This window comes from Arachis hypogaea, chromosome 4 (assembly GCF_003086295.3).
Source record: "Arachis hypogaea cultivar Tifrunner chromosome 4, arahy.Tifrunner.gnm2.J5K5, whole genome shotgun sequence".
In the NCBI taxonomy this organism is placed as follows: domain Eukaryota; kingdom Viridiplantae; phylum Streptophyta; class Magnoliopsida; order Fabales; family Fabaceae; genus Arachis; species Arachis hypogaea.
In genome coordinates this window covers 14,908,023-14,980,111 of record NC_092039.1, presented here as the reverse complement: position 1 = coordinate 14,980,111, position 72,089 = coordinate 14,908,023, and the positions used below count along the sequence as shown (strand labels likewise).

General features: G+C 36.2%; 1 protein-coding gene and 2 pseudogenes across 1 annotated transcript; all 3 read left to right on the top strand.

The window, feature by feature from the left end:
• The first annotated feature begins 26,377 nt into the window (after positions 1 to 26,377).
• On the top strand, positions 26,378 to 28,729 carry LOC112794683 (protein FAR1-RELATED SEQUENCE 5-like). Its single transcript, XM_025836666.1, has 5 exons — positions 26,378 to 26,495; positions 26,607 to 26,692; positions 27,564 to 27,623; positions 27,804 to 28,510; positions 28,564 to 28,729. Exons 1-5 carry the CDS (start codon positions 26,378 to 26,380, stop codon positions 28,727 to 28,729), a joined length of 1,137 nt encoding a protein of 378 aa, XP_025692451.1.
• A 563-nt stretch (positions 28,730 to 29,292) lies between these two features.
• On the top strand, positions 29,293 to 34,362 carry LOC112794682 (potassium transporter 5-like; annotated as a pseudogene).
• A 1,473-nt stretch (positions 34,363 to 35,835) lies between these two features.
• Positions 35,836 to 51,413, top strand: LOC112794681 (potassium transporter 5-like; annotated as a pseudogene).
• Positions 51,414 to 72,089: the final 20,676 nt, after the last annotated feature.

The following is a 72,089-nucleotide window of genomic DNA, read 5'->3' as shown; positions in this document are numbered from 1 at the left end:
AAACACAAAATATTTTTATTTTTATGATTTTCTAATTTTTTTGTATTTTTATTAAATTTTTTTTTTCGAAAATAAAGTTTATAAAAACGAAAAATAAAAGAAAAATTTTTTGAAAAAGATTTTTGAAAATAAAAGTACCTAATCTGAGCAACAAGATGAACCGTCAGTTGTCCATACTCGAACAATCCCCGGCAACGGCGCCAAAAACTTGGTGGACGAAATTGTGATCACTTGTTATGTATTTATAAAAGATGTATACTCTGAGGGCATTGTTTATTTTCTTCACAATCTCGTTCAACTAACCAGCAAGTGTACTGGGTCGTCCAAGTAATAACCTTACGTGAGTAAGGGTCGAATCCACAGAGATTGTTGGTATGAAGCAAGCTATGGTCACCTTGCAAATCTCAGTTAGGCAGATTAAAATGGTTTATGGGTTTTCGAATAATTAATAATAAAAAGAAGAAATAAAAGGGATAGAAGACTTATGCAGATTCATTGGTGGGAATTTCAGATAAGCGGATGGAGATGCTGTAGAGCTCTTGGACGCCTGCTCTCCTACTCCTTCTACTCAATCCTTCTTACTCCTTTCCATGGCAAGCTTTGTATAGGGGTTCACCATCAACTGTGGCTACTTTCATTCCTCACGGGGAAATAACCTGTGCGGCTGTCACTCGCACAGCTAACCAGTCTGGAGGCATCACCCATGGCTGATGGCTACATCCCATCCTCGCAGTGAAAACTATGCTAACGCACTCTGTCACAGTACGGCTAATCACCGGTTGGTTCCCGCTCCTACTGGAATAGAATCCCTCTTTTGCGTCTGTCACCAACGCCCAGCAGGTTAAAGTTTGAAGCACGTCACGGTCATTCATGATCGGAATCCTACTCGGAACACCACAGACAAGGTTGGACTTTCCGGACTCCCAGGATCCTACTCGGAACACCACAGACAAGGTTGGACTTTCCGGATCCAGATGAATGCCGCCAACTATCTAACTTATACCACGAAGATTCTGTTGGGGAATCTAAGAGATACACATTCAAGCTCTGTTGCATGTAGAACGGACATGGTTGTCAATCACGCGCATTCATAAGTGAGAATGATGATGAGGGTAATCTGACTCATCACATTCATCATGTTCTTGGGTACGAATGAATATCTTGGAATAAGAATAAAAGAGAATTGAATAAAAGAAGATAGAATTTCATTGATACTTGAGGTACAGCAGAGCTCCACACCCTTAATCTATGGTGTGCAGAAACTCCACCGTTGAAAATACATAAGCAAAGAGTTCAGGCATGGCCGAATGGCCAGCCCTCTCTAACGTGATCACAGGATTCAGAATACAATCCAGGATCTGGTCAAAAGACATCTAATACAGTAGATAAATGTTCTATTTATACTAAACTAGCTACTAGGGTTTACATGAGTAAGTAATTGATGCATAAATCCACTTCCGGGGCCCACTTGGTGTGTGCTTGGGCTGAGCTTGATCATTCCACGTGTAGAGGCATTTCTTGGCGTCAAACTTCAGGTTATGACGTGTTTTGGGCGTTTGACTCCGGATCATGACGTTTTTCTGGCGTTTAACTCCAGACAGCAGCGTGTACTTGGCGTTCAACGCCAAGTTACGTCGTCATTCTTCGAATAAAGTATGGACTATTATATATTGCTGGAAATCCCTGGATGTCTACTTTCCAACGCCGTTGAGAGCGCGCCAATTGGAGTTCTGTAGCTCCAGAAAATCCATTTCGAGTGCAGGGAGGTCAGAATCCAACAGCATCAGCAGTCCTTTTGTCAGCCTTCTTCAGAGTTTGGCTCAAATCCCTCAATTTCAGTCAGAATTTACCTGAAATCACAGAAAAACACACAAACTCATAGTAAAGTCCAGAAATGTGAATTTAACATAAAAACTAATGAAAACATCCCTAAAAGTAGCTTAAACTTACTAAAAACTATATGAAAACAATGCCAAAAAGCGTATAAATTATCCGCTCATCAGTCACGGATCATCACATTCATCAAGTTGAAGAACAAGTGATATCTTAGAACAAGAACAAGCGGAATTGAATGGAAGAACAATAGTAATTGCATTAAAACTCGAGGTACAGCAGAGCTCCACACCTTAATCTATGGTGTGTAGAAGCTCCACCGTTGAAAATACATAAGAACAAGGTCTAGGCATGGCCGAATGGCCAGCCTCCCAATGATCTAAGATAGCATAAAATGAAGATAGCTACCAAAAGTCTGCAAATACAATAGTAAAAGGTCCTACTTATAGAGAACTAGTAGCCTAAGGTTTACAGAGATGAGTAAATGACATAAAAATCCACTTCCGGGCCCACTTGGTGTGTGCTTGGGCTGAGCAATGAAGCATTTTCGTGTAGAGACTCTTCTTGGAGTTAAACGCCAGCTTTAGTGCCAGTTTGGGCGTTTAACTCCCATTTGGGTGCCAGTTCCAGCGTTTAACGCTGGGATTTCTGAGGGTGACTTTGAACGCCGGTTTGGGCCATCAAATCTTGGGCAAAGTATGGACTATCATATATTGCTGGAAAGCCCAGGATGTCTACGTTCCAACGCCGTTGAGAGCGCGCCAATTGGGCTTCTGTAGCTCCAGAAAATCCACTTCGAGTGCAGGGAGGTCAGAATCCAACAGCATCTGCAGTCCTTTTTAGTCTCTGAATCAGATTTTTGCTCAGGTCCCTCAATTTCAGCCAGAAAATACCTGAAATCACAGAAAAATACACAAACTCATAGTAAAGTCCAGAAAAGTGAATTTTAACTAAAAACTAATAAAAATATACTAAAAACTAACTATATCATACCAAAAACATACTAAAAACAATGCCAAAAAGCGTACAAATTATCCGCTCATCACAACACCAAACTTAAATTGTTGCTTGTCCTCAAGCAACTGAAAACAAAATAAGATAAAAAGAAGAGAATATGCAATGAATTCCAAAAACATCTATGAAGATCAGTATTAATTAGATGAGCGGGGCTTTTAGCTTTTTGCCTCTGAATAGTTTTGGCATCTCACTCTATCCTTTGAAATTCAGAATGATTGGCTTCTTTAGGAACTTAGAATCCAGATAGTGTTAATGATTCTCCTAGTAAGGTATGATGATTCTTGAACATAGCTACTTATTGAGTCTTGGCCGTGGCCCAAAGCACTCTGTCTTCCAGTATTACCACCGGATACATACATGCCACAGACACATAATTGGGTGAACCTTTTCAGATTGTGACTCAGCTTTGCTAAAGTCCCCAACTAGAGGTGTCCAGGGTTCTTAAGCACACTCTTATTGCCTTGGATCACAACTTTATTTCTTTCTTTTCTCTTTCTCCTTTTTTTTTTTCGTTTTCTCTTTTTTTTTTCATTGCTTTTTCTTGCTTCAAGAATCATTTTTATGATTTTTCAGATCCTCAGTAACATGTCTCCTTTTTCATCATTCTTTCAAGAGCCAATATTCATGAACCACAAATTCAAGATACATATGCACTGTTTAAGCATACATTCAGAAAACAAAAATATTGCCACCACATCAAAATAATTAAACTGTTATAAAATTCAAAATTCATGCAATTCTTTCCTTTTCAATTAAAGCACGTTTTTATTCAAGAAAGGTGATGGATTCATAGGACATTCATAACTTTAAGGCATAGACACTAAGACACTAATGATCACAAGACACAGACATAGATAAACATAAGCACTAAAATTCAAAAAACAGAAGAATAAAGAACAAGGAAATCAAGGAACGGGTCCACCTTAGTGATGGCGGCTCTTCCTTCCTCTTGAAGATCCTATGGAGTGCTTGAGCTCCTCAATGTCTCTTCCTTGTCTTTGTTGCTCCTCCCTCATGATTCTTTGGTCTTCTCCAATTTCATGAAGGATGATGGAGTGTTCTTGGTGCTCCACCCTTAGTTGTCCCATGTTGGAACTTAATTCTCCTAGGGAGGTGTTTAGTTGCTCCCAATAGTTCTGTGGAGGAAAGTGCATCCCTTGAGGAATCTTAGGGATTTCATGATGAGTGGGGTCTCTTGTGTGCTCCATCCTCTTCTTAGTGATGGGCTTGTCCTCATCAATGGGGATGTCTCCCTCTATGTCAACTCCCACTGAATAACAGAGGTGACAAATGAGATGAGGAAAGGCTAACCTTGCCAAGGTAGAGGAATTGTCCGCCACCTTATAGAGTTCTTGGGCTATAACCTCATGAACTTCTATTTCTTCTCCAATCATGATGCTATGGATCATGATAGCCCGGTCTATGGTAACTTCGGACCGGTTGCTAGTGGGAATGATTGAGCGTTGTATAAACTCTAACCATCCTCTAGCCACGGGTTTGAGGTCATGCCTTCTCAATTGAACCGGCTTTCCTCTTGAATCTCTCTTCCATTGGGCGCCCTCTTCACATATGATCGTGAGGACTTGGTCCAACCTTTGATCAAAGTTGACCCTTCTAGTGTAAGGATGTTCATCTCCTTGCATCATGGGCAAGTTGAACGCCACCCTTACACTTTCCAGACTAAAATCCAAGTATTTCCCCCGAACCATAGTAAGATAATTCTTTGGATTTGGGTTCACACTTTGGTCATGGTTCTTGGTGATCCATGCATTGGCATAGAACGCTTGAACCATCAAGATTCCGATTTGTTGAATGGGGTTGGTAAGAACTTCCCAACCTCTTCTTCGGATCTCATGTCGGATCTCCGGATATTCACCCTTTTTGAGTGAAAAAGGGACCTCGGGGATCACCTTCTTCAAGGCCACAACTTCATAGAAGTGGTCTTGATGCACCATTGAGATGAATCTTTCCATCTCCTATGACTCGGAGGTGGAAGCTTTTGCCTTCCCTTTCCTCTTTCTAGAGGTTTCTCCGGCCTTGGATGCCAAAAATGGTTATGGAAAAACAAAAAGCAATGCTTTTACCACACCAAACTTAAAATGTTTGCTCGTCCTCGAGCAAAAGAAGAAAGAAGAGAGTAGAAGAAGAAGAAATGAGGAGAAAGGGAATGGCTTTGTAGTCGGCCAAAGGGGAGAGAAATGATGTGTATGTTGTGTGAAAATGAAGGAGTGAAGGAGGGTTTATATAGGAGAGGGGGATGGGAGGGTTCGGCCATTTGAGGGTGGGTTTGGGTGGGAAAGTGGTTTGAATTTGAATGGTGAGGTAGGTGGGGTTTTATGAAGGATGGATGTGAGTGGTGAAGAGAAAGATGGGATTTGATAGGTGAAGGGTTTTTGGGGAAGAGGTGTTGAGGTGGTTGGTGAATGGGTGAAGAAGAAGAGAGAGAGTGGTAGGGTAGGTGGGGATCCTGTGGGGTCCACAGATCCTGAGGTGTCAAGAAAAAGTCATCCCTGCACCATATGGCATTCAAAATCACGTTTTGAGCCATTTCTGGCGTTAAACGCCGGGCTGGTGCCCATTTCTGGCGTTTAACGCCAGCTTCTTGCCCTTTTCTGGCATTTAACGCCAGTCTGGTGCCCCTTTCTGGCGTTAAACGCCCAGAATGGTGCCAGACTGGGCGTTAAACGCCCAACAGCTAACCTCACTGGCGTTTAAACGCCAGTGGGTGCGTCCTCCAGGGTGTGCTATTTTTCTTCCTGTTTTTCATTCTGTTTTTGCTTTTTTCATTAATTTTGTGACTTCTCATGATCATCAACCTACAAAAAAGATAAAATAACAAAAGAAAATAGTTAATTATAAAACATTGGGTTGCCTCCCAACAAGCGCTTCTTTAATGTCAGTAGCTTGACAGAGGACTCTCATGGAGCCTCACAGATATTCAGAGCCATGTTGGAACCTCCCAACACCAAACTTAAAGTTTGAATGTGGGGGTTCAACACCAAACTTAGAGTTTGGTTGTGGCCACCAAACTTAGAGTTTGACTGTGGGGGCTCTGTTTGTCTCTGATTTGAGAGAAGCTCTTCATGCTTCCTCTTCATGATGATAGAGGGATATCCTTGAGCCTTAAACATAAGGGATTCTTCATTCACTTGAATGATCAACTCTCCTCTATCAACATCAATCACAGCCTTTGCAGTGGCTAGGAAGGGTCTGCCAAGGATGATGGATTCATCCATGCACTTCCCAGTCTCTAGGACTATGAAATCAGTGGGGATGTAATGGTCTTCAACTTTAACCAGAACATCCTCTACAAGTCCATGGGCTTGTTTTCTTGAGTTGTCTGCCATCTCTAGTGAGATTCTTGCAGCTTGTACCTCAGAGATCCCTAACTTCTCCATTACAGAGAGAGGCATGAGGTTTACACTTGACCCTAAGTCACACAAGGCCTTCTTGAAGGTCATGGTGCCTATGGTACAAGGTATTGAAAACTTCCCAGGATCCTGTCTCTTTTGAGGCAGTTTCTGCCTATACAAGTCATCCAATTCTTTGGTGAGCAAAGGGGATTCATCCTCCCAAGTCTCATTTCCAAATAACTTGTCATTTAGCTTCATGATTGCTCCAAGGTATTTAGCAACTTGCTCTTCAGTGATATACTCATCCTCTTCAGAGGAAGAATACTCATCAGAGCTCATGAATGGCAGAAGTAAGTCCAATGGAATCTCTATGGTCTCAGTTTGAGCCTCAGATTCCCATGGTTCCTCATTGGGGAACTCATTGGAGGCCAGTGGACGTCCAGTGAGGCCTTCCTCAGTGGCGTTCACTGCCTCTCCTTCCTCCCAAAATTCGGCCATGTTGATGGCCTTGCACTCTCCTTTTGGATTTTCTTTTGTATTGCTTGGGAGAGTACTAAGAGGGAGCTCAGTAATTTTCTTGCTCAGCTGACCCACTTGTCCTTCCAAATTTCTAATGGAGGACCTTGTTTCAGTCATGAAACTTTGAGTGGTTTTGATCAGATCAGAGACCATGGTTGCTAAGTCAGAGGTATTCTGCTTAGAACTCTCTGTCTGTTGCTGAGAAGATGATGGAAAAGGTTTGCTATTGCTAAACCTGTTTCTTCCACCATTATTGTTATTGAAACCTTGTTGAGGTCTCTGTTGATCCTTCCATGAAAGATTTGGATGATTCCTCCATGAAGGATTGTAGGTGTTTCCATAGGGTTCTCCCATGTAATTCACCTCCTCTATTGAAGGGTTCTCAGGATCATAAGCTTCTTCCTCAAATGAAGCCTCCTTAGTACTGCTTGGTGCATTTTGCGTTCCAGATAGACTTTGAGAAATCATATTGACTTGTTGAGTCAATATTTTGTTCTGAGCCAATATGGCATTCAGAGTGTCAATCTCAAGAACTCCTTTCTTCTGACTAGTCCCATTGTTCACAGGATTTCTTTCAGAAGTGTACATGAATTGGTTATTTGCAACCATTTCAATCAGCTCTTGAGCTTCAGTAGGCGTCTTCTTCAGATGAAGAGATCCTCCTGCAGAGCTATCCAAAGACATCTTGGATAGTTCAGAGAGACCATCATAAAAAATACCTATGATGCTCTATTCAGAAAGCATGTCAGAGGGACACTTTCTGATTAATTGTTTGTATCTTTCCCAAGCTTCATAGAGGGATTCTCCTTCCTTCTGTCTGAAGGTTTGGACTTCCACTCTAAGCTTACTCAATTTTTGAGGTGGAAAGAACTTTGCCAAGAAGGCATTGACTAGCTTTTCCCAAGAGTCCAGGCTTTCTTTAGGTTGGGAGTCCAACCATGTCCTAGCTCTGTCTCTTACAGCAAAAGGGAATAGCATAAGTCTGTAGACCTCGGGGTCAACCCCATTAGTCTTGACAGTGTCACAGATTTGCAAGAACTCAGCTAAAAACTGATGAGGATCTTCCAATGGAAGTCCATGGAACTTGCAATTCTGTTGCATTAGAGAAACTAATTGAGGCTTAAGCTCAAAGTTGTTTGCTCTAATGGCAGGGATAGAGATGCTTCTCCCATAGAAGTTGGGAGTAGGTGCAGTAAAGTCACCCAGCACCTTCCTTGCATTGTTGGCATTGTTGTTGTTTTCGGCTGCCATGAGTTCTTCTTCCTTGAAGAATTCGGTTAGGTCCTCTAAAGAGAGTTGTGCTTTGGCTTCTCTTAGCTTTCTCTTCAAGGTCCTTTCAGGTTCAGGATCAGCCTCAACAAGAATGCCTTTGTCTTTGCTCCTGCTCATATGAGAGAGAAGAGAACAAGAAATGTGGAATCCTCTATGTCACAGTATAGAGATTTCTTGAAGTGTCAGAGGAAAAGAAGAGTAGAAGACAGAAGTAGAAAATTCGAACTTATCAAAGGAGATGGAGTTCGAATTTTGCATTAAGAAATAGTGTTAGTCCATAAATAGAAGGATGTGAGAAGAAGGGAAGTGATTTTCGAAAATTAAGTGAAAATTTTGAAAACATTTTTGAAAAATATTACTTAATTTTCGAAAATGAAAGTGGGAAAGAAGTGAAGTGTTTTTTTGAAAAAGATTTTGAAATTAGAAATCAAAAAGATTTGATTGAAAATTATTTTGAAAAAGATGTGGTTAAGAAAATATGATTGGTTTTAAAAAGATGTGATTGAGAAGATATGATTTGAAAAACATTTTAAAAAGATTTGATTTTGAAAATTAAAAACTTGGCTAACAAGAAAAGATTTGATTCAAACATTAAACCTTTCTCAACAGAAAAGGCAACATACTTGAAATGTTGAATCAAATCATTAATTGGTAGCAAGTATCTTTGAAAAAAGAAAGAGATTAAATTTGAAAAGATATAATTTGAAAAAGATTTGATTTTGAAAAACTTTGAAAACTGAAAAAAATTGCATTGAAAAACAGAATCTTCCCCCTTGTGCCATCCTGGCGTTAAACGCCCAGAATGGTGCACATTCTGGCGTTTAACGCCCAAAACTATACCTTTTTGGGCGTTAAACGCCCAACCAGGTACCTTGGCTGGCGTTTAAACGCCAGTCTGTCCTTCTTCATTGGGCGTTTTGAACGCCCAGCTTTTTCTGTATAATTCCTCTGCTGTATGTTCTGAATCTTCAATTCTCTGTATAATTGACTTGAGAAGACACAAATTAAAATATTTTTGGATTTTTAATAATAAGGAAAAGTCAAAATGCAACAAGAATCAAATAACAATGCATGCAAGACACCAAACTTAGCAAGTTGTATACTACTGACACTAATGAGAATGCATATGAGACACACAAATACTCAAGTCAGGAGAGTTCAAAGATTAGAGTAAGAAATCATCAAGAACTACTTGAAAATCCTTAAGACACATGAATGAATGCATGCAATTGACACCAAACTTAAGATGAGACACTAGACTCAAACAAGAAATTTTTGGATTTTATGATTTTATGATTTTTTTTTGTGTTTTTCGAAAATTAAGTGGAAAAAGATATCAAAATTCTTAATGAGAATCCCAGGAATCATGCAATGTTAGTCTAAAGCTTCAGTCTAAAGGAATTAGACATGGTCAGCCAAGCTTCAGTAGAACATTGCATTCAAGAGCTAAATTGATGAAGATCAATCAGCTTTGGTGATGGTAAGAACATCACCTTGAAACACTAGAATTCATTCTTAAGAACTCTAAAGAAAAAATACCTAATCTAAGCAACAAGATGAACCGTCAGTTGTCCAAACTCAACAATCCCCGGCAACGGCGCCAAAAACTTGGTGCTGTTGCCGGATCTTGGCACTGATGTTACCGGACCAAAAGCTTGCTCAAAACTTGAACAATCCCCGGCAACGGCGCCAAAAACTTGGTGCTGTTGCCGGATTTTGGCACTGATGTTACCGGACCAAAAGCTTGCTCAAACCTGAACAATCCCCGGCAACGGCGCCAAAAACTTGGTGCGCGAAATTGTGAACAATACTTTTCACAACTCTCATAATCCCCGGTCATGAACCCCAAAAACTTGGTGTTCAATACCATGGCATTACACAACTTCGCACAACTAACCAGCAAGTGCACTGGGTCGTCCAAGTAATAAACCTTACGCGAGTAAGGGTCGATCCCACGGAGATTGTTAGTATGAAGCAAGCTATGGTCATCTTGTAAATCTTAGTCAGGCAAACTCAAATGGATATGGTGATGAACGAAAATAAACAATAGGATAAAGATAGAGGTACTTATGTAATTCATTGGTAGGAACTTCAGATAAGCGCATGAAGATGCCTTCCCTTCCGTCTCTCTGCTTTCCTACTGTCTTCATCCAATCCTTCTTACTCCTTTCCATGGCAAGCTTATGTAGGGTTTCACCGTTGTCAATGGCTACCTCCCATCCTCTCAGTGATTACGTCGCCTATGCTCTGTCACAGCATGGATAATCATCTGTCGGTTCTCGGTCAGGCCGGAATAGAATCCAGCGATTCTTTTGCGTCTGTCACTAACGCCCCGCCTGCTAGGAGTTTGAAGCACATCACAGTCATTCAATCATTGAATCCTACTCAGAATACCACAGACAAGGTTAGACCTTCCGGATTCTCTTGAATGCCGCCATCAGTTCCAGCCTATACCACGAAGATTCCGATTAAAGAATCCAAGAGATATTCACCCAATCGAAGGTAGAACAGAGGTGGTTGTCAGTCACATGTTCATAGGTGAGAATGATGATGAGTGTCACGGATCATCACATTCATCAAGTTGAAGAACAAGTGATATCTTAGAACAAGAACAAGCGGAATTGAATGGAAGAACAATAGTAATTGCATTAAAACTCGAGGTACAGCAGAGCTCCACACCTTAATCTATGGTGTGTAGAAGCTCCACCGTTGAAAATACATAAGAACAAGGTCTAGGCATGGGCGAATGGCCAGCCTCCCAATGATCTAAGATAGCATAAAATGAAGATAGCTACCAAAAGTCTGCAAATACAATAGTAAAAGGTCCTACTTATAGAGAACTAGTAGCCTAAGGTTTACAGAGATGAGTAAATGACATAAAAATCCACTTCCGGGCCCACTTGGTGTGTGCTTGGGCTGAGCAATGAAGCATTTTCGTGTAGAGACTCTTCTTGGAGTTAAACGCCAGCTTTAGTGCCAGTTTGGGCGTTTAACTCCCATTTGGGTGCCAGTTCCAGCGTTTAACGCTGGGATTTCTGAGGGTGACTTTGAACGCCGGTTTGGGCCATCAAATCTTGGGCAAAGTATGGACTATCATATATTGCTGGAAAGCCCAGGATGTCTACTTTCCAACGCCGTTGAGAGCGCGCCAATTGGGCTTCTGTAGCTCCAGAAAATCCACTTCGAGTGCAGGGAGGTCAGAATCCAACAGCATCTGCAGTCCTTTTTAGTCTCTGAATCAGATTTTTGCTCAGGTCCCTCAATTTCAGCCAGAAAATACCTGAAATCACAGAAAAACACACAAACTCATTGTAAAGTCCAGAAAAGTGAATTTTAACTAAAAACTAATAAAAATATACTAAAAACTAACTATATCATACCAAAAACATACTAAAAACAATGCCAAAAAGCGTACAAATTATCCGCTCATCACAACACCAAACTTAAATTGTTGCTTGTCCTCAAGCAACTGAAAACAAAATAAGATAAAAAGAAGAGAATATGCAATGAATTCCAAAAACATCTATGAAGATCAGTATTAATTAGATGAGCGGGGCTTTTAGCTTTTTGCCTCTGAATAGTTTTGGCATCTCACTCTATCCTTTGAAATTCAGAATGATTGACTTCTTTAGGAACTTAGAATCCAGATAGTGTTAATGATTCTCCTAGTAAGGTATGATGATTCTTGAACATAGCTACTTATTGAGTCTTGGCCGTGGCCCAAAGCACTCTGTCTTCCAGTATTACCACCGGATACATACATGCCACAGACACATAATTGGGTGAACCTTTTCAGATTGTGACTCAGCTTTGCTAAAGTCCCCAACTAGAGGTGTCCAGGGTTCTTAAGCACACTCTTATTGCCTTGGATCACAACTTTATTTCTTTCTTTTCTCTTTCTCCTTTTTTTTTCGTTTTCTCTTTTTTTTTTCATTGCTTTTTCTTGCTTCAAGAATCATTTTTATGATTTTTCAGATCCTCAGTAACATGTCTCCTTTTTCATCATTCTTTCAAGAGCCAATATTCATGAACCACAAATTCAAGATACATATGCACTGTTTAAGCATACATTCAGAAAACAAAAATATTGCCACCACATCAAAATAATTAAACTGTTATAAAATTCAAAATTCATGCAATTCTTTCCTTTTCAATTAAAGCACGTTTTTATTCAAGAAAGGTGATGGATTCATAGGACATTCATAACTTTAAGGCATAGACACTAAGACACTAATGATCACAAGACACAGACATAGATAAACATAAGCATTAAAATTCGAAAAACAGAAGAATACCTCCAAACCACGTTTTCCACCACTTCCAAACCATAAGCACGTTTTTCACCACTTCCAAACCACTTATCCACAAGCTCTCAAGGCCTCAATACCTCCAAGAACAGATTTTTCACCACCAAACCCTTTTCAAGCTTTTCAAAATCACCAATCAAGCTCCAAAATCCACACATACACAACCTAAGCCACAACCATCATACCCATACACAACATCTCAAAACCCAAACATCATAAAACAACAAAATTACACTAGGGTTGAGAATCTTACCACACCCAAGGTCCAAGGAGATAAGATTAACCTTCTCCTTCTAGAGAGTTGGGTCCTATAACATCAAAGAGCCCAAAATCTCAACATTTTTGCTCATAAAACTCGAAAACAAGGCTGGAATTTCGAAGAGCAAAACGTGACTTACCTCAAGATTAATTGTATGGGTTTTGTAGAGCTCTCTGCGGTGAATGCGTGGCTGCAAACGGAGCGGCAATCGGAGCTCTAGATCAAAAGTTATGGTGGTTTGAAGATCAAGAGAGAGAAAGAACTTGGGAGAGAGTTCTCCCCTCCATGGCCTCCATTTTCAGCATGTGAGTGTGTTTAGTAAGGAGAGAGAATGCTGAAAACTAGGGTTTTGGTATAGTTATGTTGGGCTAAGGGCTCACTTTGGGTTCGGTTGGCCCGGTTTGGCCCGTTCGGTCCAATCTTGGTCCGAATTCTATAAAATTGGTACCGAAATTCTCGTCTCAATCTCCTCTATCACATTTAGCCATTTAAAACACATTTTGGGCTTTCTAGAATAAATTCTCATTTATGGGTTAATTAGCCATTAATTAACCAGGTTTTACAGCATTGACTTAAATAATATTACCCAACAGTGTAAAACAAGTCACTGAGCACCAAAATAATACTAGAAAAGACGCAACAGTTGAATATGAACAAGTAACACCAATGGAAAAATAATAAATTTAGAAAAGAAAAGAAAAATATGCACAAAATTAAAATGCAATGAATGAAATATGCAAATAAATTAAGTAAAATAGAATTGAAGTGAAGAGGGATGAGAAGTTAAAGAGATAAAGTAAGAAAGAAAGAAGAAAGAAGAAAAGATAGAAGAAATTAGGATTAAAAAAGAAAAGAAAAGATAATTGGCACTGATCTGGATAAGTTGTGCGGCGCAGGTGACGCAGACACGTGAGTGACACGGTCGCGTGGTGTGCGATAAGGTCAGGTGACGCGGACTCGTGGGTTACGCGATCGCGTGGCTTGATTTGTGCGATTGTCGCGAGTGCAGCCTCGCGTTCATGCAACTCTCTATTTCAAACTCATTTTGCCAAAAAACTGGGTGACGCGATCGCGTGAATGACCTTTTTTGAAAAACGATGCGGACGCGTGAGACACGCGTTCGCGTGGTAGGGCTTGTGCTTCTAGCATGATTCCAGCCCCGCTCCATCACAACTTACTGGCATACACCCATTTACGTCGATTTTACAGAGCCACGCGTTCGCGTTAGTGACGCGGTCGCATGGGCGAGTTTGTGCCTGAGACGCACCTCCAGCCACGCTTTCATGTGACTCTCTGTTCACTCTTCTTTTCTTCCTAATGCACTTGTGACGCGGACGCGTCAGCGACGCTTATGCGTCGCGTGCGTTTTTTTATTTATTTTATATGCAAAATGCAGAGGCTGACATAATGAATGAACACTAAAAAATAGGATAAAATAAAACTGAGAAGAAAACAAAGTAAAATAAAAGTAAGACTGAGAACGAACGATTATACCATGGTGGGTTGTCTCCCACCTATCACTTTTAGTTAAAGTCCTTACGTTAGACATTTGGTGAACTCCTTGTCATGGTGGCTTGTGCTTGTACTGATCCTTGAATCCCCACCAATGTTTGTAATTCCAGTGGCCTCTGGGATCCCAAACTAGGCACAGAAAGCCTTCAAGCAAGTTGAAGCAAGTGACAAGGCCCCAAGAGTGTTGATTGCTAGACTGAATTCTGGGGTCCCAAATCTTGCTTTTGCACCCGTCTTCTTGTTGATCATCATGATTCTATCCGGGTGGCACGCAATTGAAATTCTCACTGAAGTAGCCAAACAACTTTCTAGACTTATTCAATCGAGCTCTACACCAACCTTTGCATTTTAACTTGGAGCATACAACCATGTTGAACCTTGCTTGACAACTCAACCACTAACCATCTTCCTCTTGCTCTTAATACCACAAAGAGCTCTAAGTTGACCATCCGTCTCTAGAAGCCCATATTCAAGTGGAAAAGTAAAGGTTAAGGATAAGAATTTTACCCAGTTGAACGTTGTGTTGGACGGTAATGGCCTTGCGAGAGGTGTTTCTAATGAATTTGCAAGCTCCACTCCCTTGTGCTCTTCTCTGACAACTTCCACCTCTTTGCAAGCTTCTTCAATATCAACCTCTTCCTCTTGGTAGCTTTCTTCCAATTCAATCTCTTCTTCATTGCGTACCAAGGGCATGGGAGGTTATGCTTCTTCTTCTTGAATTTCCATCTCTTGATCAATCTTTTCTAAGTCTTCAACTATGATATGCCTTGGAGGTTGTACACCTTCCTCAATATCAACATCAAACACCTTAGAAGGAGGCTCTATGACTTGACCTTCCCATGGAGGTTCAACATCTCCTAAGTCTGCAATCACGTTTTCCTTTTCAATAATTGCTGCTTTGTCCAGTTGTTTAAGTATAAAATCGTACTCCTCCTTGATGATTTCTTTTCTATGACAACTCCATTCAACTACTCCTTCATCTGCAAAGGTCTCTTCTACCTTCAGCTTTAATGCCTCATCTAGTTCCTTATGAAGTATAGATTCATGAAGATGATCCATTCTCTCTTGTTCCATGTCAATAGCATCATTGGGATTATGCTGCTCTTGGATTGATGAATGTGGGTACTCTTCCCTGGATGGTGGTGATGGGATGGAGTGATCATTATGTGGTTGAAAAGGAAGTTCACTAGAGCTTGAGGGTTGATTGTTGAAGGTATTCGGTGGTCCAATTTGGGCGACAAGAGCTTGTATAGCAGAGTTTAGATCGGTAAGTGCTTTCTCCATGGAGGTTTGGGGGTGGGTAGGAAGGTGGTTCATCTTGATAATGATAAGGAGATTGTGTATATTGAGGTGGTGGTTCATGAGAGTAATTGTGTTGGAATGGGGGTGGTTCTATGTATGGTTCATTTGGCTCATAAGGTGGTTGGTATGGTAGATACGGGTTAGGGTCATATGGAGGTGAATGGTGGAAAGGGACTTGTGAGTATGGTGGTCTAAAGTCATATTGAGGAGGGGGTTCATAGGCATATGGTGGTGGTTGTTGATAATCAAAAGATTGCTCACCATAGCCATTACCTTGATATGCATCACAGAATGGTTGTTGATAGTCCATTGGAGGTGGTCATTGCCATGAGGGTAGATCAAATTCTTGTGGCTCCTCCCATCTTTGATTATTCCAACCATGGTGCATGTTGTCATTATAATCTCATCTTCCTGCAACATAATTATAACCAGACTCATAGCCAAAGGGGCGAGACTTCATAGTAGTGAGAGAAAATAGAAACAAAAATTAATAAAAAGGAAATATTTACAATAACCAATAATAAGGCACACGCTTACAATTCCCCAGCAACGGCGCCATTTTGACGAACTAAATTCCTGCGCGGTCTAGAATTTTCACAAAATAAATCATCATTACAAGTATAGCTTCTAAACCGGCAAGGGATCCCTTTCGTAGAAAAGCTTTGGTTGTCACAAGTAACAAACCCCTAATAAAATTGATAACCGAAGTATTCAAACCTCGGGTCGTCTTCTCAAGGAATTGCAGGGAGGTGTTCTTATTATTGGTTATGGAAAAGGTACCTTTTTTTGGGGTTTTTAAATAGGTTGAACAAGAAAAGTAAATTGCAAGAAATTAAATTAATAACTAATAAAGCTCTTGGCAAGGTATGAGAATTAGAAGTCCTATCCTAGTTATCCTTATCAATTGTGATGAGAATTGTCTTTTGCTCCCACTTGGTCAACCTCTAACTATGAAGATATGTTAAGTGGATAAATCAATTTGATTCCTCAAGTCCTAGTCAATTCCTAAGAAAAGACTAGAGTTAGGGAAATTCAAATCAATCAGCAAAGAATTCCAATTTTCAATCATCAGCTGAGTTTGATAACTCAAGTGTCACCAATTACTCAACCAAAGCTAAGAGTGTAAAAAGCTAAATTAAAATCATAAATCTAAAATACCTCAATTTGCATTAATAAAAGAAATCAAATCTAACATGGAAAAGTTCATAAATTAAATTGGGAAAATAAATAAAAGGAACATTAAACCTGGAAATTGAGAAGAAGAAGTCCTAAATCCTTTAAGAGGAATCCTAATCCTAAATCCTAAGAGAGAGGAGAGAGCCTCTCTCTCTCTCTAAAACTACATCTAAAAACAAAAATTTTGAATTATGAATGAATGTTGTGTGAATTGTTCATTAAGTCTCTGCATGTTCCCTGGCTTTATTCTGTGTTTCTGGGCCAAAATCTGGGTCAGAACATGGCCCAAAATCGCCTCCAGCGTTTTCTGAATTTCTGCAGATTGCGCATGTCATGCGTACGCGTCAATTGACGATTTTTCTCTCCACGCGTGCGCGTCAGGCACGCGCTCGCGTCGTTTGCGCGAACTCCAATCCACGCATCAGCCATGCGTGCGCGTCACTGTTCATTGGTTGTCTCCTTTATTTCTTGTGCTCCTTCCCTTTTTGCAAGCCTCCTCTCCATTCTCTAAGCCATTCCTGCCCTATGAAGCCTGAAACACTTAACACACGGATAACGGCATCGAATGGTATAAAGGAGAATTAAAATACACAATAAAAAGATCTCTAGGAAGCAAGTTTTTAACCATAGAATAACTTTGGAAAGGAATTGTAATATCATGCTAATCATATGAATAAGTGGGTGAAAAGCTGATAAAAACCACTCAAGTTAGCACAATATAAACCATAAAATAGTGAGGAGGCGAACGGTGTGAGAATACTCAGAAAATGCCTAGCTCAATTGTCTAAATAGAAATATGACCCCTATACAACGAGACTGAGGAGGCGGACGGTGTGAGAATACTCCACCACGTATTTTGGAGTTTCAATCCATGCATTAGGGAATTCAAGCATTGCAAGTCTCTAGTTCATGTTGACGGCACACACCTATATGGAAAATACAAAGGTACACTTCTGGTTGCTGTTGCACAAGATGGGAACCAAAACATTGTGCCTATCGCCTTTGCCTTGGTGGAGGGCGAGACAGCCGATGCGTGACACTTTTTTCTTAGGAATATACGAAGGCATGTTGTTAGAAAGATAGTGTAGATGATCTCAAATCGACATGAGTCAATCCGGGCAGTAGTAAATCATTTCGGTAGTAATTCGCAACCTCCAAGAGCATGGTAGATATTTTGTATAAGGCACATCGGTAGCAACTTCTTATGGGCATTCAAAGTTCCGCACTTGCAAAAACTTGTTGCCAACATAGGGTATTCAAGGACGGTGGAGGAGTACAACATCAACTACAAGAGGTTGGAAGAGCGAGGCGGGGTATATGCCCAGTGATGTAATGCCATTGGACTTAGACACTGGGTATTGGCATTTGATGAGGGTCATCGATGGGGCCATATGACGACGAACCTTATGGAGTGCATTAATTCAGTTTTGAAGGGTGCCCGAAACCTCTCTCTGTTGGCGCTCATCCGAACAACGTATTATTGGTTAAACGAACTATTTACGCGGAAGAGTGCCGAGACTCACAAACGCAAGTGTGCTGGATTTACTTACTCTGTATTTGCACAACAGCGGATAGAAGCAAATATGTAATGTGCTAGAAATATTGTTGTGTACCGGTTCGATAGACAAAACGAGGTGTTTGAGGTGCGTGAAATGCCTAATGAAAAGGTGTTGGTAGTTGATCTTGCGCGGCAGACGTGTGACTGTGGGCACTTTCTGGTGGAACGACTACCATGTCGACATGTTATTGCTTGATGTGCCAACCAGTGACTCGATTGGCAGCTGTATGTGTATGATGTGTACAGGATGACAGAAGATCGTAAGGTCTACAAATTTGAGATCGTACTATTAGGCGATGCCGAGACATGCCCTGCTTATTAGGGACCCACATTAGTCGCTAATCCCGTCTTGAGGAGAACATCGAAAGGTCACCCTAAATTGACCCGATACCTGAATGAAATGGACTCACACGATATGCATGGTCCTCAAACATGCCATCTCTGTGGTAGACATGGTCATAGTCAGAGTCGAAGTTCTCAGCATGCCGAACCGAGTGGTGCTGGTGATGATGGTGGACTGAGTGGTGCTGGTGACGATGGTGGTTCCTAGATCTTTTCTGGCCTTTGTGTTTGTATGTTTAAGGTTGTTTTATCCATTAATGTTTTTCTAGTTTGTCGTGTTTGTATTTTTAAATTTGAGTTTATCCATTAATGTTTTTTTGTTTGTCGTGTTTGTATTGTTAGGTTAATATTACCATCTAATGCCTTTGTGAGTTAAACATACAAAAGATTAACGAAGAATTATATTCACTTAATTCTGAGACGAATTTTGATTAGGTAAACATACAACTGATTAACTAAGAGTTACATTCAGTTAATTCTAAAACCATACTAAATTAAAAAAAATACAAAAGATTAACTAAGAGTTACATTCAGTTAATTCTAAAACAATAGTGAATTCTAAAAACATACATAGGATTAACTAATAGTCATTTCACTTCTTTTGAGCTAACCAGTTCAGTCCCTTACCCATCGTGCCTTGACCGAACTGCGACGGAGTAAACCTATCAAGTAGATTTTGTTTCATCCATAGGCCACATGGATGACCCCGGACTGAGTCATCGATAGCTGGAGAGGCTGACCCACCTGGCTCTGCCGGTGCAGATGCATCGGGGTTGTACTTATCAACAACCTCAAAGGACGCATGCGACTCGATGAACCCACTATTACAGGACGCCTGCCCTGAGGTGTGATCAGAAGCAGGACCTTGCATACCAGTGGCCATATCTACTGATGTCCAATGTGGATCATCTACCTCTGCCGGTGAAGGCATAATGGTAAGATATGGACAACCACCTAAACCAGCATTGACCCATTGTTGTATTTGCTAATCTCCATGACCGTCTATAGGAATTTGCCATGGGATCAATGGAAAGTCAACCCATTCCTATTTGGGCAAAATTTACAATATGGGATGAGAGTGTTGGCAGGACTGACCCTGGTGGATATGCTGACAGTGCCGGCTGGACTAACCCTGCTGAGAGTGCCGACTGTGCTGACTGTGCCCACTATGCTGATTGGCCTCGTCGTGGTCGCTGGTCTGACCGTGGTTTCTATGCTAGCTGTGGTGACTATCATGGCGACCACTATATAATAAGGAAACGGCTCAAAGACTGCATACTAAGGTGGTCCCTGAGGTGCTAGCTGTGCTGGTGCTGGAGGCTGGTATGGATACTGAGGAACGTGCTCTAACAATCTCAGCAGATGTCCGTACGAACCCATGTACCAATCCTGGTACTTCACCGATGGTCTAATGTCCCAAGACAAAAGGGGGTGCAGATCTCACAACTAAGTGTTACGGCAGTTGCCCCATTCTTCTATTCATCCTCCATGTAAAACTGTCCAGTCATAAAGCTGCACTCCGCGAAGAGTGATGCAGTGCTCTCTCAATGGAATTTCTCTTGCTACCACCGACGGGGGGCTGTGCATACCCAAATTGACGCATCACTCAGTTTGCAGGGTGCCATTCGACACACTCGAACGACAATAACGGAGCAATGATGTCACATACTTCAAGGTGTCCATGTAACTCGTCGGGTATGTCCAATCCTTCGTACGACTGCCATACAAACTGCCATATATTATTAGAATATTAGAACCCTAATATTAATGTTTGGATACGAGAATCACACAAACCATAAATATTTACCTCGTCCATGTAGTCTATTTCCTGCTTAAATATCACTACGGTCTTTGATAACCAAGCTTTGCTCTGATACGAATGACTCCACCTGAAACATGGTTCATTGAAAAAATTAAAAAGGTGGCCATCAATCAAATATGAATTTTCAATATAATGAAGGACTAAAATAGGAACTGTTACCTCATGGCAATTGGTATCTCAGTCGGTGGAAGGGACTGTCTGGGTACGGGCGCGATACACGGCAGTCGCTCCCATGCCCAAACAAACAACAGATTAAGAGAGCCATCCATCTCCTTAGTATCAAACCATGATGCACGATATGGTGCTTTGTAAAGATGCGCAACGGTAGATACTTCGCGTGAGCATATGTAGTCGATTTATCACCGTGAATAGGGTCGAATCCAACAAACAGAAAATCTGACATCTGACGTATCTCTTAATAAATTCCTCGGTGTCCAATGGCTCTGCGTCTCTGATAGTCCGAACCCAACCCAACTTTATATAAAAGTTTGAAGAACTATTGACAACCGGTTCGCGACCGAATATCGCGATGCTCTCGATCTATAGGAAGTTGCTACTACTATCTGTACATCCGCTCACAGGCTCTCCATCTATGGGTAGGCCAAATATATGAGTGACATCTTCCAGTATCACCACCGGCAATACAAACAAATGAGTTTCTGGCCTCCACCTTTCCACCAAAACAGCTAATAAGGGGTAAAATCCTCTTATCAATCCGATCCTAGAAATGTAGTAGAATCCCTGATGTGAGATAATTATGCCGATTCGAAATTTGACAAAATAATTCTGTTAATAGCATAGTCCAAACCGACAATCAATCCTCTCAATCAAAGTTTAAATTCAAAAGATTATCATAATCCAAAACAAGTAAAAACCAAGAGTTTGAAGTCCCGGGTTGTCTCCCTCGGACTATGCAAATTAGATGTCACACTCTTGGTTGTGAAGAAAGGGGTTTTCTTCAATCAAGGAACGAAAGATTAAAAGACCTAAGAAATAAAAGAACTAACAAATGATCAAATAGGAAAGTAAAGTAAATTAAAAGGAAACAAGATCAAAATTAGTGAAAATGCTATAATTGCATAAAAGAGTCCTGACCTGGGAATGAGAATTAAGGAATCCTATCATCGTCATAACCACAACTATGCCAACTATAATGAGTTAATCTCGCTTCGTCAACCCCTAACATTGAGGAGTAAGTTAAGCAAGCATAATTGACCTTAATCTATAAGTCCTAGCTAACTTACTAATTAACTTAGTAAAAAGCTAGCGTCAATGGAAACAAGAGTCAACTAACAACCCAAGAATTACCACTAAATGTCGGACATTATGACTCTAGTATCCTAGGAACTCATTTCCCAAGCCAAGGTGTGAAAATCTACTCAAAATTACCAAGTGGCATTTTCACAAACACTTGGTGGGGATAAAAGTAAAACATAAGAAATTGCAAAGGAAATGAAAAACTATAACCAAACTATTCACAAAATCAACAATATAAACTCAATCAAGCAAGTATAAATCATAAAACATGAAATTCATCAACCAAAACTTCAAGAAATCAAAATTGCATATATTAACAAAATAACTAGAATCATAAGAACATTAGAGTAAATGTGATGTAATTAAAGAGAAATTAAAGAGTACTTACATAAAGAGATGATCAAAATCCAAGACCAAAATTGGAACTATAAAATGGTACAATGAAAATTAAGTAAACTCTAAGAGAGAATTTAAAGAAAACTATCTACACTACTCCTACTCCTAATTATGTTTTCTATTCTAAAAGTGAGCTCTCCAAGTAACTCCCTTGATGTATGTTCATTTTCTTTTGATATAGCATCTCAAAAGACTTCAGCAACTCTAAAAATTGGGCCAAGAGAGCCCCAAATTTGCGAGCCACATGCCTCATTAATGAAGTCAGGCGCTGGGACTTGTGCGTACGCATAGGAGGTTGTGCATATGCACACTTGACTATGTGCTTCTCCTTTGTTTTCCTCATGTGTTCTCTCATTTTCCATGCTTTATTCCACTTTTGCCTAGCCATTCATATCTAATTGACCTGAAATCACTTAACAAAATATATCAAGACATCGAATGGAATAAAAATGGGATTAAATGATAAATTTACGCATAAAAATGCATGTTTTTACATTTAGGTTCAAATGAGAGAGAAATCACAAAAGTATGCCATTTGGTGATTAAGTATGAGTTTATGTGATGAAATTTGTCCAATTTAAGAAAAAAATTATCATCAAATATGGACTCATCAATTCTCCCACACTTAAACAATAGCATGTCTTCATGCTAAACACATACAACGAGAATGATCAAAGGTAAACAACTTATTAAATGTAACTATCTATATGCATGCAAGTATACTAAATACTATCTATTTCTATCTATACCATATTGTCCTATTGATTTGGTAAAAACAAACAATCAAATTTTCAATCAAGCATATGGATATATAGGGCTAAACAAAGAAATAATTCAATGCAATCAAAATCCAAAGAATTGATTCAAGTCTCAAAAATGAAGCAACTTGCAAGAATGCCTAATAAGAGGTGTGAAAACATAGAATTAAGTAATCGAACTCTCACCGGATGTATATGCACTTTAATCGCTCAGTGTTTAAAGTCTAATCACTCAAGTCTCCTCTAATCATGCTTTCTAGAATTTGCTATTCATCTAACAATCAACACGTACTTGATGCATGTATGCAGATATCATGAGGTCTTTTTAGAGTTGTAATGGGGTTAGAGTTAAGGTGGGATAAATATGGTTAAATGTACTAATAGATTGAATCTTTGATTAACTCAAGTATCCAACTCAACCTATATCAATCTAATAACAACAATGCAACTGAACCTTCCATCATTTTCTTTCACACACATTCATGCATTGATTTTTTTCATTCAACTCTCATATGCATTTAAAAAAATTTAAAAAAATAATATTATATTTTCATATAATAATAACAACAACAAAAATAAAATTTTTTTAATTTAAATACATAAAATAATAAAATTTATGAACTTACATAAACTGGATGATCTAAATAATTGATGATATGTTCTTTGGGTGCCATATAATTATGTACCATTTTTAATCACTACAAATTAATATTTTTTATATAATTTTTTCCTTCAAACAATCCTAACTCCTAACTTTCTTCTTCAGCTTCTCAACTTCTCCTTTCATGGTAAAATTGTGAAACATTCAACAGCAACATTTATGCATGAAAATGGTTCTCAGAAGCTCAATTTATAGAGCTTCTTTGAGCGTCGCTGGTTACCGGGGGTGGGGGACCGTCCCCTACATGTAGACCACCTACGACATGGCCCTTGTGTTGCTCCAGGCTCATCGGAAATGAGCGAAGACCTTGTTATGCTGCCAGGATTCAGAGGCAACACGCCCCTTGCGTGCTGTCAGGGTTGTGCCACCCGTCACTGCAAGCCACTTCACCACGCCCCCTGCGTGTTGAAACTGACACCCACAATACGGAAAAATACCTCCTTTTCCAATATTGAGCCAATACACCAATGTAGTTTTCATAAAAAAAATAAATTGTGACATAATAACAAAGACAATAAAAATAAATTCTAAAAAAACAAAATTAGGTTGTAGGTAGTAAGTTCACTTGTCCATTTAAATATATATTAGAAATTCAAATCATACCTTGCGTATGAATTTATTTCTTGACCAATAACAAATCTTTAAATAAAGAAAAAAGTATTGGGGACTAAATTAGAGTCTGCCAAATTTTGACAACAATAATTAATTATTATTTTTTATTAAAAATATATTGATCATCATTAATTACAAATTTCAAACATAAGGAATGATACAGCGCGGCACATTAAGGACATCTAATTCAACCCTAAAACCGTGATCACATCTTCACCCGCCTCTAGGTCCTCTTGCCATTGTGGTAGTTGCGCTCTCACCGTGCCGCCGCGGAGACCAATCGAACGCGAAGGGCTATTTCCCAAACCCGTTTATGATACAACCCTTTTCATTAATGAGAAATTCATCCTACACACCGATATCGCACCCTAACCCCATCGTAGTTGTCGTCGTCATCGTCGTGCATGCCTCTCTCATGGAGCTATAGTGTTTCATCTTTATAGGAGCAAGGCGTAGTTGTTCCCGCTAAAGGCAAGGTGAGACTGTTGCGTCAATGGATCCATCAATTTGTAAAGAAGAATCGTATGACACTTCATATGATGTGCGTAATCATTCTAAGTCCACCGAAGTCAATGTCCGGTGTTTGAGTGAAGATGATACTCAACACGTAGAGAAGGTAAGTTGTGTGTTAGTAGCATAGTTGTAAGAACTAGACCCCTAACTGGTTCGGTTGATGAATATGACTGGACAAGGAACGAAACCATTGTGAGCCGGTTTGAACCGGTTGGTTCTGATGAAAACTAGAGAACCGACAGTTTTTGTTCAACCGATTAGGAAGTTTTTTTTAATTCACTTGCCAAAACGATGTCATTTTGGTTTAAAAAAAAGAAAGAGAGACTCGAATAACCCCCAACCCCAATCCATGTTTCCCCAACCCTAATCTCCTAACTAGTAACCACAACGGTTAACCCACCCCCTCACCTCCTCACCTCGCGACCTCACCTCACTTTATCACTCAGCGCGCCACCGCCGCCCGTCGCTCGCCGTCGTCTTCTTTGTCTCACCTTAGAAGACCTCACCGTGACATCCATTCTGAAGTCTCAAGGAACAGAACAGAACCGCGGCTCCGCTTCGTCTCAATCTCACCTTCGTCCTTGTCTCTCATATTTGTCATTGTCGTTGTCGTGCCGTTGTCTTCGTCCTCTGCTGTCAAACAAGTTAGTTGAATATGTTGTTCTCCTCTGTTTCGCTCTATTCTTCTAATGCTTGTTGAATATGCTTGTTGAAAACTTGAAATTATGAAGCTATTATGAATAATGTTGTTATGTTGCTCTGTTCTGTTATGAAAACTTGAAATTTCTAGGATAATTAGGTAAAATTTCTGTTGTTAAAATAGCTGCTTGTTGAATATGCTTGTTCAAAACTTGAAATTATGAAGTTGTTATGAATAATGTTGTTATGTTGTTCTATTCTGTTATGAAAACTTGAAATTTCTGGGATGAATAGGTGAAATTTCTATTGTAGAAATAGCTGCTTGTTAAAATAGGTGATGTTGAAGTAATTGTTTAGTATGAAACTATGAATCTGCTTGTTCTGTGAATTTAAGGTTGTTGTCTTGCTTAATAGAGAATAGGAAATGGAAAATTTAGGGTTGTTGTTGTTTTATACTTTTGCTACTCCATATTGTTTTAGAATGGCTTCCGTGAATACACTATCAGAAATACCATCTTCGCAAGAACAAGAATCAACTTCTGATGCATGAATTAGAACCCAAAAAAATGATAATAGAGCAAAAATCGATCCTATATGGGTCATTGAAAACAAGTTGTGGAATGTGAAAAAATTATTCTGTTATGCATATATTGTGAGAAGCTTATTAGGGGTGGAGGAATTCCTTGGTTTAAGCTTCATTTGGCTAGAAAATGAGAAGATATTGAGACATGTCAAAAGGTGTTAGCTGCAGTGAGACATCAATTCCATCAAAGCATTGAAGAGCTTTGAAGTAAGAAAAGAAAAATTCAAGAACAATATGCATAAAGTTATAATGCTTGTGATGAAGTTGAAAGAGAATTTGACGGGATCAAACGTAATGAGATGCAACAATAACAAAAATCCAGAGTTCCAGCACCTAGCTATAGAAAAGGAAAATAAGTCAAAGGATTACAATCCTATTTTATGTTAAGATCAATGGTGGAAATCCTATGGTTGTGGAGCGCCAAATTCGCAAAAGTTAGCGATTTGTATTTTAAGCCAAACTTGTAGTTCTTCAGGTTGTGAGCGTAACTGGAGTATTTATGAACATATTCACTCAAAGAAGAGGAATCAGTTAGAGTATCAAAAACTTAATGATCTTATTTATATTCATTACAAATTAAGGTTACAACAAAGGTACTTTTTTTTTATTATTTTAAGTTGAAAGCATTATTTTAAAATTTTAATAATCGCAAGAGTGACGAAGTATATTGATAACATAGGAAGCAAATGAGAAAGCAAGTTTATGATCCAATTTGTCTTGATGTATTTGAGGATCATTTGGAATGGATATTGGAAGATTCACCACCATTTTTAACTCTTGAAGAAGTTGATTTAGATGATTTAGGTATGCTTTTATTTATTTATAAATTATGATCAACTATAATTTTGGTATACTTTATAACATGTTTTATATTATTTTTTATCTTGATTTGTGAAACATTATCTATAATGCTAGATCAATTGGATTTAGAAGATGATCGGGATGATGATGGAGCTAATGATTTTATGGAAAATATAAATCAAAATGAAACCAATCAGGAGGTAGCTCCACATTTGTCAGATGAAGAATGATTTCCCGACTTCGAAATCACTCCTTGGATATAGTTTATGAGTTGTTATCCTTATTGTGTCTAATTAAGATACTATTATAGTAGTACTAACTAATTTCATGTCTATCTTTATATTAGTTATCTTTAGACTTTAAAACTTGGTTGTTTTTAAAATGTTGGTGAAGAACTGAAGATATGTATTTTGAATTTTTTAAGTTTATGACTATTTTTAGTATTTCATATTTTTTATTTACGTAGAACTGGTTTTACCAGTTCAACCAGTAATTTATCGGTTGAACTAGTAAACCAATAAACCAGTAACATGACCAATTTAATCATCGATTCGGTTTTTACAACTATGGTTAGTAGTATAATTGGTGTGGGTTTACTCTATGATAGCCTGATGGGACAACTTGGATCTATGGTGTATTTTTTTTTGTCTTTTTGTGTTCACCAATTTATATATTTCTTTGCAAGTTTGTTTATAATTTTTTTTGGGTATTAACAAGGATGCTCTTATTTAAAATTATTGTGCTTTTGTTTGTTTAAGTATAACTGTTGTGAATATTCTGTTATGCTAGTACGATGTTACAATTTTGATATATGATGTATTTTTTTAATCTTTTTGTTCACCATGTTGTATTTCTTTTGTAACTTTGTTTAAATTTTTACTTTGTAGGTATTAACATTGATATTCTTGTTTGAAATTATTATACTTTTATTTGTTTATACATTGGTGTTATTAATGAATAAGTGAATTTTGGAAGAGTTTTATTGGGTGTTGAATAGTGGATGCTTATCTCTTTTTGTAATATGTTTTTGGTTTGATCCGCTTAGCTGTATTAGGGTGTTCTTAATTTTAGGAAAAAGAATCTGTAGATATTATTGAGTTGAAGGATGATGATACGGAATTAAGTCATGAGGTGCGAATGTTATTAGAGACTACTTTATTGTTGTCATAATAATGAGTTATTGGAGACTAATTTTTAAGTGTGTTCGGCAGTGAATGTTATTTTCTCTTAATGAATTTGTAGTTGTCGGATCACACAGAAATTCAACTAGAGAAAATCTCCTACGTAGAATTGTAATTTGTTTTGTTGCAGCGGGCACAAGAATTCTACTCTAATTATGTAAAGAAAGTTGGGTTCGTCACTAAGATTAGGAACACCAATTTTGACAAGACAAAAAATGAATTCAGTTTATTCATTAACCTATCGATACATTGCAATCATGAAGGTTATCGGGAGTCTCGAGTAAAGACAGTATCTCAGGTAAAGAAAATAACAACCACAAGATGCAGAGCAATGATGTACGTGATGTTTGATAGACAGAAGGTTAAATGGATGGTGTCGAAATTAGAATTGAAGCATACCCACCCGTGTTTTGCTAAGCAATCTGTCCATTACCACGAATACAGAGAACCGACCATGCATGCTAAGTGTGTGATTGAGGACAACGATGAAGTTGACATACTGCCCAACAAGATGTACCTCGCACTGGCAAACAAGGTTGGTGGGTCGTCGAATATGAGTTACTCAAAAAAGGATGTGAGAAATTACATTACAAGTAATCTGCGTTGTGCTGACGAAAACGCTAATGTTAAGGAATTGTTGAGCTATTTCTTGCGAATGAAAGATATCAACCCAAATTTATTTTATGCAGTAGATGTCAACGCAGCTAACAAGTTTAGGAGTACGCTCTGGGTAGATGCAAGGTGTAGGCTATCCTACAAATATTATGGAGACGTGGCGTCGTTTGATACAATATATAGTAGAAACAAATATGTGTGTGTTTGTGTATCTATTGAAAGGTTTCTTGTTTAACATTATCGCGAGTTCTTACTTGTGGCTGTTTTTATTGTAGGCATAGACTACCATTTATATCTTTTGTTCGTGTCAACCATCACGAGAAGTCCACTATGCTTGGATGTGCTTTGCTGGGGAATGAGAAAATACGTAGCTTTGAGTGGGTCTTTACGCAACGGCTGAAGTGCATGAGAACTGCTCCACAGGCCATCATCACGGACTAGTGCAAGTCCATCTTTGGTGCTACTAGGAATGTCCTTCTAAATACTTGTCACCGATCGTGCATATGGCACATATTGAAGAAGATACCACATAAATTTGGAGGATATGCTTGGTACATAGAAATACATGCTAAAATGACTGGCACTGTATGGAGTGCCTGGTCTGTGGAATCTTTCGAGAAGGATTAGGTTGGATTCATTGCTGAATTTAACCTAGAGCACAACAGATGGCTATTAGGTTCATTTTTTCATGTGCTTGTATGTTTTTTTTGGAGAGTATATTCCTTGTGAAGCTTTTTTTTTAGTATACTGGACTTTAGGTACTGTTCTCATCGGATGATTTATAACTTGTTTGGATGCTTTATGGGATGTCTCTGTTTGAAGGTCGATGGGTGTTTGGTTTACTAAGTCTGTAGATGTGTGTGGTAATATAGCTAAGTATTCATGATGGTGGTTTTTGTATTTTTGTTTTTGTAGACCTTTATGATGATCGACGAATGTGGGTTCTAATTTTTTTCCGAGGCGAATTTTAGGCTGGTATCAGGAATTCTTAGAGGAGTGAAAGTATGCACTCTTTTTACGAGAATTTCTTGCATTACAAGAGTGGATTAGTTAAGTTCGTGCATGAGTATGACATCGTGCTTGGGAACAAGGAGCAAAAAGAACTGGAGGACGATGTTATAGACTCTAAAAGAGTTGTCCCCTGCTCATCCAGCTCTACAATTGAAAGACAATTTCAACGAGAGTACACAAGCTCTATGTTTAGGGAAGTTCAACAGGAATTCAAGAAAAAAGGCGATTGTTTAATCCACAGTGTAACTCAAGAGGGTGATTTGTTCTGTGTGAACGTAGACGAGCAAAATCAACTTTCTGGGGGTTTAAATACTGCACTAACGGTGTCGAGTTTGACTTGCCACACAAGGTTCGGTGCGAGTGCAACATGTTTGAATCAAGAGATATTCTTTGTTGCTACTGTCTTGCTGTATTTTCATATTACAGAGTACATTTTACTATGTTCTCCTTTGATGGAGCAAGAATGTGCAGCACAAATACACTTATATTAAGAGTAGCAATGATGAAAATCGATCGGATGAAAGCCACAATTTATTTAGAGGATTGTGTTCATACTTCTATAATGTTACCCAGGATTTTGTGACATCTGACAAAGAAGCGGCTATATTACATTCAGCTCTTAACGATGTGAGGGCCAAGCTAGTTTATTATCGTGCAATCTTGGGGTCTAAAAGTGTTGCAACTACATAGAATAGCATAGCGACATAGTATGAGTCCACTCTCAGTGTAGATAACATTCAAGGTCTTTCAAAGGTGGCAACCAAGGGTCGGCCGAAATTGAAGAGCCTTGGATCTACACTGGACAGTTCGATCAATAAATTTATGCGAAGAAAGAAGAAAATATACCTTCGATATGTGTTTACCATTTGTTTAATTTCGAACCCTTTGTTGAGGTGACTTTATGGATACAGTTGAATTATTTTTTTTGTGGTACTTTTTTCTAGGAGAATGATATAGCAATCACTCGAAATGTAGCGGTTGGTTTTGTTGTTATAGTGAGTGATTCGTTAGAACATGGCAGATTCATATTTTTGTTAAACTCGTTTAGAAATATTTAGAAGAATTTTAATTATGGATTTGTAAGGAGATTTTTTTTGTATTTGGATTTTTTCACAATCTCTTTAAAAAAATATTAAGGTATATGGTTTAATAAACAATTTTCAATTGAGAATATATGATTATTTTTTGAGTGCGATTCACTTATATGATTATACTGTTATAAGTTTTCTAAGTTTTAATTAGCTCACCAAATTATCATGATTTTTATGAGATTTTAATGTGGAGCACACAACATAATAGGTTCTTTAACTTAGGTAGTGTCTCATTTTTGCAAGGTTATGTTCCCAAGTAAGTTTGACTAAGGCTTATTCGAGACTTCAACAAGTCTCGATTGTAACTTTAATTCTAAGAAAATAAAAAATACAACAAAAAAGACACATTTATCAAAAGACACATTTATAGATAGACAAACCCACAGAATAAATGTTAATAAAGACACCTCCATTAGAAGACACATCCGTAGCTAAACACATACACATAAAACATGAACAAAAAAGATACCTCCCATCGGAAGACACGTCCATGGATACACGAATCCACAAAAGAGATGATGAAAAAAAGACACCTTCTGAAAGACACGATATAGACACATCTAAATTAGACACGACCAAAATAGACACATTCGTCATAAGACACATCCATAGTTAGACAAATCCAAAAAAGATCCATTGGCAAAAGATACCTATAAAAGAAGACGCAACCATATATAGACACCTCCGAAGATGACACGGCCAAAACAGAAACCTCCGTTAAAAGTAGACACATCCAGCAATAACACTTTTGAAATATTAACATGTTTAGCATATGCAAATATTTACACATTAAAACGGAGAAAGTGTTTAGCTTGTGCAAAATAAAATATACCAATGTCCCAAGAGAGGATTCACATCCACAATAGACACATTCTCTGTTAATTAACCAACAAAATTGAACAAGATTCTCAAAATAAATACTCGCTGATAATAACATAAGAATCCAAAAGAAACAATCAATGTGTGTAACATAAGAAAAATATCAAGTTGCAACAAAATATAGCTCAGCATGTGAGGATATCTCAGGATAAGGTAAACAAGAATATTCTATGAATCTTTTTTCTTCACATGTTTAGCACCTTTGATGGTCTGTTTCTTCGGCAATCATTCAACTCATCGAAGCATGCTCTTTGTGCTAGATGTTGTGAACAGTGTTTAAACCTCTTTACGTTTGTTCCTTGGATGGTTGTGACACGCAACAGGTTGAAGACGGTGGTCAAGGGAATCTAGTGCTTCTTTAATGGCTGAATTAGTATGATCCAGAATATAATATTAAGCATTATTTTCTTCCTATATAACTTGATGATGTCCTGCATCTAAAAATCAATATTGTATGACGGCATTTAGTAACGGGCAGTCATGTGTGTTTAGATAATTAGTTATTCAACAATAGGATTTGGAAGCTCACATAATTCCGTTCATTCAATTTATCATCTTCGGTTCAGTACTCCATGAATTTATGGTGTATATATATACCATAATCAAAATTAGGTGAATGAAAATAATGGACTATATTAGGAGAACATGTGTAGATCTCAAGTAAACTTACAAATTAAGATATTGTTAGATTTTAAGGAAAATTCACCCATTTGGTTGTATTGGGACATAGGTGTATGTACGAGGCAAGCCTCTTTGAGTGGGCTTATACGTTGGGATGACCACTTTAGCTATGTCTTCAATGAGCCTATCATAAAACGCATTTAAAGTTTAAACGTAATATAATAATACGGGTTAAATAGATTAACAAAGTTACGAGATCTTTTGTACCGCATATGCACCTATCCTCATTCGTGATGTATCATGTGGTTTACTGTGTAAACTATCCAGTACGAAAAGCATTTTTCCATAGACATGGAATGCATACACCCACCAGTGATGGGACATACATATGAAAAAAATCACAGCAATAATATACATTTGTAACTAGGAAAATTACATACATGGATAAACAAAAACACATCTTGGTTGTTCGGTTGCATCGATGTAAGTACCATGTCATATGGCAAATAGACTTATCTAGCTTCTCTTTGAAACTATTGTCTTGTCAAAATACTTGGTGTCAGTACCGAAGTGTTTACCCCAATCCGCATACATGAGAGTTGGTCCGTCCTTAAAGTCCTTTAGATTTTTTTGAATCTGGACCATTTCCTGTCAAAAGAAGACTTGTTAGAGTTTTGTTCAAATATGATATTAGAGTGTTGCGTGCTTACAATCCAAAATATATAGTTGATTACTTCAAACGCAACGGTAAGCAATGATGGCTATCACTTGGTGGAGTGTTTCTATGCATAACAAGTCGGCATATAGCATATTTGCCTAAAGAATTTTATTTTTATTATTAATCGAAAAATCAGTTCCGCTCGTAACTTATTAATCTCCTTAATTAAGTTGTATTGTTCTTTAATTCTAATTAGTACTCATATAATCATAGGATCTGAGGCCATATTTGCATATTTGGGTCACTTTAATGTATGAGCAATTCAAGTGAGTAAATAAACGTAAACTTGTGTTTGTGCATATATTTTTTCTATCTTATATTAAACTTGCTTTTTTTCTTTCTGATTTGGCGAGGAACTTTGCTAACATATTTACTTGGGTCGTGTAGCAACCTTTATTATGTCATCCAATCACATTCTAATTTCTAAGAGTTATATAAGAAGTAAGCTTACTAAATTATCGTTATTATTGACCCAGATAAGCTTCACTTTGATTACATATCCTGCAATATTTTGTGCATATATTGGACAAGTTGTATTTCTTCGAAAGTTTCCTGAAAAAGTGGGCAATACTTTCTATGAAAGTCTACCAAATAAGTTGAGCAATCGTAGGAAATTCAGTTACTGTAGTTATTATGATTAATTAGTAAAGTCCAATGTATCAATACATACAGATCCTATATACTGGCCAACATTTGTGGTGGCTATTGGTGCTGCTATCACAAAAAGCCAAGAAATGATTTCAGGAGCATTTTCCATCATATCACAGGCCCTGATTCTAGGTTGTTTTCCACGAGTTAAGGTTGTGCATACTTCCACTAAGCACGATGGTCAGGTGTATATTCCTGAAATCAATTACATGTTCATGATTGGAAGCATTATTATATGTGCTGCCTTTAAGACCACAGAAAAAATAAGTCAAGTATAAAGGATTGCAGTTATTGGGGATACGCTTATCACAACGTGGCTAGTTACATTGATAATGCTAGCTATATGGAAGAAGAGCATATGGCAAGTTACTATCTTCTTATTGGTATTCGGCTGCATAGAGGCTATTTATTTCTCATCTCAGATAACAAAGTTCATGAAGGGAGGATATCTTCTAATTGTGTCTTCTTTGTTCTTGACGATGATCATGGAAATTTGGTATTAGGTGCACAAAAAGAGGTACATGTTCGAGCTTAGAAATAAAGTTTGCAGTGAGTACATAGGGGAATTGGCCATGGATAGGGACATAAGAAGAGTTCTTGGGGTTGGGCTACTCTACTCTGAGCTTGTGCAGGGGATTCCTCTGAAATTCCCCTATCTCATAGCCTGTATGTCATCCATCCGTTCAGCCCTTGTCTTTGTTGCTATCAAGGTCATCCATATCAGCCGAGTTTTCATGGAGGAGAGTTTTTTATTTTGCCATTTGGAGCCCAGGGAGTACCGAATATTCCGGTTACGTAGTTAGATGCTGTTACAAAGATAAATTTGAGGATGCTCTCGTGTTTGAATCACAGTTAATACAAAATCTCAAGGCTTTTATTCACCTAAATAAACCTGAGGTCAACTTCATCGACATAGCAATGTAAAAGGGTGTGATGTATATGCTTGGCCAAGCAGAAGTGGTGGCTCAACCAAATTCATCGTTCCTCAATAAGATAGTTGTCAACTATGCTTACACTTTCTTAAGAAAGAACTTCCACCAAGAAACCAATTGATGGCTATCCCGCGTAAGAGACTTCTCAAGATTGGAATGAAATGTGGAATATAACTCATCATCAACAATCATTTCATTTTCCCCTTACTCTTGCTCTATTACATTTCTACATACATCAAATTTATTTGTACTTAGTTTTCATCATCTTTTATTTATTGTATTTTCATGTAACCAAACAAATACTCAAGTAAGTATCAAATAATAAGACCATCTCCAGTTGAAAACTCATCTCAGTCCTTATTTATGACCCACTTATCATAAGAAGTAACTTCATACCAGCTTTTGTATTATAAACAATAAATAAGAACATGGCGAATTCATGTTTTTGTTAAACTCGTTTAGAAATATTTAGAAGAATTTTGATTATGGATTTTTAAGGAGATTTTTTTTTATTCGGATTTTTTCCCTTCTCTTTAAAAAAATATTGGGTATATAATTTAATAAACAATTTTCAGTTGAGGATATATGCTTATTGTTTGAGTGTGATTCACTTATATGATTATACTGTTATAAGTTTTCTAAGTTTTAATTAGCTCACCAAATAATCATGATTTTTACGTGATTTTAATGTAGAGCACACAACATAATAGATTCTTTAACTTAGGTAGTGTCTCATTTTTGCAAGGTTATGTTTCCAAGTAAGTTTGACTAAGGCTTATTCGAGACTTCAACAAGTCTCGATTGTAATTTCGATTCTAAGAAAATGAAAAATACAACAAAAAAAGACACATCTATCATAAGATACATCAATAGATAGACAAACCCACAGAAGAAATGTTAATAAAGACACCTCCATTAGAAGACACACCCGTAGCTAAATACATACACATAAAACATGAACAAAAAACACACATCCCATCGAAAGACACGTCCATGGATACACGAATCCACAAAAGAGATATTGAAAAAAGACACCTCCTAAAAGACACAATATAGACACATCTGAATTAGACACGACCAAAATAGACACCTCCGTCATAAGACACATCCATAGTTAAACAAATCCACAAAAGACCCATTGGCGAAAGACTTCCAATAGAAGACATATACATATATAGACACTTCCAAAGAAGACGCAACCAAAATAGACACGTCACTCTTAAGACACATCCATAGTTACACAAATACATAAGAGACACATTGACAAAAGATACCTATAATAGAAGACACATCCATATATAGACACCTCCGAAGATGACACGGCCAAAATAGAAATCTCCGTTAGAAGTAGACACATCCAGCAATAACACTTTTGAAATATTAACATGTTTAGCCTATGCAAACATTTATACATTAAAACGGAGCAAATGTTTAGCTTGTGCAAAATAAGATATACCAATGTCCCAAGAGAGGATTCACATCCATAATAGACGCATTCTCTGTTAATTAATCAACAAAATTGAACAAGGTTCTCAAAATAAATACTCGCTAATAACAACATAAGAATCCAAAAGAAATAATCAATATGTGTAACATAAGAAAAATATCAAGTTGCAACAAAATATAGCTCAGCATGTGAGGGTATCTATGGACAAGGTAAACAAGAATGTTCTAGCACCTTTGATGGTCTGTTTCTTTGGCAATCATTTAGCTCGTCGAAGCATGCTCTTTGTGCCAGGTTCTGTGAACAGTGTTCTAACCTCCTTACATTTGTTCCTTGGATGGTTGTGGCACGCAACAGGTTGAAGACGGTGGTCAAGGAAATCTAGTGCTTCTTCAATGGCTGAATTAGTATGATCCAAAATATAATATCAAGTATTATTTTCTTCTTATATAACTTGATGGTGTCCTGAATCTAAAAATCAATATTGTATAACGGCATTTAGTAACGGGCAGTCATGTGTGTTTAGATAATTAGTTATTTAGCAATAAGATTTGGAAGCTCACAATTCTGTTCATTTAATTTACCATCTTCGGTCTAGTACTCCATGAATTTATGGTGTATATATACACCATAATCAAAACTAGGTGAATGAAAATAATGGACTGTATTAGGAAAACATGTATAGATCTTAAATAAACTTACAAATTAAGATATTGTTAGATTTTAAGGAAAACTCACCCATTTGGTTGTATTGGGACATAGGTGTATGTACGAGGCAAGCCTCTTTGAGTGGGCTTATATGTTGGAATGGCCACTTTATCTATGTCTTCAATGAGCCTATCATGAAACGCATTTAAAGTTTAAACGTAATATAATAATACGGGTTAAATAGATTAACAAAGTCATGAGATCTTTTTGTACCGCATATGCACTATCCTCATCTGTGATGTATAATGTGGTTTACTGTGTAAACTATCCAGTACGAAAAGCATTTTTCCATAGACATAGAATGCATACACCAACCAGTGATGGGACATACATATGAAAAAAAATCACTGCAATAATATACACTTGTAACTAGACAGATTACATACATGGATAAACAAAAACACATCTTGGTTGTTCGATTGCATCGATGTAAGTACCATGTCATATGACAAATAGACTTATCCAGCTTCTCTTTGAAACTACTGTCTTGTCAAAATACTTGGTGTCAGTACCGAAGTGTTTACCCAAATCCGCATACACGGGAGTTGGTCCGTCCTTAAAGTCCTTTAGATTTTTTCGAACATTGACCATTTCCTGTCAAAAGAAGACTTGTTAGGGTTTTGTTCAAATATGATATTAGAGTGTTGCGTGCTTTCAATTCAAAATATATAGTTGATTACTTCAAACGCAACGGTAAGCAAGGATGACTATCACTTGGTGGAGTGTTTCTATGCATCACAGGTCGGCATATAGTATATTTGCCTAAAGAATTTTATTTTTATTATTAATCAAAAAATCAGTTCTGCTCCTAGCTTATTAATCTCCTTAATTAAGTTGTATTGTTCTTTAATTCTAATTAGTACTCATAATAATAGGATCTGAGGCCATGTCTGCAGACTTGGGTCACTTTAATGTATGAGCAATTCAAGTGAGTAAATAAATGTAAACTTGTGTTTGTGCATATATTTTCTTTTTTATATTAAACTTGCTTTTTTTTTCTTTCTGATTTGGCAGGGAACTTTGCTAATATATTTACCTGGGTCGTATAACAACCTTTATTATGTCATCCAATCACATTCTAATTTCTAAGAGTTATATAAGAAGTAAGCTTACTAAATTATCGTTATTATTGACCCAGATCAGCTTCACTTTTATTACATGTCCTGCTGTAACACCCTGCCATACAGAGTCTTATGCTTAAGTCATAATTCAGAGATGGCAAGGTATTACGACCTCTAAAATAAAAAATTTAGTACATATAGTAGTATGAATGATTGATTATAACTAGGAGCCTTTGTAGAAAAAGGGGTAAACAAAAAAAACATCGCAACTTCAAAGCGCAACACTCCGATCGACAACGTAACGAATAAGGATAAACCAACGCGAGAAATATATATATATAAAGGAGTGTCAAAAATAGGAATATCAAGACTCAAGATCCGGCTGCGAAGATAACCGGTCCGAGCATAGCAATATATACATATGATAAAATAAGGAAACCCCAAAGGGACACAAATACATAAAACCTATTCTCCAAAATCTCCCATAAGAGGAGTCATCACAGTTTGTATTATTTAATGGAGATAAAAGTATCTAAGCAAAACATATAAACCAAAATATGGTCCCCAAGAACAAGGAATCTTCGCAAATCTAGAAGTCTCCAGCATGCCTCAGCGAGAAACCGTACGTCCTGCATCTGAAAACCACAAAGTGCCATTTGCAAACAAGCCATTTCCAACTCTTTTCAAAATCAATCAAAACATGCCATTTTCATCCCTTTTCTTTGAAATCAATCAAAATGAATCAAATTCAACATCAAGCCTCCTCAACTCACACATTGAGACTTTACCACAATACACAAAATCACTATCTCATCATTTTAACCCACTTCACTCAAGTGGCTCAAACTCAAACATATTGACATATCATATACTCTTCCTCATGCCAACTCTCAACAACACCAAATCTAATAAATCATCATTGTACACAATCAATATCATACTCACCATCAACATGGTTCAACCCACAATTCAACCATAACCAATCATCAAGCATATATCACAACATGCATATTTCTCATACATCATACTACCAAGGCATCAATAATCATCATCACATATATGACCACATCACATATCTCAATCATTCAACAACATCAACCATTCAATGCCTATCTTAGGGCCTCTAGCCTAAGTATTTCCTACCACATTACATATTAGATACGGGAAACCGAAACCATACCTTAGCCGATTTTCCCAAGCTCACCCGGAGCACTTCCAAACCACTTATCCACAAGCTCTCAAGGCCTCAATACCTCCAAGAACAGATTTTTCACCACCAAGCCCTTTCCAAGCTTTTCAAAATCACCAAATCAAGCTCCAATATTCACATATACACAACCTAAGCCACAATCATCATACCCATACACAACATCTCAAAACCCAAACATCATAAAACAACAAAATACACTAGGGTTGAGAATCTTACCACACCCAAGGTCCAAGGAGACAAGATTAACCTTCTCCTTCAAGAGAGTTGGGTCCTATAACATCAAAGAACCCAAAATCTCAACATTTCACCCATGAAACTCGAAAATAAGGACTGGAATTTCGAACAGTAACACGTGGCTTACTGATGAGCGGATAATTTATACGCTTTTTGGCATTGTTTTCATATAGTTTTTAGTAAGTTTGAGCTACTTTTAGGGATGTTTTCATTAGTTTTTATGTTAAATTCACATTTCTGGACTTTACTATGAGTTTGTGTATTTTTCTGTGATTTCAGGTAAATTCTGACTGAAATTGAGGGATTTGAGCAAAACTCTGAAGAAGGCTAACAAAAGGACTGCTGATGCTGTTGGATTCTGACCTCCCTGCACTCGAAATGGATTTTCTGGAGCTACAAAACTCCAATTGGCGCGCTCTCAACGGCGTTGGAAAGTAGATATCCAGAGCTTTCCAGCAATATATAATAGTCCATACTTTATTCGAAGAATGACGACGTAACTTGGCGTTGAACGCCAAGTACACGCTGCTGTCTGGAGTTAAACGCCAGAAAAATGTCATGATCCGGAGTTGAACGCCCAAAACACGTCATAACTCAGAGTTCAACGCCAAGATATGCCTTAGCTCGTGAATTAATCAAGCTCAGCCCAAGCATACACCAAGTGGGCCCCGGAAGTGGATTTATGCATCAATTACTTACTCATGTAAACCCTAGTAGCTAGTCTAGTATATATAGGACATTTATCTATTGTATTAGACATCTTTGATCTCATCTTTGATCTCAGTTTTGTTTTACTCTTCATCTTAGGGGATCATTGATCACGTTAGAGAGGGCTGGCCATTCGGCCATGCCTGAACTCTTTTGCTTATGTATTTTCAACGGTGGAGTTTCTGCACACCATAGATTAAGGGTGTGGAGCTCTGCTGTACCTCAAGTATTAATGAAATTCTATCTTCTTTTATTCAATTCTCTTTTATTCTTATTCCAAGATATTCATTCGTACCCAAGAACATGATGAATGTGATGAGTCAGATTACCCTCATTATCATTCTCAATTATGAACGCGAGTGATTGACAACCACTTACGTCCTACATGCAACAGAGCTTGAATGCGTATCTCTTAGATTCCCCAACAGAATCTTCGTGGTATAAGTTAGATAGTTGGCGGCATTCATTTGGATCCGGAAAGTCCAACCTTGTCTGTGGTGTTCCGAGTAGGATCCTGGGAGTCCGGAAAGTCCAACCTTGTCTGTGGTGTTCCGAGTAGGATTCCGATCATGAATGACCGTGACGTGCTTCAAACTTTAACCTGCTGGGCGTTAGTGACAGACGCAAAAGAGGGATTCTATTCCAGTAGGAGCGGGAACCAACCGGTGATTAGCCGTACTGTGACAGAGTGCGTTGCATAGTTTTCACTGCGAGGATGGGATGTAGCTATCAGCCATGGGTGATGCCTCCAGACTGGTTAGCTGTGCGAGTGACAGCCGCACAGGTTATTTCCCCGTGAGGAATGAAAGTAGCCACAGTTGATGGTGAACCCCTATACAAAGCTTGCCATGGAAAGGAGTAAGAAGGATTGAGTAGAAGGAGTAGGAGAGCAGGCGTCCAAGAGCTCTACAGCATCTCCATCCGCTTATCTGAAATCCTACCAATGAATCTGCATAAGTGTTCTATCCTTTTTATTATATTCTATTTTATTATTTCTATTTTCGAAAACCCATAAACTATTTTAAATCTGCCTAACTGAGATTTGCAAGGTGACCATAGCTTGCTTCATGCCAACAATCTCTGTGGATTCGACCCTTACTCACGTAAGGTTATTACTTGGACGACCCAGTACCCTTGCTGGTTAGTTGAACGAGATTGTGAAGAAAATAAACAATGCCCTCAGAGTATACATCTTTTATAAATCCAATTACAAGAAAAAAGGGAATCACAATTTCGTCCACCAAGTTTTTGGCGCCGTTGCCGGGGATTGTTCGAGTATGGACAACTGACGGTTCATCTTGTTGCTCAGATTAGGTAATTTTCTTTTCAAAAATATTTTTCAAAATTTTTCTTTTATTTTTCGTTTTTTTTTAAAAAATGTTTTTCGAAAAAAATTAATAAAAATACAAAAAAATTAGAAAATCATAAAAATAAAAAATATTTTGTGTTTCTTGTTTGAGTCTTGTGTTGATTTTTAAGTTTGGTGTCAATTGCATGCTTTAAAAATTTTTCTTGCATTTTTTCGAAAATCCCATGCATTCATAGTGTTCTTCATGATCTTCAAGTTGTTCTTGACAAGTCTTCTTGTTTGATCTTGATGATTTCTTGTTTTGTGTCTTTTGTTGTTTTTCATGTGCATTTTTGCATTCATATTTTTCAGACATTAAAGATTTCTAAGTTTGGTGTCTTGCATGTTTTCTTTGCATCAAAAATTTTTCAAAATTATGTTCTTGATGTTCATCATGATCTTCATAGTGTTCTTGGTGTTCATCTTGACATTCATAGCATTCTTGCATGCATCTTGTGTCTTGATCCAAAATTTTCATGTTTTGGGTCATTTTTGTGTTTTTCATTCAATATTTAAAAATCAAAAATATCTTTTCCTTATTTTCCTCCAAAATTTCGAAATTTTGGGTTGACTTGGTCAAAAATTTTTAAAAATTAGTTGTTTCTTACAAGTCAAGTCAAAATTTCAATTTTAAAAATCTTATCTTTTCAAAATCTTTTTCAAAAATCATATCTTTTTCATTTTTTTTATTTTTGAAAATTTCAAAAATATTTTTCAAAATATTTTCAAAATCTTTTTCTTATCTTTTTATCCAATTTTCGAAAAATTAGCTAACAATTAATGTGATTGGTTCAAAAATTTGAAGTTTGTTACTTTCTTGTTAAGAAAGGTTCAATCTTTAAGTTCTAGAATCTTATCTTGTAGTTTCTTGTTAGTTAAGTAATTTTAAAAATTAAATCTTTTTCAAAATATCTTTTTCTTAAAAATCTTTTTATCTCTTTTATCTTATCTTTTTCAAAATTTTATTTTTTTTTAAAATTTGATTTCAAAATATCTTATCTTTTTTCTTATCTTCTTATCTTTTTCAAATTTTGATTTCAAATCTTTTTCAATCAACTAACTAACTCTTTGTTTGTCTCTTATCTTTTTCAAAACCACCTAACTACTTTTCCCTCTTCTATTTTCGAAAATTCTCCCTCCCTTTTTCAAAAATTCTTTTTGTTTTAAATTTTAATTTTAATCTCATCTCATCTTTAATTTTCGAAAATACTAACCCCTTTTTCAAAAAAATTATTTTCGAATTCTTCTCCCTCTCTTTTCTTATTCTTTTTAATTATTTAATTACTAACACATCTCTTCACCTCTCTTCATCCAAATCCGAATCCATCCTTCTTCTTTCTTCTACCCCTTTCTTCTTCTACTAACATAAAGGAATCTCTATACTGTGACATAGAGGATTCCTCTTTCTTTTCTTGTTTTCTTCTCTCTTTCTTATGAGCAGGAACAAGGATAAAGGCACTCTTGTTGAAGCTGATCCAGAACCTGAAAGGACTCTGAAGAGAAAATTAAGAGAAGCTAAATTACAACAATCCAGAAATAACCTTTTAGAAATTTTCGAACAGGAGAAGGAGATGGCAGCCGAAAATAATAATGATAATAATGCAAGGAGAATGCTTGGTGACTTCACAAAGCCAACATCCAAGTTTGATGGAAGAAGCATCTCCATTCCTGCCATTGGAGCCAATAACTTTGAGCTTAAGCCTCAACTAGTTGCCTTGATGCAACAAAACTGCAAGTTTTATGGACTTCCATCTGAAGATCCTTATCAGTTTTTAACTGAGTTCTTGCAGGTCTGTGATACTGTAAAGACGAATGGAGTTAATCCTGAAGTCTACAGACTCATGCTTTTCCCTTTTGCTGTAAGAGACAGAGCTAGAATATGGTTGGATTCACAACCTAAGGATAGCCTGGACTCCTGGGATAAGCTGGTCACTGCCTTCTTGGATAAATTCTTTCCTCCTCAAAAGCTGAGCAAGCTGAGAGTGGATGTTCAAACCTTCAAACAAAAAGATGGTGAATCCCTCTATGAAGCTTGGGAAAGATACAAGCAGCTGACCAAGAGATGTCCATCTGACATGTTTTCAGAATGGACCCTATTAGATATATTCTATTATGGTCTCTCTGAATTTTCGAAAATGTCCTTGGACCATTCTGCAGGTGGATCTATTCACCTGAAGAAAACGCCTGAAGAGGCTCAAGAACTCATTGACATGGTTGCTAACAACCAGTTCATGTATACCTCTGAGAGAAATTCCGTGAATAATGGGGTCCCTCAGAAGAAAGGAGTTCTTGAAATTGATGCTCTGAATGCCATATTGGTTCAGAACAAAGTGTTGACTCAACAGGTCAACATGATCTCTCAAAATCTGAATGGATTGCAACATGCATCCAACAGTACTAGAGAGGCAGCTTCTGAAGAAGCTTATGATCCTGAGAACCCTGCCATGGCAGAGGTTAATTATCTGGGTGAACCATATGGAAATACCTATAACCCATCATGGAGAAATCATCCAAATTTCTCCTGGAAGGATCAACAAAAACCTCAACAAGGTTTTAACAATGGTGGACGCAATAGGCTGAATAATAGTAAGCCATATCCATCATCTTCTCAGCAACAGACAGAGAACTCTGAACAAAATAATTCTAATTTAGCTAATATAGTCTCTGATCTGTCAAAGGCCACCTTCAGTTTCATGAATGAAACAAGATCCTCCATTAGAAATTTGGAAGCACAAGCAGGCCAGCTGAGTAAGAAAGTTATTGAAACTCCTCCCAGTATTCTCCCAAGTAATACAGAAGAGAATCCAAAGGGAGAATGCAAGGCCATTGACTTAGTCAACATGGCCGAATGTACTAGGGAGGAGGAGGACGAAAGTCCCAGTGAGGAAGATCTCCTGGGACGTCCTCCAAGCAAGAAGGAGCTTCCTAATAAGGATCCTGAGGAATCTGAGGCTCACACAGAGACCATAGAGATTCCACTAAATCTCCTTCTGCCATTCATGAGCTCTGACTATTATTCATCCTCTGAGGAGGATGAAGATGTGACTAGTGAGCAAGTTGCTCAATATCTAGGAGCTATCATGAAACTGAATGCCAAGCTGTTTGGTAATGAGACTTTGGAAAGTAAACCTCCCTTGCTCATTAATGAATTAGAAACTTGGATTCAGGAAACTCTACCTCAAAAGAAACAAGATCCTGGCAAGTTCTTGATACCTTGCACCATTGGCACCATGAGCTTTGAAAAAGCTCTGTGTGATCTTGGGTCAGGGATAAACCTTATGCCCCTCTCTGTAATGGAGAAGCTAGGAATCATTGAGGTACAACCTGCCTTGTTCTCATTACAATTGGCAGATAAATCCATAAGACAAGCTCATGGGATAGTAGAGGACGTGCTTATAAAAGTTGAAGACTTTTACATCCCTGCTGATTTCCTAATCCTAGATACTAGGAAGGAAGATGATGAATGCATCATCCTAGGAAGACCTTTCCTAGCCACAGCAGAAGCTGTGATAGATGTCAACAGAGGAGAGTTAGTCCTTCAATTGAATGGGGAATACCTTGTGTTTCAAGCACATGGAAATCCCTCTGTGACAAAAGAGAGCAAGCATGAAGAGCTTCTCCCAGTTCAAGGTCAAGAAGAGCCCACACAGTCAAACTCTAAGTTTGGTGTTGTGAAGCCACAACCAAACTCTAAGTTTGGTGTTCAAACCCCATATCCAAACTCTAAGTTTGGTGTTGGGACTAGACAACATTGACTTGATTGCTCTGTGGCTCCATGAGAGCCACTGTCAAGCTATTGACATTAAAGAAGCGCTTGTTGGGAGGCAACCCAATTTTATTTATCTAATTTTATTTTATTTTGTTTCTTTGTTATTTTTGTGTTTAATTAGGTACATGATCATGAGGAGTCACGAAAAAAATCAAAAAAAATTAAAAACAGAGTCAAAAACAGAAGAAAAAAATTTTCACCCTGGAGGACGCACGGGCCGGCGTTCAACGCCCAGAAGATGCATCTGGCGGGCGTTCAACGCCAGAACAGAGCATCTTCCTGGCGCTGAACGCCCAAAACAAGCTACATCCTGGCGTTTAACGCCAGGATGCGCACGCAGAGGACAATCTGGCGCTGAACGCCAGAAACAAGCTTGAAACTGGCGTTCAACGCCAGAATCAAGCATCACATGGGCGTTTAACGCCCAGAACATGCACCAATGGGCGTTTGAACGCCAGATTGGTGCATGAAGGCAATTTACACGCCTATAGGGTGAAGGAATGGTATTTCTTTTCACCTCAGGACCTGTGGACCCCACAGGATTCCCACCTCAGGACCTGTGGACCCCACAGGATCCCCACCTACCTTTTCTTTTAATCCTATTCACACTCTCCTAATCCAAATCTCATTCTCAATGTCACCCTTCCCAAAAACCTTCACCAATCACATCAATTTCTCTTCCCAATTACCCCATGCACCATTCACATCAACCTCCTCTTCCCCATAAACCCCACCTACCTCCATTACATTCAAATTCAATTTCCCACCCATTCCCACCCAAAATGGCCGAAACCTAACCCTTCCCCCCTCCCTATAAATACCTCTCCTTTCTTCTTTATTTTCACACAACACTACCCATTCTTCTCTCATATAGCCGAAACCACTTCTCTCCCTCTCTTCCACTTTTTCTTCTTCTTCTTCTTCTACTCTTCTTTTCTTTTTGCTCGAGGACGAGCAAATTTTAAGTTTGGTGTGGTAAAAAGCCTAGCTTTTTATTTTTCATTCACCATCAATGGCACCCAAGACCGGAGTTTCCTCAAGAAAAGGAAAAGGGAAGGCAAAAGCTTCCACTTCCGAATCATGGGAAAAGGAGAGATTCATCTCCAAGAGCCACCAAGACCACTTCTATGATGTTGTGGCAAAGAAGAGGGTGATCCCTGAGGTCCCCTTCAAGCTCAAAAAGAATGAGTATCCGGAAATCCGACATGAGATCCAAAGAAGAGGGTGGGAAGTCATAACCAACCCCATGCAACAAGTCGGATTACTGATGGTTCAAGAGTTCTATGCTAATGCATGGATCACAAGGAACCATGATCAAAGTATGAACCCGAATCCAAAGAACTATCTCACAATGGTTCGGGGGAAATACTTAGATTTCAGTCCGGAAAATGTGAGGTTGGCGTTTCATCTACCCATGATGCAAGGTGATGAACGCCCCTACACAAGGAGGGTCAACTTCAATCAAAGGTTGGACCAAGTCCTAATGGACATTTGTGTGGAAGGCGTCCAATGGAGAGTAGACTCCAAAGGCAAACCGGTCCAACTAAGAAGACTGGACCTCAAGCCTGTAGCTAGAGGATGGCTGGAGTTCATCCAAAGATCCATCATCCCTACAAGCAACCGATCTGAAGTTACTGTGGATCGGGCAATCATGATTCATAGCATCATGATTGGAGAGGAAGTAGAGGTTCATGAAGTCATAGCCAATGAACTCTACAAAATAGCTGACAAGCCTTCATACATGGCACGGCTAGCCTTCCCCCACCTCATATGCCATCTATGTTATTCAGCTGGAGTTATCATAGATGGAGATGTCTCCATTGAAGAAGACAAGCCCATCACCAAGAAAAGGATGGAGCAAACAAGGGAAGTCCCTCACGGCCCCCAAGGAGAACATGAGGAAGTTCATCAACAAATACCTCATGGAATACACTTTCCTCCCAACAACTATTGGGAGCAACTCAGTACCTCCTTAGAAGACTTGAGCCAAAACGTGGAACAACTAAGGGTGGAACACCATGAACACGCCCTCACTCTCCAAGAAATAAGAGAAGATCAAAGAGCTATGAGAGAGGAGCAACAAAGGCAAGGAAGGGACATAGAAGAGTTGAAGAACATCATTGGTCCTTCAAGAAGAAGACGCCACTAGAGGTGGATTCATTCCTTGTTCTTTATTTTCTTTCTGTTTTCTGTTTTTAAGTATTATGTTTGTCTATGTTTTTGTGTTTCTACTTCATGATCATTAGTATGTAACCATGCCTTAAAGCTATGAATAAAATCCATTAGTCTTTCACCTCTCTTAAAAGAAAAATGTTTTAATTCAAAAGAACAAGAAGTACATAATTTTCGAAATTATTAGTGAATTTAATTTAATTATATTGATGTGGTGGCAATAATTTTTGTTTTCTGAATGAATGCTTGAACAGTGCATATTTTTTGATCTTGTTGTTTATGAGTGTTAAAATTATTGACTCTTGAAAGAATGATGAACAAAGAGAAATGTTATTGATGAACTGAAAAATTCATGAATTGATTCTTGAAGCAAGAAAAAGCAGTGAAAAAAAAAAGTGGCGAAAAAAAAAAATAAAATAAAATAGAAAGAAAAAGCAAGCAGAAAAAGCCAATAGCCATTAAAACCAAAAGGCAAGGGTAGCAAGGATCCAAGGCTTTGAGCATCAATGGATAGGAGGGCCCAAGGAAATAAAATCCAGGCCTAAGCGGCTAAATCAAGCTGTCCCTAACCATGTGCTTGTGTCATGAAGGTCCAAGTGAAAAGCTTGAGACTGAGTGGTTAAAGTCGTGATCCAAAGCAAAAGAGTGTGCTTAAGAGCTCTGGACACCACTAACTGGGGACTTTAGCAAAGCTGAGTCACAATCTGAAAAGGTTCACCCAGTTATGTGTCTGTGGCATTTGTGTATCCGGTGGTAATACTGGAAGACAAAGTGCTTAGGGCCACAGCCAAGACTCATAAAGTAGCTGTGTTCAAGAATCAACATGCCTAACTAGGAAAGTCAATAACACTATCTGAAATTCTAAGTTCCTAGAGAAGCCAATCACTCTAAACTTCAAAGGAAAAAGTGAGATGCCAAAACTGTTCAGAAGCAAAAAGCTACAAGTCCCGCTCATCTAATTAAATTAATATTCATTGATATTTTGGACTTTATAGTATATTCTCTTCTTTTATCCTATTTGATTTTCAGTTGCTTGGGGACAAGCAACAATTTAAGTTTGGTGTTGTGATGAGCGGATAATTTATACGCTTTTTGGCATTGTTTTCATATAGTTTTTAGTAAGTTTGAGCTACTTTTAGGGATGTTTTCATTAGTTTTTATGTTAAATTCACATTTCTGGACTTTACTATGAGTTTGTGTGTTTTTCTGTGATTTCAGGTAAATTCTGACTGAAATTGAGGGATTTGAGCAAAACTCTGAAGAAGGCTAACAAAAGGACTGCTGATGCTGTTGGATTCTGACCTCCCTGCACTCGAAATGGATTTCTGGAGCTACAGAACTCCAATTGGCGCGCTCTCAACGGCGTTGGAAAGTAGACATCCAGAGCTTTCCAGCAATATATAATAGTCCATACTTTATTCGAAGAATGACGACGTAACTTGGCGTTGAACGCCAAGTACACGCTGCTGTCTGGAGTTAAACGCCAAAAAAATGTCATGATCCGGAGTTGAACGCCCAAAACACGTCATAACTCAGAGTTCAACGCCAAGATATGCCTTAGCTCGTGAATTAATCAAGCTCAGCCCAAGCATACACCAAGTGGGCCCCGGAAGTGGATTTATGCATCAATTACTTACTCATGTAAACCCTAGTAGCTAGTCTAGTATATATAGGACATTTATCTATTGTATTAGACATCTTTGATCTCATCTTTGATCTCAGTTTTGTTTTACTCTTCATCTTAGGGGATCATTGATCACGTTAGAGAGGGCTGGCCATTCGGCCATGCCTGAACTCTTTTGCTTATGTATTTTCAACGGTGGAGTTTCTGCACACCATAGATTAAGGGTGTGGAGCTCTGCTGTACCTCAAGTATTAATGAAATTCTATCTTCTTTTATTCAATTCTCTTTTATTCTTATTCCAAGATATTCATTCGTACCCAAGAACATGATGAATGTGATGAGTCAGATTACCCTCATTATCATTCTCAATTATGAACGCGAGTGATTGACAACCACTTACGTCCTACATGCAACAGAGCTTGAATGCGTATCTCTTAGATTCCCCAACAGAATCTTCGTGGTATAAGTTAGATAGTTGGCGGCATTCATCTGGATCCGGAAAGTCCAACCTTGTCTGTGGTGTTCCGAGTAGGATCCTGGGAGTCCGGAAAGTCCAACCTTGTCTGTGGTGTTCCGAGTAGGATTCCGATCATGAATGACCGTGACGTGCTTCAAACTTTAACCTGCTGGGCGTTAGTGACAGACGCAAAAGAGGGATTCTATTCCAGTAGGAGCGGGAACCAACCGGTGATTAGCCGTACTGTGACAGAGTGCGTTGCATAGTTTTCACTGCGAGGATGGGATGTAGCTATCAGCCATGGGTGATGCCTCCAGACTGGTTAGCTGTGCGAGTGACAGCCGCACAGGTTATTTCCCCGTGAGGAATGAAAGTAGCCACAGTTGATGGTGAACCCCTATACAAAGCTTGCCATGGAAAGGAGTAAGAAGGATTGAGTAGAAGGAGTAGGAGAGCAGGCGTCCAAGAGCTCTACAGCATCTCCATCCGCTTATCTGAAATCCTACCAATGAATCTGCATAAGTGTTCTATCCTTTTTATTATATTCTATTTTATTATTTCTATTTTCGAAAACCCATAAACTATTTTAAATCTGCCTAACTGAGATTTGCAAGGTGACCATAGCTTGCTTCATGCCAACAATCTCTGTGGATTCGACCCTTACTCACGTAAGGTTATTACTTGGACGACCCAGTACACTTGCTGGTTAGTTGAACGAGATTGTGAAGAAAATAAACAATGCCCTCAGAGTATACATCTTTTATAAATCCAATTACAAGAAAAAAGGGAATCACAATTTCGTCCACCACTTACCTCAAGATTGATTGTATGGGTTTTGTAGAGCTCTCCGCGGTGAACGCGTGGCCGCAAACGGAGCGGCAATCGGAGCTCTAGATCAAAAGTTATGGTGGTTTGAAGATCAAGTGAGAGAAAGAAGTTGAGAGAGTGTTCTTCCCTTCCTCTCCACCATTTCAGCGTGTTTGAGTGTGTTGTGAGGAGAGAGAGTGCTGAAAACTAGGGTTTTGGTTAAGTTGTGTTGGGCCAAGGGCCCACTTTGGGTCTAATTGGCCCGGTTTGGCCCGTTCGGTCCAATCTTGGTCCGAATTCTATAAAATTGGTACCGAAATTCTCGTCTCAATCTCCTCTATCACATTTAGCCATAAGAATCACATTTTGGGCTTTCTAGAATAAATTCTCATTTATGGGTTAATTAGCCGTTAATTAACCGGGTTTTACACCTGCAATATTGTGTGCATATACTGGACAAGTTGCATTCCTTCGAAAGTTCTCTGAAAAAGTGGGCAATACTTTCTGTGAAAGTCTACCAAGTAAGTTGAGCAATTGTAGGAAATTCAGTTACTGTAGTTATTATGATTAATTAGTAAAGTCCAATGCATCAATACATGCAGATCCCATATACTGGCCAATATTTGTGGTGGCTGTTGGTGCTGCTATCATAAAAAGCCAAGCAATGATTTCAGGAGCATTTTCCATCATATCGCAGGTCCTGAGTCTAGGTTGTTTTCCACGAGTTAAGGTTGTGCATACTTCCACTAAGCACGAGGGTCAGGTGTATATTCCTAAAATCAATTACATGTTCATGATTAGAAGCATTATTATGTGTGCTGCCTTTAAGACCACAGAAAAATAAGTTCAGTATACAGGATTGCAGTTATTGGGGATATGCTTATCACAATGTGGCTGGTTACATTGACAATGGTAGTTATATGGAAGAAGAGCATATAGCAAGCTACTATCTTCTTATTGGTATTCGGCTACATAGAGGCTATTTATTTCTTATCTCAAATAACAAAGTTCATGGAGGGAGGATATCTTCCAATTGTGTCTTCTTTGTTCTTGACGATGATCATGGGAATCTGGTATTATGTGCACAACGAGAAGTACATGTTCGAGTTTAGAAATAAGGTTTGCAGTGAGTACATAGGAAAATTGGCCATGGATAAGAACATAAGAAGAGTTCCTGGGGTGGGGCTGCTCTACTCTGAGCTTGTGTAGGGGATTCCTCTGAAATTCTCCCATCTCATAGCCTGTATGTCATCCATCCATTCAGCCCTTGTCTTTGTTTCTATTAAGGTCATCTCTATCAGCCAAGTTTCCTTGGAGGAGAGTTTTCTATTTTGGCATTTGGAGCCCAAAGAGTACCGAATGTTCCGTTGCGTGGTTAGATGTTGTTACAAAGATAAATTTGATTATGCTCTCATGTTTGAATCACAGTTAATACAAAATCTCAAGGCCTTCATTCACCTAGATGAACCTGAGGTCAACTTCATCGACATGGCAATGCAAAAGGGTGTGATGTATATGTTTGGCGAAGCAGAGGTGGTGGCTCAACCAAATTCATCATTTCTCAATAAGATAGTTGTCAACTATGCTTACACTTTCTTAAGAAAGAACTTCCGCCAAGGAAACCAATTGATGGCTATCCCGCGTAAGAGACTTCTCAAGATTGGAATGATATATGAAATATAACTCATCATCAACGATCATTTCATTTTTCCCTTACTCTTGCTCTATTACATTTCTACATGCATCAAATTTATTTGTACTTAGTTTTTCTCGTCTTTTGTTTATTATATTTTCATGTAACCAAACAAATACTCAAGTAAGTATCAAATAATAAGACCATCTCCAGTTGAAAACTCATCTTAGTCCTTATTTATGATGAACTTATCATAAGAAGTAACTTCATACCAGCTTTTGCATCATAAACAATAAATAAGAACTCAAAATATTTCTCTCTTTTTTATTAGAAAGAACTAAGTTTAGTTGCTATTGTGGTCACACTTAATTAATTAATTAAAATAAATTAATGTAGTTATTTATTTTTTTATAATAATATTATCAAAATTTATAAATTAAAAAATAATTCACTATTATGAAAATAGTAATATTTGAAAAAAAATTAATTACTTAATAAATAACAATAATACATAATATATAATTTGAGTTTAAACTAATTTGCAAAATTACTTAATATAAAGAAAAACATAATTAAACTCTATAGTTGACGACGCGCATTGTGAAATTGCCATATGTGTTCAATTAAGTCCCCTTTTAGTTCTCGATGCAGATACCTATTTTGAAGTTGGACATTTTTTGGAAAAATTGATGGTATGGTGCAAAATTCTCTTTTCACATATGAGATTGTGATAAGCCATTTTCGATATTGTGATAGTCTAGGTCTTGAACAACATTTCCTACATGAGTGTCTCTTTCATCCTCAACAATCATATTATGCAATATAATATAAGCTCTTATTATATTTGCAAGCTTCTTCTTTTTCCAAAAGTGCACTGGCGTACAATTGCAAGTGAAGAGTATATAAGATAAGAAATCCATTAACTTGACATCCTAAGATTTTAACTTAGATGTAATATCTTCGCATCTTATGTTCTTGCACTTGATTCCTCTCTGTTGATGTCTTCTCATCTTATGTTGTTCAATTTTAGACATGTTTGATTTTCATAAATTATTAACAATTTTTTTGGATTTTATTTTATAAATAAATATAAAAACATTTTTATTTTTAGCAGATACCAATTTCTTAGAGAATAAGGTTGGGGCTTTGGGATGATCGGTCCATCCTACTTCTACTCGCTAAATTGAGCGACATAAAAATTGGTGGTTAAGACAAGGACAATCTCCTTACCTTCCTCATCCCACTCCTTTTTCACAAAAAAATGAAAAGTCTTAAATATGATTAATAGTTTATTTATAATTATGTCAATGCTTATGTGTGAGAGTATATAAAATAAATGAATAAAATTGTTTCTCATTTAATTTACTAAATAAATTATCCTTCATGAATTTATTATTATACTTACAATATCAAACATATGACTAAATTTAAAAAAAAAATTGAGTATATAAATTATGAAATATTCATCAAAACCTATAGTATATTAATAATAAGTACATGGTGAGTTTAAAGCATGCTGATTCTATATAAGAGAATAAAAGAATCTAATATGTGACAATAAACTTTAATTTAGTTCAGTGAAGAGAAGTTTATCAAAGTGTGTATACATGTCTTTAATAATCATTGATCACTAAATAGATTGGTAGTAGTATGTTTAGAATAAGAATTTTGCATGTTATTGTTAGTTCTAATTCAGACTGATCCAACGGTAAACAAATTAGAAATCGATGTTCAAAGATTGTTGCTCTGCATAAAAATCAGAATTTTATTTTCTCTCTTTTCTCTCACCTTTGTAGTTGTTCCCTCTTTTGGAGAAAACATAGAGAAATGAAAAGTATATAAGATGAGAGACCCATTAACTTGACACCTTAAGGTTTTGAATTGGATGTGGTATTTTTTCATCTTACATTCCTGTACCTGATTTCTTCTCGAAATCTGTCCAGTGGTTCAGAGCTCTCCACGATGGCGCAATAAATGGTATCAGGGCCGATGGTTAATTGGTCTAATGGTTAAGGAGTGTTTAAAATGGGAATGAATACTCAAATATGGTAGATAACACATAAGAGAGGAAGTTGATGTGCTCACTGTGGTGGCTCACATTTGAGGGCGAGATTGTTATGGTTGCGAGTATGTGGAATGAATTAATTCCACATTGAAAAAAAACATAGAGAAGTGAAGAGTATATAAGATAAAGAGCCTATTAACTTGATATCTTATGATATTGAGTTAAATGTAGTGTCTTCTCATCTTATATTCTTGCACTTAGTTCCTCTCTGAAGTCTGTCCGGTAGTCTAAAGCTTTCCATAGTTGCCCAAGAGGTAGTATCAGAGTCGATGGTTATTCGATCTGGTGGTGAAACATTAAAAGTCTTCCAGAAAAGGGCGATCCGGGTGGCATTTTTCACATTAAAAAAAACTTGGAGAAGTGAAGAACAATTTTATATTCTTGGTGGTGTCTTCTAATTTTATGTAGTTCAATTATAGACATGCTAGATTTTCATAAAATTATTAAGTAATTTTTTGGGATTTATTTTTTAAATAAATATTAAAATATTCTTATTTTTAGCAGAAACCATTCTTTAAAAAATAGGGCTAGGGTCAAGGAGATGATCTTCCCATCCTTCTCCTACTCGTCAAATTTATTAACATGAGAATTGGTAGTTTGGACAAGGATAATTTCCTTACACTCTTCATCCAACTCCTTCTTCGCTAAAAAAAATAAATAAATAAAAAGCCTTAAATATAATTAATAATTTGTTTATAATTATGTCGATGCTTATGTGTAAAAATATATAAAATAAATGGATAATATTATTTTTCATTTAATTTAGTAAGTAAATTGTCCTTCATCAATTTATTATTATACTTATAATATCAAAAATACAAATAAATAAAAAATTGAGTACATAAATTATGACCTCTTCATCAATATTTACACTATATTAATAATAAGCACATGGTGAGTTCAAAGCGTGCTGATTCCATATAAGTGAAGGAAAGCATCTAGTATGTGAAAATAAACTTTAATTTAATTCAGTGAAGAGAAGTTTATCATAGTATGCATACATGTCTTTGATAACCATTGATATTTAAATAGGTTGGTACCAGTGTTATTAGAATAAGAATTTTGCATGTTATTGTTAGTTTTAATTCAGACCGAACCAGCAGTAAACGAATTAGAAATCACTGTTCAAAGATTATTGCTCTGCATAAAAATGAGAATTTTGTTTTTCCTCTTCTTTCTCACTTCTGTAGATGTTCTCTCTTTTAGAGAAAACATAGATAAAAGAAGAGTATATAAGATGAGAGACTCATGAATTTGACATCTTAAGGTTTTGAATTGAATGTGGTATCTTCTCATCTTAAGTTCTTGCACTTGGTTTATCCTCGAAGTCTCTCCAATGGTCCAGAGCTATCTACGGTGCCTCAATAAGCGGTATCAGGGCCAATGGTTAATTGGTCTAGTGGTTAAAGAGTATTTAAAATGAGGGATGAATATTCAAAAACGATAGACAACATATAAGAGAGGGAGTTGATGTGCTCAATGTGGTGGCTCACATTTGAGGGAAAGATTGTTATGATTGCAAGTGTGAGGAATGAATTAGTCCTACATTAAAAAAACATAGAAAGTTGTAAAATAAAACAAATGAATGAGAGAGTTGTACACACTTCCACTGAGCATGAGGGCCAGGTGTATATTCTTGAGATCAACTACATGTTCATGATTGCAAGTGTTATTATGTGTGTTGCCTTCAAGACCACAGAAAAGATAAGTCAAGCGTATGAAATTGCAGTTATTGGGGATATGCTAATCACAACGTGGCTGGTTTCATTGATAATGGTAGTTATATGGAAGAAGAGCATATGGCAAGCTACTATCTTCTTATTAGTATTCGGCTGCATAAAGGGAGGTCATATTCCAATTGTGTCTTCTTTGTTCTTGACAAAGATCATGGGAATCAAGCATTACGTGCACAAAGATAGGTACATGTTCGAGCTTAGAAATAAGGTTCACAGTGAGTACATAAGAGAATTAGCCATGGATAGGTGTTACATGATAAAAACTCTATAGTGCAGCAGCTGTATCAGATAAAAAGGATTAGTTAGTGTAACTGAAATTAATTAGGTTGTTAGTATGCTATGCAACTGGCAACTAGTGCAGCAAGTCAATTATGTTAGATTATATATATATATATTATAACTAGTTGAATTTCAAATTCTTCTAGATCAATTTTGTGAGAAATGAAATCAGATTCTTTCTTCTCTCTCCTTCTCTTCTTTCTCTGCTAGTTTATCCTTCTTCTTCTTGTTGCTCTCTTCTCTTGCTTCGTTCCTTCCCTTTCTCTTCTCTTAACACTTGAACTCAGTTGATAGAGTTGATGAGAGTTGCTCTGCTTCATCCAAGGCTGTTTCAACAATAGGGACATAAGAAGAGTTCCCGGGTTGGGGATACTCTACTCTGAGCTTGTGAGGGAATTCCTCCGATATTCTCCCATTTCATAGCTTGTATGTCATTAATCCATTGAGTCCTTGTCTTTATTTCCATCAAGGTTATTTCTATCAGTCGAGGAGAGGTTTCTATTTTTTTCATTTGGAGCCCAAAGAGTACCGAATATTCCATTGCGTGGTTAGATGCGGTTACAAAGATAAACTCGAGGATTCTCTCGTGTTTGAATCACAGTTAATACAAAATCTCAAGGCCTTCATTCACCTAGATAAAACTGAGGTCAACTTCATCGACATGGCAATGCAAAGGGGTGTGATGTATATGCTTGACGAAGTAGAGGTGGTGGATCAACCAAATTCATCGTTCCTCAATAAGATAGTCGGCAACTATGCTTACATTTTCTTAAGAAAGAACTTCTGCCAAGGAAACCAATTGATGGCTGTCCCGCGTAAGAGACTTCTCATGATTGGAATGACATATGAAATATAACTCATCATCAAGGATCCTTTCATTTCCCCCTTACTCTTGCTCTATTATATTTCTACATGCATCAAATTTATTTGTACTTAGTTTTCCTCATCTTTTATTCATTGTATTTTCATGTAACCAAACAAATACTCAAGTAAGTATCAAATAATAAGACCATCTCCAGTTAAAAACTCATCTCTGTCCTTATTTATGGCCCCACTTATCATAAGAAGTAACTTCATACTAGCTTTTGCATCATAAACAATAAATAATAACTCTAAACATTTCTCTCTTTTCTATTAGAAGAAACTAAGTTTACTTGCTATTGTGGTCTCACTTAATTAATTAATTAAAATAATTAAAATTAATGTAGTTATTTATTTTTTATAATAATATTATTAAAATTTATAAATTAAAAAATAATTCACTATTATGAAAATAGTAATATTTATTTGAAAAAATTTATTTACTTAATAAATAACAATAATACATAATATATAATTCGAGTTTAAACTAATTTGCAAAATTACTTAATATAAAGAAAAACATAATTAAACTCTATAGTTGACGACACGCATTGTGAAATTGCCATATGTGTTCAATCAAGTCCTCTTTCAGTTTTCGATGCTGATGCCCATTTTGAAGTTAGATATTTTTTTGGATAAATTGATGGTATGGCGCAAAATTCTCCTCTCCCATATGAGGTTGTGATAATCTATTTTCGACATTGTGATACTCTAGGTCTTGAGCAACATTTCCTGCATAAGTGTCTCTTTTATCTTCAACAATCATATTATGCAATATAATATAAGCTCTCATTATATTTGCATGCTTCTTCTATTCCCAAAAGTGCAATGGCATACAATTGCAAAGTGAAGAGTATATAAGATAAGAAACCCATTAACTTGATATCTTAAGATTTTAACTTAGATGTAATGTCTTCGCATCTAATGTTCTTGCACTTGGTTCCTCTCCGTTGGTGTCTTCTCATCTTATATACTTCAATTTTAGACATGTTTAATTTTCATAAAATTATTAACAATTTTTTTGGTTTTATTTTATAAATAAATAAATTTTTTATTTTTAGCAGATACCGATTCCCTAAAGAATAAGGTTGGGGCCTTGGGATGATCGGTCCATTCTACTCCTACTCGCTAAATTGAGCGACATAAAAATTGGTGGTTAGGGCAAGGATAATCTCTTTACCCTCTTCATCCAACTCCTTCCTCACAAAAAAAATTTAAAACTCTTAAATACGATTAATAGTTTATTTATAATTATATCCATGCTTATGTGTAAGAGTATATAAAATATATAAATAACATTTTTTCTCATTTAATTTAGTAAGTAAATTGTCCTTCATGAGTTTATTATTATACTTACAATATCAAATATAGGAATAAATTTAAAAAAAATTGGGTATATAAATTATGATCTATCCATCAAAACCTATACTATATTAATAATATGCACATGGTGAGTTCAAAGTATGCTGATTCTATATAAAAAAATGAAAGAATCTAATATGTGAGAATAAACTTTTATCTAGTTCAATGAAGAGAAATTTATCATAGTGTGTATAAATATCTTTGATAACCATTGATCTCTAAATAGGTTGGTACTAGTTTATTAAGAATAAGAATTTTGTATGTCATTGTTAGTTCTAATTCAGACTAATCCAATGGTAAACGAATTAGAAATCGCTGCTCAAAGATTATTGCTTTGCATAAAAATGAGAATTTTATTTTCCCTTTTCTCTCACTTTTGTAGTTGTTCTCTTTTTTGGAGAAAACATAAAGAAATGAAAAGTATATAAGATGAGAGATCCATTAACTTGACACCTTAAGATTTTGAATTGGATGTGGTATTTTCTCATATTAAGTTCCTGCACTTGTTTTTTTTTTTTTGAAATCTCTCCAGTGGTCCAGAGCTCTCCACGGTGGCCCAATAAATGGTATCAGGGACGATGGTTAATTGGTCTAATGGTTAAGGAGTATTTAAAATGTGGGATGAATACTCAAATATGGTAGACAACATATAAGAGAGGGAGTTAATGTGCTCATCGTGGTGGCTCACATTTGAGGGAGAGATTGTTATGGTTGCAAGTATGAGGAATGAATTAGTCCTACATCGAAAAAAACATAGAGAAGTGAATAGTACATAAGAGAAGGAGCCTATTAACTTGATACCTTATGATATTGAGTTAAATGTAGTATCTTCTTATCTTATGTTCTTGCACTTAGTTCCTTCCCAAAGTCTGTCCAGTAGTCTAGATTTCTCCACAGTTGCCCAACAGGTAATATCTGAGCAGATGATTATTTGGTCTGGTGGTGAAACATCAAAAGTCTTTCCTGCAAGGGCGATTCGGGTGGCATTTTATATTTTTGGTGGTGTCTTCTCATCATATGTAGTTCAATTATAGACATGTTAAATTTTTAAAAACTTATTAAGTAATTTTTTAGGCTTTATTTTTTAAATAAATATTAAAATATTATTATTTTTAGCAGAAACCATTCCTTAAAACTAAGGTTGGGGTCAAGGAGATGATCTGACCATCCTACTCTTACTCGTCAAATTTAGTGATATGAAAATTGGTAATTTGAATAAGGATAATCTCCTTACGCTCCTCATCTAACTCCTTCTTCACAAAATAAATAAATAAATAAAAAGCCTTAAATATAATTAATAGTTTATTTATACTTATGTCAATGCTTATATGTAAAAATATATAAAATAAATAGATAATATTATTTTTTATTTAATTTAGTAAGTAACTTGCCCTTCATGAGTTTATTATTATACTTATAATATCAAAAATACGAATAAATTTAAAAAAAGTTAGGTACATAAATTATGACCTATCTATCAATATTTATACTATACTAATAATAAGCACATCGTGAGTTCAGAGCATGCTGATTCTATATAAGTGAGTGAAAGAATCTAGTATGTGAGAGTAAACTTTAATTTAATTCAGTGAAGAGAAGTTTATCATAGTGTGCATACATGTGCTTGATAACCATTGATCTTTAAATTGGTTGGTACCAGTATTATTAGAATAAGAATTTTGCATGTTATTGTTAGTTCTAATTCAGACTGATCCAATGATAAATGAATTAGAAACTGCTGTTCAAAAATTGTTACTCTGCATAAAAATGAGAATTTTATTTTTTCTCTTCTCTCTCACTTTTGTAGATATTCTCTCTTTTAGAGAAAACATAGATAAAAGAAGAGTATATAAGATGAGAGACTCATGAACTTGACACCTTAAACTTTTGAATTGATTGTGGTGTCTACTTATCTTAAGTTCTTACATTTGGTTTCTCCCCAAAGTCTCTCTAGTGGTCCAGGGCTATCCACGGTAGCTGGTGCGGTATTTGTAACCCACACTACTAACCGGCAAGTGCACTGGGTCGTACCAAGTAATACCTTACGTGAGTAAGGGTCGATCCCACGAGGATTGATGGACCAAGCAACAAGAGCATTTGATAGGATTAGTTAGGCAAGCAGAATATGGTTTTGAGATATTCAAAGAGCATTAGACAGTACTTTAAGAATTTCAGAAAGCAAGCAGCAATGAGTTGGGAATAAGATATTTGAGAAAATAGTTAAGGTTTCAGAGTTATCTAATTTTTGGATTAACTTTTATTACTAATTAATTTAATCATGCAAGATTTAATTTTATGGCAAACTATATGTGACTAGACCCTAATTCCTTAGACCTTCCTAGTCTCCTCTAAAATTCATTAATTGCCAATTCCTTGGTCAATTAATTCCAATTAGAGAGTGATGATCAATTTCTAGTTTATATGCCAAAAGAATCCTAATTATCCAAAAATAAGGGGATTATATGTCACGTATCACGTTAAATACAAACAATTAGAAATTCAGTATAATATGTTCTCAAGCTGTTGTTCAAGTAAAGAGCTTTTCTAAGTTTTACAAGAACTCAATTAGAACATGGGTCATACTTCCGTTCCACCCATATTCATAAAATAAAGAGTGAAAATAATTATTGAAATATAAATCTAAATATGAACTAAATTAAAAAGATCAAACGAATCAATCCATGAAAATAGACAGAGCTCCTAACCTTAACAATGAAGGATTAGTTGCTCATAGTTCAAAGAAGAAAAAAATAAGGGTTTTTGTACCAATGTGTCCTGTGTCTAAATGTACAGAGTTTCTATTTATAACTAATCCTAATAAATTTTAAAATCTAATTATCAAAAATAATATCTTTTCCTCAAAATCAGATTTGAATTTAAATTCGAATTAATTAACAAGTCTTCCGCTGATCGGTGGGGACCACTTGATTTGTCCATTCTGCAGCTTCTAATCTGTGTTTTTTGGGCTGAAAATTGGGCCAAAATAGCCCAGGAATCCACGTCATGCGTACGCGCCGATGGTCTTCTTCGCAAGTCACGCGGACGCGTGGTCATGCGAACGCGTCGCTGACCAAATCTTCAAATCACGCGTGCGCATCAATCACACGCACGCGTTGCCATGTATACTTCCAGATCACGCGCACGCGTCAGGCACGCGTGCGCGTCGCTCCTCGCAGCCATCTCCTTTGATTTTTGTGCTGCAGAAACTCCGTCAAATTCCGCCGAATGCTACCTAAAATAAATAAAATTACCCAAAACTCAAAATAGCATCCATAGTGGCTAAAATATAATTAATTCTTAATTAAACTCAACAATTTAAGTGCAATTTCACTAGGAAAAGATAGAAAAGATGTTCACGCATCACTAGCCCAATAAGTGGTATCAGGGCCAATGGTTAATTTGTCTAGTAGTTAACGAGTATTTGAAAGGAGGGATGAATACTCAAATACAATAGACAACATATAAGAGAGGGAGTTAATATGCTTAATATGGTGGCTCACAATTGACAGAGGGATTGTTATGATTGCAAGTGTGAGGAATGAATTAGTCCCACATTGAAAAAAAATGGAGAAGTGAAGAGTATATAAGATAAGAAGCTCATTAACTTAATATCTCAAAGTTTTGAGTTAGATGTAGTGTCTTCTCATCTTAAGTTCTTACACTTAGTTCCTCCACAAAGTTTCTCTAGTAGTCTAGAGTTTTTACGGTAGTCCAACAGGTCGTATCAGAACCGATAATTAATTGGTCTGGTGGTAAAGCATCATGTCTTCTCATCTCTATTATTAGGTGTGGTGCCTTCAAGACCACATAAAAGATAAGTTAAGCATACGAAATTGCAGTGTATATGGGATTGCAGTTATTGGGGATATGCTGATCACAACGTGGCTGCTTTCATTAATAATGGTAGATATATGGAAAAACAGCATATGTCAAGCTACTATCTTCTTATTAGTATTCGACTGCATGGAGGCTATTTATTTCTCATCTCAGATAACAAAGTTCATGGAGGGAAGCGATATTCCAATTGTGTCTTCTTTGTTCTTGACGATGATCATAGAAATCTGGCATTACGTGCACAAAGAGAGGTACATGTTCGAGCTTAAAAATAAGGTTCGCAGTGAGCACATAGGAGAATTGGCCATGGATAGGAGAATTGTATCAAGAATTTTGCATGTTATTGTCAGTTCTAATTCAGACTGATCCAACAGTAAAGAAATTAGAAATCAGTTTTCTAAGATTGTTGCTCTGCATAAAAATTGAAATTTTATTTTTCCTCTTTTCTAAGTCTCTCTAGTCTAGAGTTTTTACGGTGGCCCAACAGGTGGTATCAGAGTCGATAATTAATCGGTTTAGTGGTGAAGAATCATGTCTTCTCATCTTATCTATATAAAACAAATGAATGAGAGTTGTGCATACTTTCACTAAACATAAGGGCCAGGTGTATATCCCTGAGATCAACTACATGTTCATGATTGCAAGTATTATTCTGTGTCGTGCCTTCAAAAATACAGAAAAGATAAGTCAAGCATACAGGATTGAAGTTATTAGGGATATACTGAGTACAACATGGCTGGTTTCATTGATAATGGTAGGTATATGGAAAAATAACATATGACAAGCTGCTATCTTCTTATTAGTATTCGACTGCACAGAGGCTATTTATTTTTTATCTCAGATAACAAAGTTCATGGAAGGAAGCTATATTACAATTGTGTCTTCTTTGTTCTTGATGATGATCATGGGAATCTAGTATTACGTGCACAAAGAGAGGTACACGTTCGAGTTTAGAAATAAGGTTCGCATTGAGTACACAGGAAATTGGCCATGGATAGGGGAATTGTATCAAGAATTTTGCATGTTTTTGTTAGTTCTAATTCAGACTGATACAACGGTAAACAAATTAGAAATCACTGTTTTAAAATTGTATCAAGAAATTTGCATGTTATTGTTAGTTCTAATTCAGATTGATACAATGGTAAACAAATTAGAAAATATTATTCTAAGATTGTTGCCCTGCATAAAAACGGAAATTTTATTTTTCCTCTTTTTCCACTTTTCTAAGTCTATCTAGTAGTCTAGAGTTTTTACGGAAGCCCAACAGGTGGTATCAGAGCCGATAATTAATGGTCTGATAGTGAAGCATCATGTATTCTCATCCTCTATATATATAACAAATGAATGAGGGAGTTGTGAATACTTCCACTAAACATAAGGTCCAGGTGTATATTCCTACGATTAACTACATGTTCATGATTGTAAGTATTATTATGAGTGGTGCCTTCAAGACCACAGAAAAGATAAGTCAAGCATACAGAATTGCAGTGCTTACGAGACTACAGTTATTAGGAATATGCTGATCACAATGTGGCTGGTTTCATTGATAAGAGTAGGTATATGGCAGCATAGTATATGGCAAGCTATTATTTTTTTATTATTATTCGACTGCATAGAGGCTATTTATTTTTTATCTCAGATAACAAAGTTCATGGAGGGAGGCTATATTCCAATTGTGTCTTCTTTGTTCTTGATGATGATCATGGGAGAGCTACATGTTTGAGCTTAGAGATAAGGTTCGTAGTGAGTACACAGGGGAATTGGCCATGGATAGAGGAATTGTATCAAGAATTTTGCATGTTATTGTTTGTTCTAATTCAAACAGATCCAATGGTAAACAAATTAGAAATCACTGTTCTAAGATTGTTGCTCTCCATAAAAATAAAAAAAAATTTTCCTCGTTTCCCTCTATTCTATGTCATTCTAGTAGTCTAGAGTTTTTAGGTAGTCCAACAGGTGGTATCAGAGCCAATAATTAATCGGTCTGGAGGTGAAACATCATGTCTTCTTATCTTATATATATAACAAATGAATGAGTGAGTTGTGCATACTTTCACTAAGCATAAGGGTCAGGTGTATATTACTGAGATCAATTACATGTTCATGATTGCAATTATTATTATGTGTGGTGCCTGCAAGACCACAGAAAAGATAAGACAAGCATACAAGATTGCAGTGAATACGAGATTGCAGTTATTGGGGATATGCTGATCACAACGTAGTTGGTTTCATTGATAATGGTAGGTATATGGAAGAACAACATATGGCAAGCTACTATCTTCCTATTAGTATTCGGCTGTATGGAGGCTATTTATTTCTCATCTCAGATAACAAAGTTCATGGAGGGAGGCTATATTCCAATTGTGTCTTCTTTGTTCTTGACGATGATCATGGGAATCTAGTATTACATGCACAAAAAGAGGAACATGTTTGAGCTTAGAAATAAGGTTCACAGTGAGTACATAGAGGAATTGTATCAAGAATTTTACATGTTATTGTCAGTTCTAATTCAGACTGATCCAACGATAAATAAATTAGAGATCACTATTCTAAGATTGTTACTCTCCATAAAAATTGAAATTTTATTTTCCCTCTTTTTCCTCTTTTCTAAGTCTCTCTAGTAGTCTAGAGTTTTTACGGTGGCCCAACAGATAGTATTAGAGTCGATAATTATTCGGTCTGGTGGTGAAGCATCTTGTCTTCTCATCTTATATATATAAAACAAATGAATGAGGGAGTTGTGCATACTTCCACTAAGCATAAGGTTCAGGTGTATATTCCTGAGATCAACTACATGTTCATGATTGCAAGTATTATTATGTGTGGTGCCTTCAAGATGATAGAAAAGATAAGTCAAGCATACAGGATCGCAGTGAATACGGAATTACAATTATTGGGAATATGCTGATCACAATGTAGCTGGTTTCATTGATATTGGTAAGTATATGAAAGAACAGCATACGGCAAGCTACTATCTTATTAGTATTCGGCTGCATAGAGGCTATTTATTTTTCATCTCAGATAACAAAGTTCATGGAGGGATGCTATATTTCAATTGTGTCTTCTTTGTTCTTGACGATCTTCGTGGGAATCTGGCATTATGTGCACAAAGAGAGGTACATGTTCGAGCTTAGAAATAAGGTTCGCAGTGAGAATATAGGGGAATTGTATCAAGAATTTTACATGTTATTGTTAGTTCTAATTCAGACTGATCCAACAGTAAACAAATTAGAAATCACTGTTATAAAATTGTTGCTCTCCATAAAAATAAAAATTTTATTTTTCCTCTTTTTCCTCTTTTCTAAGTCGCTCTAGTAGCTTAAAGTTTTTAAGGTGGCCCAACAGGTGGTATTAGAGCCGATAATTAATCGGTGTAGTGGTGAAGCATCATGTCTTCTCATCTTATATATATAAAACAAATGAATGAGGGAGTTGTGCATACTTCTACCAAGCATAAGGGCCAGGTGTATATTCCTGAGATCAACTATATGTTTATGATTGCAAGTATTAATATGTGTGGTGCCTTCAAGACCAAAGAAAAGATAAGTCAAGCAAACGGGATAGCGGTGTATACAGGATTGCAGTTATCGGGGATATGCTAATCACAACGTTGCTGGTTTCATTGATAATGATAGGTATATGGAAGAACAGCATATGTCGAGCTACTATCTTTTATTAGTATTCGGATGTATAGAGGCTATTTGTTTTTCATCTCACATAATAAAGTTTATGGAGGGAGGCTATATTCCAATTGTGTCTTCTTTGTTCTTGATCATGATCATGGGAATCTGGCATTACGTGCACAAAGAGAGGTATATGTTCAAGTTTAGAAATAAGGTTCTCAGTGAGTACATAGGAGAATTTTATCAAGAATTTTGCATCTTGTTGTTAGTTCTAATTCAGACTGATCCAACCGTAAACAAATTAGATATCATTGTTCTAACATTGTTGCTCTCCATAAAATGAGATTTTATTTTTTCTATTTTCCCACTATTCTAAGTCTCTCTAGTAGTCCAGAGTTTTTACGGTGGCCCAACAGGTGGAATCAGTATTGTGATAATAGTATGCCCAAGATCCAATCTATCATGATTGGCTCTCGTGCAAGTGGGAGATTGTTGGGAATAAGTAGTATGACCACAATCTAATCAATCACGTGTCAAATAATTTGTTATCGTTATTATATTAAAATGTTAATATAATAATGTCCTTGATTAAATTTAGAGATTTATCATTGTGATAGTGATCACAATATTGAGAGATAAATCTTTTATAATTTAATCTAAATTGTTCTTGGTCATAGGATTATTAAAAAGGACATTAATAATCCGGAAAGATCAATATATATATGATGGTCTTCATTGGATGAAGATTAATAGATCTTATTTATTAAATTATATATATAGAGGGTGCATATAGAGATATGACCATTGAACTGACTCACTCTGAGAATTCCTAATGGTTATAATTACCGCATATTTGTCAATAGGATATTCTCAAGATGAACATGGTAATAGAGTTTCCTTTGACCTGCGACTATCATAGTAATTAACAATGTATTTATTATACTTTGATTCCGGACACCTAATACCCTAGGGTGCTAGTTGAATGGATATTGGGTATGATTTAAATACTTGTAGAATTAATGATTAGTCAATAAGGAATCCATCAACTCTCGGTAAAGAGTTTGAGCTCTATGATTATAATGACTGAGATGAATAAAACCTTGGCCAAGGAGATTGAATGAATGAAGAAATGAGTTTTTTAAGTCATTCACAGTTCATTATAATAATGGTAACAAGTTAGAGTTTGACAATTAAACCATACTCTAAGGGTTAACCAAGAGGTAGAAAGATGGAAGGAATTATACTTTGTTCTTCTGAGGTTCTTAGTAAAAATATATTATTTCATACTATCGGGTCATTGAGGAGTGTTGCTAGACGCCAATCTTGATTAGTAAATTTAGTATGACTAATTTACTACCCGCTTAGTATTGAACCTATAGGGTCACACACTAACGAGTGTTCTAATATTATTGTGATAATAGTATGCCCAAGATCCAATCTATCATGATTGGCTCTCGTGCAAGTGGGAGATTGTTGGGAATAAGTAGTATGACCACAATCTAATCAATCACGTGTCAAATCATTTGTTATCATTATTATATTAAAATGTTAATATAATAATGTCCTTGATTAAATTTAGAGATTTATCATTGTGATAGTGATCACAATATTGAGAGATAAATCTTTTATAATTTAATCTAAATTGTTCTTGGTCATAGGATTATTAAAAAGGACATTAATAATCCGGAAAGATCAATATATATATGATGGTCTTCATTAGATGAAGATTAATAGATCTCATTTATTAAATTATATATATAGATGGTGCATATAGAGATATGACCATTGAACTGACTCACTCTGAGAATTCCTAATGGTTATAATTACCGCATATTTGTCAATAGGATATTCTCAAGATGAACATGGTAATAGAGTTTCCTTTGACCTGCGACTATCATAGTAATTAACAATGTATTTATTATACTTTAATTCCGGACACCTAATACCCTAGGGTGCTAGTTGAATGGATATTGGGTATGATTTAAATACTTGTAGAATTAATGATTAGTCAATAAGGAATCCATCAACTCTCGGTAAAGAGTTTGAGCTCTATGATTATAATGACTGAGATGAATAAAACCTTGGCCAAGGAGATTGAATGAATGAAGAAATGAGTTTCTTAAGTCATTCACAGTTCATTATAATAATGGTAACAAGTTAGAGTTTGACAATTAAAACCATACTCTAAGGGTTAACCAAGAGGTAGAAAGATTGAAGGAATTATACTTTGTTCTTCTGAGGTTCTTAGTAAAAATATATTACTTCATACTATCGGGTCATTGAGGAGTGTTGCTAAACGCCAACCTTGATTAGTAAATTTAGTATGACTAATTTACTACCCGCTTAGTATTGAACCTATGGGGTCGCACACTAACGAGTGTTCTAATTAAATAATTCTATAGCAAATATTAGAGCACTCGTTAGTGTGTGACCCCATAGGTTCAATACTAAGCGGGTAGTAAATTAGTCATACTAAATTTACTAATCAAGATTGGCGTTTAGCAACACTCCTCAATGACCCGATAGTATGAAGTAATATATTTTTAATAAGAACCTCAGAAGAACAAAGTATAATTCCTTCCATCTTTCTACCTCTTGGTTAACCCTTAGAGTATGGTTTAATTGTCAAACTCTAACTTGTTACCATTATTATAATGAACTGTGAATGACTTAAGAAACTCATTTCTTCATTCATTCAATCTCCTTGGCCAAGGTTTTATTCATCTCAGTCATTATAATCATAGAGCTCAAACTCTTTACCGAGAGTTGATGGATTCCTTATTGACTAATCATTAATTCTACAAGTATTTAAATCATACCCAATATCCATTCAACTAGCACCCTAGGGTATTAGGTGTCCGAAATCAAAGTATAATAAATACATTGTTAATTACTATGATAGTCGCAGGTCAAAAGAAACTCTATTACCATGTTCATCTTGAGAATATCCTATTGACAAATGTGCGGTAATTATAACCATTAGGAATTCTCAGAGTGAGTCAGTTCAATGGTCATATCTCTATATGCACCATCTATATATATAATTTAATAAATGAGATCTATTAATCTTCATCCAATGAAGACCATCATATATATATATATATATTGATCTTTCCGGATTATTAATGTCTTTTTTAATAATCATATGACCAAGAACAATTTAGATTAAATTATAAAAGATTTATCTCTCAATATTGTGATCACTATCGCAATGATAAATCTCTAGATTTAATCAAGGACATTATTATATTAACATTTTAATATAATAACGATAACAAATTATTTGACACGTGATTGATTAGATTGTGGTCATACTACTTATTCCCAACAATCTCCCACTTGCACGAGAGCCAATTATGATAGATTGGATCTTGGGCATACTATTATCACAATAATCTCCCACTTGCACTAGAGCCAATCAATCATGTGTATAATTTTTCAATGCACATTTGTGTTTATCAAAACACTTTTGACCTTAAACACCTTTGCTCTTGAGCATGTTTGCTTGACCTTTTGTAAAATACACATAGTGCATAATAAATATCACGTTTTCTCAAAACATGAAATCTCCCACTACAATAGTGTATAATTTTATTTTAAGGACAATTCTTATTGAACATGATTATAAAAAATCTAAGTAACCATTAAATCTATCTTTATAGAATTGTATCATTATACAAATAGGCTACTTTTTCGAAAAGTTAGTTTGACGATCAAACCTTTTATACTTTTAGGAAAAAGTATATCCTCTATTGAGTGGTATACAATTCTAATAAAAGTAATTGTACTCTCACTCTTTCTTTAAGATGGAATCCCTTTTCTAAAAAAGAGTTTAACCTCCTATCACAGACACTTTGTCATAAGAAGAGTGATAAAAATAATCTCATTATTTATTTAGGGTAACAAACAAATCTTATTTATCGGACCTAATATCAAGTCTATTGTTGTGCAATCTCCTAACACATATAAGACATCTCCAAACTCTAATATTCTTGAGTTTGAGTTTATGCACTTTCCATATCTGATATGGAAAAAAATGATTTAGTAAGAAATTTGTTAATTTAGCAACATTCTAAAACGTAGTCCAAATATTTAAAAAACAGTGACCCTCAGCTAAATCAAATTCCATGTTTCTTTAAACATGATGGAGTACACAGAGTACTATTATTTGTGCGTTGAGAGAATCTCATTCTCTATTTGAATAGAATATCAATTAGATATTAGAGATTTTACTTTAAGCTCTTATAATAAAAATACTCAATATCTTTATTATTAGTCAAACCAACCCTTAAGAGCAATTTTGATTGGCATCCTCAATACTCATCTTGGATTTTTCAAAAAAGACCACAAACCTTAATTATATTAGGGCCAATTATAAATTGTATGTAACAAAATAAATCTCCAAAAATGCTTGCAAGAACAATTCTCGCAAAAGCCATTTGCCTAATAGCATTTCAACTTCTAAAGTTGTTTAATTCAAAATATATTGCCCAATACTCCCACTAGTTCAAATAAAATCTTTGATAGTCATACTATCTTACTTTGGGCATCATACATCTTCTCAAGATGTTTAATAATAAATAGTAAGTATATGCTTTTGAAATTGGAACTCATGGTTGTCAAAACAACTAGTAAAGCAATATTTCAAATACTTCACAAGTACTGACTATTCCATAACAAATTTTATTGGACAATATTATTTCAATAGAATTATCATCTTCATGATAACCCTTTCATATATGAGAACAATTCTCAGATGTTAGCCATTATATTACTTTCAAGTATGCCACACCAAAGGTAGACATATTTAAAAATTTAAAATATGAAAGTAAATTAAGAAATCTATATTTCTGTTAAAATTATTTAGAATCATGAATGAGTACCTTGGTTGTCAAGTTGTTACTCATACCTATTCCAAATAAACATGATTAAATTGCATCCCATACAATTATAATCTCAAATAATTATCTGGTTGTCAGACAATTATTTAACTGAATTATATTTTATACCCCTAGGTTGTCTAGGTTCAAGTATAAAATTAATTCTCCTTATATATCATCATATACATCAATAAATTCTATCCGTGATTACAAGTCTCCTGGTTGTCAGGTCGTTCCTTGTAAACAAGAGATAAATTTATTTTTGACAATATCCTAACTTTTAGCACTTATCTCTATTATTAGAGAATTTCTACCAGTATTTTTGGATTAAATTTTTATACTCCCAGGTTGTCTAGGAAAAACTATAAAATTTAATCCTTAATACATCAAATGTATACACTGATTATTATCTTGAAAATAAAACTCCTGGTTGTCAGGCCGCTCTTTATAATCAAGAATATTAGAAAAAACTAATTTCTAAAATTATAGTGTTCAAAACACATCAATCAAATCAAAATTTGATTTTTCATGTACTAACGTTTAGCCTTAAAAAATTTATCAAATCAAATTTGACCTTTATATATACACTTATATATATAATAAACAAACAAAAGATATTTTGCATCTTATTCCTTTTATTGTGATCAAAATCACACTAAAATTTAATAAATAAAATTAAACAAAATATTTTATTATAAATATAACTTTTATATTAAAAGAATGATCATTTAATCACAATTAAATAATTAAAATAAATTAACTATTAATTTATTAAAAAACTATCTCAATGGAAATAAATACATCACATGCTTAACAAACAATTTGAATTAATCCTATTAATTTACAAACTTTAAGAAAATAGGAATAAAAATTTAAACACAAAAAACCTGACTCTGATACCACTGAAGGATTACCATGTGTTCATAACACGTAGCGAAAGAAAAGAAAGTAATCCTAAAGATCTATTTTGTGCTTAAACTTTATTCCAATAAACAATATATATTTTAGATCAGATTTAAATACCTATGTACGCTAGTAAAAATCTTTTTCTCCTTCGATGGTACGAAGGCACTATGCGTATCCACACTGAGACCAATCTTTGCTGTCAACTCCTTGACCAATGGATATCTGATCTAAATTGAGAAACTTCTTGCAACTCTTTGCACGCCATAAGATTCTTCTCAAAAAATGAGGCTCACATACGTTTATGTTTGTAGAGGTAAAAGAATAAAACTCTTGTTATTCTCTTCTCTGTCACCTTCCTCTACTCTTGGCATACATATATATAGTATGAGATTTGTTACTGATTTTAAATTTGATTCTCAATTCAAATTTAAATCATATCTTGTTATTTTAAACTTGAATCTTTCAAATTTATGAATCATATCATAACTCAATTTGAAACAGAATCAGTTAGGATCTCATCCAAAATTAGAAATAGAATAACTAATTATTCTCAAATTTCATTTAATATTCTCAATTATCATACTATTATTATATTCTTGGTGCTAGCAAAGAATATAATAATATTCCATTTTGAATTAATATAATTATTTATTTTTAAATAATTCTATAGCAAATATTAGAACACTCGTTAGTGTGTGACCCCATAGGTTCAATACTAAGCGGGTAGTAAATTAGTCATACTAAATTTACTAATCAAGGTTGGCGTCTAGCAACACTCCTCAATGACCCGATAGTATGAAGTAATATATTTTTAATAAGAACCTCAGAAGAACAAAGTATAATTCCTTCCATCTTTCTACCTCTTGGTTAACCCTTAGAGTATGGTTTAATTGTCAAACTCTAACTTGTTACCATTATTATAATGAACTGTGAATGACTTAAGAAACTCATTTCTTCATTCATTCAATCTCCTTGGCCAAGGTTTTATTCATCTCAGTCATTATAATCATAGAGCTCAAACTCTTTACCGAGAGTTGATGGATTCCTTATTGACTAATCATTAATTCTACAAGTATTTAAATCATACCCAATATCCATTCAACTAGCACCCTAGGGGTATTATGTGTCCGGAATCAAAGTATAATAAATACATTGTTAATTACTATGATAGTCGCAGGTC

Excerpts from the sequence above, each read along its gene's own strand:
- LOC112794683 (XM_025836666.1), top strand. The coding sequence starts at position 26,378 with ATGAGAAAGCAAGTTTATGATCCAATTTGTCTTGATGTATTTGAGGAT. Across the intron at positions 26,496-26,606 it reads AGTTGATTTAGATGATTTAG|ATCAATTGGATTTAGAAGAT; the intron begins GTATGCTTTTAT and ends CTATAATGCTAG. Across the intron at positions 26,693-27,563 it reads AAAATGAAACCAATCAGGAG|GAAAAAGAATCTGTAGATAT; the intron begins GTAGCTCCACAT and ends TCTTAATTTTAG.